This window comes from Podarcis bocagei (assembly GCF_964188305.1).
Source record: "Podarcis bocagei genome assembly, chromosome: 13".
Lineage (NCBI taxonomy): Eukaryota > Metazoa > Chordata > Lepidosauria > Squamata > Lacertidae > Podarcis > Podarcis bocagei.
This window is the reverse complement of record NC_138138.1, coordinates 20,456,562-20,527,500: the sequence shown is the minus strand read 5'-3', so window position 1 is coordinate 20,527,500 and position 70,939 is coordinate 20,456,562. Positions and strand designations below refer to the sequence as shown.

At 45.6% G+C, this 70,939-nt stretch overlaps 3 protein-coding genes and 1 long non-coding RNA gene across 8 annotated transcripts in view; all 4 read right to left on the bottom strand.

The window, feature by feature from the left end:
* Nucleotides 1-15,514, bottom strand: part of MPP2 (MAGUK p55 scaffold protein 2) — a 79,200-nt gene extending 63,686 nt beyond the window's left edge. Inside the window, exons 1-2 of one of the 5 annotated variants that reach the window (XM_081166495.1) lie at nucleotides 15,268-15,514; nucleotides 80-188 (exon numbers count right to left, since the gene is read on the bottom strand). In XM_081166495.1, coding sequence (XP_081022621.1) covers nucleotides 80-110 — 31 coding nt within the window. In that variant the 5' untranslated portion in view covers nucleotides 111-188; nucleotides 15,268-15,514. Of the gene's footprint in view, nucleotides 1-79; nucleotides 189-10,051; nucleotides 10,144-15,267 lie in introns of those variants that run through there. The other 4 variants (XM_081166499.1, XM_081166496.1, XM_081166498.1 and 1 more) reach the window with 4 other exon arrangements.
* Nucleotides 15,515-24,919: 9,405 nt separating this feature from the next.
* LOC308571463 lies at nucleotides 24,920-34,743 on the bottom strand. The gene is made up of 4 exons (XR_014001461.1): nucleotides 34,689-34,743; nucleotides 30,852-31,039; nucleotides 29,429-29,501; nucleotides 24,920-25,015 (listed from the first exon to the last, which is right to left on the bottom strand). It is a non-coding gene; the product is annotated as an uncharacterized lncRNA (long non-coding RNA).
* Nucleotides 34,744-44,248: 9,505 nt separating this feature from the next.
* On the bottom strand, nucleotides 44,249-50,308 carry LOC308571349 (goannatyrotoxin-Vere1-like). The gene is made up of 4 exons (XM_081167000.1): nucleotides 50,222-50,308; nucleotides 47,341-47,528; nucleotides 45,854-45,949; nucleotides 44,249-44,739 (listed from the first exon to the last, which is right to left on the bottom strand). The coding sequence occupies exons 2-4, from the start codon at nucleotides 47,526-47,528 to the stop codon at nucleotides 44,715-44,717; spliced, it is 309 nt and encodes a 102-aa protein (XP_081023126.1). The 5' UTR covers nucleotides 50,222-50,308; the 3' UTR covers nucleotides 44,249-44,714.
* Nucleotides 50,309-57,024: 6,716 nt separating this feature from the next.
* On the bottom strand, nucleotides 57,025-64,665 carry LOC308571347 (goannatyrotoxin-Vere1-like). The gene is made up of 4 exons (XM_081166998.1): nucleotides 64,547-64,665; nucleotides 63,779-63,966; nucleotides 61,015-61,116; nucleotides 57,025-57,564 (listed from the first exon to the last, which is right to left on the bottom strand). The coding sequence occupies exons 2-4, from the start codon at nucleotides 63,964-63,966 to the stop codon at nucleotides 57,540-57,542; spliced, it is 315 nt and encodes a 104-aa protein (XP_081023124.1). The 5' UTR covers nucleotides 64,547-64,665; the 3' UTR covers nucleotides 57,025-57,539.
* Nucleotides 64,666-70,939: the final 6,274 nt, after the last annotated feature.

Genomic DNA, 70,939 nt, shown 5'->3' with positions numbered 1-70,939 from the left:
AAGCTGTTCGAAAACCAAGGTACGACTGTACTCGGAGTGGAGCAGGTTTGGGGATGCTGAGATAGGAGCAAGTCTTTACCTGTCTCAGAGTCGGTGGAAGCAACAGGCATCTCAGCAGCTGGGGATGTTTGCGCAGTGTCAGAAGTTCAAGTGGCTGGCGTTCCTTCTGATGAGTCTTCTTGGCGGTGCTGTGAAGAGGAGAGAAATGGAACAACTGATAGATGGTCTAGGGCAGGCATGTCCAACTCCCAAGAGATTGCAATCTACTCACAGTATAAAAGAAACTGACAGTGATCTATGCTTTTAGGGAGCCAAAGTTCTTGAGCTTTTTTTAGGAAGCCAGAGTTTTTGAGCTTTTCTTTTGGCAGAGAGATATAACTAGGGGACCACAGATTGACCTGTTGGACATGCCTAGTCTAGGGCATGAGGAGGGCAGCTTGTCTTGTCTGTGCCTACAACTACAAGATCTGCCAACTGCAGAAAGGCACCTAAAATTAGAGAACAGGGAACTCTGAACATGTTTTGAATCTAGGGCCAGAACGGAGCTGAGCTTACAAAACCAGCTCTCATTTCCAGAAAGCTGGGGAGGAGTCAGTCGAGGCCACCAAGAGGCGCATTCAGAGGGTCTACTGTACTGAACCCAGAGACAGCAAATGCCTGTCATGGGCTGGCTGGACACAGAGGGATGGTGGTAGGCACCAGCTGGGGAACCCCCAAGGGAAGAAGGCTCAGAGCCCAGGGGAATGGTGGTGGGATGATGATGAGGGAGAAGATGGAAAAGATTTGGAAGAGGTGTCAGAAGCAGGAGAGGTAACAGGGCTTAGTGAGCAGGGAGAGTCTATGGCAGAGAGAAGTCCAGAATCAGCAGCAGAAGCAGGAGAGGAAGGAGGCCAAGAGGCAGAGATGAGTCAGACTGGTGAAGAAGCTCCGCTCCCCCCACCAAGTCTCCCAGAACCAGAAGAAGTATGAAGAGAGAGCAGCAGAGACAGGCACTGCGGCGTAGTCTCAGATTGCTTGGGAAAGACCCAGGGGAGGAGAAGATTTAGGCAGCCGGGGACCTTCTGCTCCCACAACTGCCTCATAGGGACAAGCCCTACCTTGAGAAGAGCTGGTGTGCTCATTAGGCTTTGTGTCCCTGAGCAGGCCTTGTTCCTCGTTCACTGACTCTGTGTGATTTATTGCTGGCTGACTCCCTGACCATGCCCTGGTCTCTGAGCTTTCATTGTTGAGGACCACTTCCCCTTACTGGTAATTGGTCGAGGACCTAATGTCCATAATGGGCAGAGCCAATGTCAGTGGTGGGCAGAGCCAGAATTAAAGGCAGGTGGGTCTCTCTGCGCTCTCCGCTTAAGCTTTGATGTTGGAAAGCTCCTCTTTAAGAGCCTTTTAAAACCATTAAAAAGCAGGCTGAGATTGTCTACCCACACTGCTAACAGGACCAGGCCTAGGTTTCAGGGAGCTCTAGGCAAAACACCTCTCCCAGTGTACCCACTATCTATGTTTTGAAGATCAGCACTCCAGGAAAGGGAGCGAACACTTTCTTCCCTTAACCTTTTACAACCATAGGAATCTGTAGCTCCTTAGAAACTAGTCGGCTAAGAAATCTCAATAATCATCTAATGGAGACCTAATTGGGAGACCCCAAATGGGGGTTATATGACATGAGTTCCTAAGTCTGCCTCCTGCATCTCCCCCTCCCATTTGATTCTGCTTTGGGATGCTGTCCTTTTGGGTATATTCCATTTGCGGAGTTGTGACTGCTGCTTGCAAGCCTATGGAGACGCTTCTGACAGAAGCAATAGACTCAGGATGCTCGGGATAAGGCATTCGACTCCATCGCGGGGGATTTGCTGCAGTGGCGCTTCTCACTACACTGCTTATGATTTTTGGATTGTTTTCTTTTTGCATCTCTTAGCAGTTCTTGGACTGCTCCCTGTGCTTTCCCTGTACAGGATGGCCTTTATTCGTTGCATCCTCTCCCTTCTCGAAACTGGAGCTGAACAGCTCAACAGATGCTCACACTCAAAGCATAAAAATAGTCCTAAGCTAGCTACTAACCATAAGCAGGCGAAGCGGCTTTTCAAACTTCGTGCAGCTTTACCTATTTAAAACCAGGTTGCTACAAGGGGTTGAGCAGCCTGCACCAGACTTACACTTCCTTTGGGAGTATAACGCTGAGGACACTGCCTCTGTGGGGCAAAGGCCCACCCCCAGAGAGGACCACACGCCATCTCCAGGCAAGGGATAGATGAATCTGTGAACTTCGTTTTTCTCTCTTTCCCCCCCCCCAATCTCAAATTCAGTTCTCCACATTTCTGCATCAGTTTGCAAATTATTCCAGTTGTTTACATTTAAATGCAAACTGAATTGAATCTTGCCCCTCTCCCAACAGCAAGGAAGCCTCCCTGTGGAGAGCATGCCACAAATGGGGAGCCACTGCAGAAAAGGCCCTGCTCTTGTGTTGCCGCCCTCTGAACTTCTCGTGGAGAAGGCACACAAAGAGGGGTCTCAGAGGATGGTTGCAGAGTCCAGGTCGGTTCATATGGGGAGAGGCGATCCTTGAGGTATTGCCGTCCCGGGAAGACCATGAGGGAACCCAAAAAGATTTCCAACCCCTTCTCTGTCAGGATAATATTCCGCAACTAGGACTGATCAAGGCACATGAGCCCAGCTCTCCCCAAAGTGACACATGTTAACCACTGCATAGCCCTTTGCCAGCTCGCCATCTTGTAAATGTTAGCGGAACATAATAAACTGGGGAGCAGGTACTACTCTTTCAGATTTATATCTGGAACGGGGAACCTGTGGCCCTCCTGCTGTCATTGCACTCCAACTCCCATCAGCCCCAGTCAGCACAGGCAATGGTCAGGGATGATGAAGGATGTAGTACAACAACAACTGAACATCCCAGTTTGTATTACATATGATCAACATATGGAAGTGAGAGCTGGACCATAAAGAAGGCTGATCGCCGAAGAATTGATGTTTTTGAATTATGGTGCTGGAGGAGACTCTTGAGAGTCCCATGGACTGCAAGAAGATCAAACCTATCCATTCTTAAGGAAATCAGCCCTGAGTGCTTACTGGAAGGACAGATCCTGAAGCTGAAGAAGAAGAAGAAGAAGAAGAAGAAGAGGAGGAGGAGGAGGAGGAGGAGGAGGAGGAGGAGGAGGAGGAGTTTGGATTTGATATCCCGCCTTTCACTCCCCTTTAGGAGTTTCAAAGCGACTAACATTCTCCTTTCCCTTCCTCCCCCACAACAAACACTCTGTGAGGTGAGTGGGGCTGAGAGACTTCAAAGAAGTGTGACTGGCCCAAGGTCACCCAGCAGCTGCATGTGGAGGAGCGGAGACGCGAACCCGGTTCTAAACATTACAAGACTACCGCTCTTAACCACTACACCACACTGGCTCTCCAGGCTCCAATACTTTGGCCACCTCATGAGAAGAGAAGACTCCCTGGAAAAGACCCTGATGTTGGGAAAGATGGAGGGCACAAGGAGAAGGGGACGACAGAGGATGAGATGGTTGGACAGTGTTCTCAAAGCTACGAACATGAGTTTGACCAAGCTGTGGGAGGCAGTGGAAGACAGGAGTGCCTGGCGTGCTCTGGTCCACGGGGTCACGAAGAGTCGGACACGACTAAACGACTAAACAACAACAACCACATGATCAACATAGTTGTTGGTATTTGGGGGCTATGGGGGCTGCAATGATGAGCTTCTCCTGAGCTTCAGGTTTCACTTCTACACCTTCCAGGGTTTCAGCCAACAGAAGCCACGCAATTTGCAGGCTTCTCTTTCCAAGCAAGCCACTTAAAAAATAAATAAAAACACAAGCCAAGGAAATTGTCCTGGCCGGTCACCCCTAAGACACTCCATTATTAATGCAGCCCTCGCTGACAGCTCGCAAGAGAAATCTCAACCTGGTCTTCTGGCAGCAGAGGGAAATAATCCATCACACAGCCAACATGCCCACGAGCAGGGGCTCCATCAATAAGCGAGGGATCAATAGTACTCTGGGGATGGAGGAGTCACATCCCTTTTGCTAATGGACTCATAGATGTTTGGTGGGGCCCGAAGGCAGACCCGGATCCAGAATCTGGGAGGGAGTCAAGCGTGGTTTCCTCGGCACGACCCGGTTAAACTGGAAGAGGTTGAATGTGCAAAATGAGAATTCTCTCGGGCTGCATCTTATCTGATTGGGATACTCTGTGCAAAGTTGAAATGGTGAGCTGCTTTCAGAAGCCCCACTCGTTTTGGAGCTTCTCCATATTGTAGAGATGGAAGGGACCAAAAGTGTCATCTAGTCCAACCCCCTGCCACGCAGGAAGCTTTTGCCCAACATGGGGCTCGAACCCACAACCTTGAGATTCATACTTTACCGACTGAGCTCTGGCAAATGCCCCCCTTCTGGAGCTGGCCTTCTGCACATGCCCAGAGGCGCCTATATCACCTGCTTACTCACAGCTTCCTAGGCTAGCAGATTCCAAGGCAGGACCCTGATGAACATTTCCTGAATACTACCCTCAGCCACTTAAATTAGGGATATTGAAACCCGCAAGGAAGAATTTTGTCTTTCGATCTAGTGGGGGGTGGGAAGCACAATGGATTTCTTTTGGAAACCCTTTTTGATCTTTGGCCTTGAGTTATCAGAGGATTGCTTCCATTACAGTGGGGCCTCAGATATAATCACACATGCATATTCTGTCTCCAGCTCTGCTGCATCATGGATCTGTAGTCTAAAGACTGCGTAAATATCTTGAGCAGGTATTTTTCCATCCTTGCTGCCTGAACTAAGCAGCTAGAAACGTTACAACATTTTGCAAATGTTTTGTAAGCGTTTTAAAGATGCCAGTTTTATAAAATCTTAAAATCCCAATGGGAAAAACTGTAAAGCAAAGAGCAAAACTTTTTCTGGCAGCAGAGGAAGCCAGGAAATTTCTCGAACACTTTTTCTGCACTGATTTGATGATCTGGGCTATACATAAATACAACCGTACCTAGGTTCTCAAATGTAATCCATTCCGGAAGTCCGTCCGACTTCCAAAAACATTCAAAAACCAAGGCACGGCTTCCTATTGGCTGCAGGAATCTCCTGCACTCAATTGGAAGCCGAGGAAGCTACGTTGGATTTTTGGCTTCCGAAAAGCATTCGGGAGCAAAAAACATCCGAGTACCAAGGCGTTCAAGAACCAAGGTACCACTGTAGTTCGATCATGGAAATTGCCTGCAATAGAATGTTTTAATCTGTCTGGAGCTGGAAATGGAGGTCAACCTCCTTCTAAAATTCTTGCAAGCATATAAATAAAATCAATTGGCTATTTACGATCCGTGGCAAGGCATCCCTGGAGGAAGGGACAGAAAGAAACAGGTTGGCTGCAGGAAGTACTTTTGTAAAGTAGGCTATGTGACAGGCACACACAGAATCCAAAGGTTTCTACATACAGTACACATCAGCTCACACCATCTTTCCATCTTCTAGCCAGCCGAGCAAGAAATATTCTTTACAGCAGGTCAAAGGTACATTCTGCTAGCCAGGCAAAAGCACTCTAAGAGGGTGTGGAGCAACGCTGGGGAAAATATCGCCTGGGGTATTTCCCAAGGGCCAGACAGAGAGACCTGGGGGTCACATTCAGCTTCCAGGACCAAAGATTGCCCATCTCTGGTCTAACAAGAGATGGAATTTATTGTAGGGATGAGAGCATGGAGAGCGAGCCAGAGGGATTCTGAGCTGGCAGGGAGGCTAGCTGGAAATCAGGGTAACAAAAGACAGTATGAAAGGCATGGACCTCAGCCCAGTATACCTGAAGGAGCGTCTCCACCCCCATCGTTCAGCCCGGACACGGAGGTCCAGCTCTGAGGGCTTTTTGGCAGTTCCTTCATTGTGAGAAGTGAGGTTGCAGGGAACCAGGCAGAGGGCCTTCTTGGTAGCGGCGCTCGCCCTGTGGAATGCCCTCCCATCAGATGTCAAGGAAATAAACAACTATCTGACTTTTAGAAGACATCTGAAGGCAGCCCTGTTTAGGGAAGTTTATAATGTTTGATGTTTTATCGTGTTTTTAATATTCTGTTGGGAGCTGCCCAGAGTGGCTGGGGAAACTCAGCCAGATGGGCAGGGTATCAATATTATTATTATTATTATTATTATTATTATTATTATTATTATTATTATTATTATTATTATTATTGAAACTCAGATACAGATAATCTAGGTGCCAAATGACTCCTTAAACCATGGGTAGGCAAACTAAGGCCCAGGGGCCGGATCCGGCCCAATCACCTTCTAAATCCGGCCCACAGGCGATCCGGGAATCAGCATGTTTTTACATCAGTAGAATGTGCCCATTTATTTTAAATGCATCTCTGGGTTATTTGTGGGGCCTGCCTGGTGTTTTTACATGAGTAGAATGTGTGCTTTTATTTAAAATGCATCTTTGGGTTATTTGTGGGGCATAGGAATTCGTTCTTTTTTCTCTCTCTCTTCAAAATATAGTCTGGCCCCCCACAAGGTCTGAGGGACAGTGGACCGGCCCCCTGCTGAAAATGTTTGCTGACCCCTGCGAAACAAAGGTTTCGGTCACCAAAACAGAATCCCTACTTGCCATCTGGGGACAAGGCAAGGATAAAGCCTTATTTTTGAAATGATGGACTGGTTGTGATTGAGTCTCAGTTAAACATCTGGAGAGTTCAGGTGACAACCTTGAGCTAGGTACAGAACTTTGAGTACTTAAAGAAGAAAAGTCACTTTATCCAGGGACAGTCCACATATATATTGGCCTACACTGACCTCTTTTTCTTAATGGCGACACTGACCATTCATAACATTAAGAATATCATTCACAACTGTGAGCAGGGCAGTGGGGTGGGGCAAGCGAAGACAAGCTGCAACAATTCACTGCTCCTGCTCAGGCTGCACTGGGGAAGCATTTTGGTTCCTGAAATTCATTCTGATAGTGCACGTAAAATATAACTGATAGAAGTCTACAGGATGGGGCATTGATGTATGAAAACAGTCCAGATCCAATGAATCACAGGCATGCACCTCCAGATGGTGGAGATGTCCGGTGACAGGCAACTCTATGTACCTGGTCACAAGCATCTGCTTTTTGTTGTTTAGTCGTTTAGTCGTGTCCGACTCCTCGTGACCCCATGGACCAGAGCACGCCAGGCACTCCTGTCTTCCACTGCCTCCCGCAGTTTGGTCAAACTCATGCTGGTAGCTTCGCAAACACTATCCAACCATCTCGTCCTCTTCTCCTTGTGCCCTCCATCTTTCCCAGCATCAGGGTCTTTTCCAGGGAGTCTTCTCTTCTCATGAGGTGGCCAAAGTATTGGAGCCTCAGCTGCACGATCTGTCCTTCCAGTGAGCCCTCAGGGCTGATTTCCTTAAGAATGGATAGGTTTGATCTTCTTGCAGTCCATGGGACTCTCAAGAGTCTCTTCCAGCACCATATTCAAAAGCATCAATTCTTCAGCGATCAGCCTTCTTTATGGTCCAGCTCTCACTTCCATACATCACTACTGGGAAAACCATAGCTTTAACTATACGGACCTTTGTTGGCAAGGTGATGTCTCTGCTTTTTAAGATGCTGTCTAGGTTTGTCATTGCCTTTCTCCCAAGAAGCAGGCGCCTTTCAATTTCATGACTGCTGTCACCATAACCAGGTATGAAATACACCTGGCGCCTGGCTAATTTTGAACACCTGTTGCTTCTGGGGCAGACAGCCAAAGCTGGGTGCCAGGAAAACTCCAGCATATTTCCTTAGTAGGAAGTTTTCTGAAGCCATGTGCCAGCCATAAAGCAGAGCTCGTGAATTTTGCCAGTGGACAAGAGGATTGTCAAGGAAAGAGAATTAAGACCAATTGACTGCACAACTGTGAGCAGCATGCTGGCTGGATGAGGCCCTTACCTGTGCTTAAGGGACAGGAGGACTGCAAGGAGAACTGGAAAGTGTGTGGGTAGGGTAGAGATTGGTTCCTTAGGGCAAATGGGGCACTGCCCCACCAGCCTCAGTCTGCTCTCAGCCAGTTCCCACCTGCCTGTCTGCATACTTACAAGCAGTCCAGGGTTGGCGAGAGATTTGTTGCAGGCTGAGACATTTTATTTTAGAATCAATGGAGATTGAATACTTGTTTATTCCACATAGTCCAAACACCATCGAGATCTTGCGTATTTTTAGTCCCTGAAAAGTGCTTCTTGAGGAACTGGTTCTGTTCCAAAAACTACAGATTGATTCTGCATTACCCCACAATGTGTACATTAGAAAACAGATGAAGGTGGTCTGTGCATTGTGTGGTGTGTGTGTGTGTGTCCATACCTGCCCCACGATGTTATGGCTGGGTGTGTACCAAGATCACAATCACAACCAGGGTGGATTAAATCAAATCGATTTAAATCATGATTTAAATCACTAGTCAGTAAGACTTGATTTAAATCTATTTGTTTGTTTTTACAGAAAGACTCATTCTTGCTGGTATAATCTTAATATTTACAACCAGACGAATGTTTCATTTTTGGACTAATAAATTTTCACAGTAGTTTTTACAAGTTATATCCAAAATTACTGACTTGGTTATACTATTAGAAATACATAGATCGATAATTACAAAATTATTGCGAGGTTTAATAAGTTAACTGTTTTAACTTTTCTGCTGTACTTTATTGGAAGGAGAAAAACAATCATTTCCTTCATAACAATTTAAACAATTTATTTAACTACAACAGTAACATTATAGCATATGTATCCATGTTTGTTAACTGTTGTGGTTAAACAATTTTTAAAAAAACTTAGACTGAGTTTTAGCACACATGAAAAACTTAAAACAAATCCTTATTTCCTGATGAATAGCCTTTGGACTATAAAGTAACTTAAACAGAAAACGATCTTTAGAAAGATTTTTCCTCCAAAAGCATTTTATCTTAAAAATCTGATTTTTAAAAAAATCCGATTTAAATTTTAAAAATCTGATTTATTTATTTTTAAAATATCATTGATTTTTATCCACCCTGATCACCACTTCTTCCTCTTCTGTTCACATGGGGCACGAGCAGGGAGGAAAAGGAAAACCTCATCTAAGAGTGGACTTTCAAGCAATTATCAAGGAACCATCGAATCACAGAACTATCGAGCTGCAAGGGGACCCTCAGGGTCATCCAGTCCAACCCCCGGCAATACAGGAATCTCAAACCTAAGCATCCATGACAGATGGTCGTCCAACCTCTGCTATAAAAAACAAACCAGTGAAGCCCACCAGTTTTTGAGGGAGTCAGTTCCACTGCCCAACAGCTTCCACCACCAGAAAATTCTTCCTGGTAAAGGGACCCCTGACCATTAGGTCCAGTTGCGGACGACTCTGGGGTTGCGGCACTCATCTCGCTTTATTGGCCGAGGGAGCCGGCGTACAGCTTCCGGGTCATGTGGCCAGCAGGACTAAGCCGCTTCTGGCGAACCAGAGCAGCGCATGGAAACGACATTTACCTTCCCGCCAGAGTGGTACCTATTTATCTACTTGTACTTTGCTGTGCTTTCGAACTGCTAGGTTGGCAGGAGCAGGGACAGGGAGCTCACTCCGTTGTGGGGATTCGAACCGCCCACCTTCTGATCGTCAAGTCCTGGGCTCTGTGGTTTAACCCACAGCGCCACCTGGTAGTTAGTCGAAATCCCCTTTCTTGAAACTTGAATCCACCCCAACCATTGGGGATGGCAGGATCCAGACCATAGCTGTCAACTTTTCCCTTTTCTTGCGAGGAATCCTATTCGGAATAAGGGAACTTCCCTTTAAAAAAGGGAAAAGTTGACAGCTATGATCCAGACTCAATCTAGGCTGAAAGCAGCACACTTAGGATGAGCATGCACGATTCCGGATTGAGGGGGAAATGACATTTTTTGCGCTGCAAACAGGTTAGTGCCTACGCCGCCATGGTCTCCAGGGAAGCATCAATCTCATCGTAAAACAGCTCTCTCTCTCTCTCTCTCTCTCTCTCTCTCTCTCACACACACACACACACACACACACACAGACACACACACACACAGACACAAATCCTACCTACTCACTCAGCAGCCTCCTCCAGCCTTTTTCCCCCTCCCCAGCAGCTGAAAAAGATTCCGACATCATCCATTCAAAAGCAGAAGCCTTCTGGATTATAGGAGCCTGATTTCACGTGACAAGCTAGGACCTGCCATGGGGCTGAGGGAGGGGAAAGGGGGGAATCGTAGGCTGCTGAGCTGCTCTGTGCTGCCAGCCTATCACCACATTCCCCCTTATGTAAGACCCTGCTCCACTCAGGCTGATGGAAAGCTCCAATGTTTGCGGCTCTTTGTTTTCAAAGAAAAACACACAAATGCCCTCTTTATTGTCAGCGGTTTTCGAAGCGGTACCACGGAGAGAGCCATTTTGAGGATGAGCAGAGCACAGCTGAAATAAAATTTCAAACACATTTTTTGAAAAGAACCGCTGAGATTTAGTTTCCATTATTTTCCCACTTTTGTTAACACCATACTTAAATGGTTGCCTTTTCTCTCTCTCTTTTTAAAGTCCTCTTATCCTTGGGAATTCTTAAGTAATCGTTTTAGGTGTCAACGTGCAACTCATCCCTCCCCCACCACAACCCCCCACCCAGTCCAACCATTCTTATAACTATCTTGAAACTGCAATTAGAATACAGTGGTACCTCGGGTTAAGTACTTAACTGATTCCGGAGGTCCGTACTTAAGCTGAAACTGTTATTAACTTGTTATTAACTACTGTATGAGCTTTGATTTGCAAGAAAACTGTAGGGTTGTGCCACCGCTGCTCCTGCCCTGCTCCAACCATTTTCACCTCTAGAATGCTGAAATCATGGTAAATCACTTTTGTGTATTATAGAATCATAGAATTGTAAAATTGGACCAGGGGTCATCTAGTCCAACCCCAACATGGTTCTCAAACCCACAACCCTGAAATTAAGAGTCCCGTGTTTTACCAACTGAGTTATATACAAAGCTATATAAGCTATTATGATTTAAATAATACTTAAAACTATTTCTTTAAAAGCATGGGACATGGGTGGCACTGTGGTCTAAACCACTGAGCCTCTTGGGCTTGCCGATCAGAAGGTCGGTGGTTCGAATCCCTGTGATGGGGTGAGCTCCCATTGCTCGGTTCCTGCTCCTGCCAACCTAGCATTTTGAAAGCACGCCAGTGCAAGTAGATAAATAGGTACCTCTCTGGCAGGAAGGTAAACGGTGTTTCCATGCGCTGCTCTGGTTTCGCCAGAAGCGGCTTAGTCATGCTGGCCACATGACCCGGAAAAACTGTCTGCGGACAAACGCCAGCTTCCTCGGCCTTTAAAGCAAGATGAGCGCTGCAACCCCAGAGTCATCTGCGACTGGACTTAACTGTCAGGGGTCCTTTACCTTTCCCCCCCTTAAAAACTAAATACTTTCTGCCCACAAGGCAAGCCAAGAGGCGCTTTATTTTCTACCGTATGAGAACCCAAAAAAATCAAAAATAGACACAAAATACTGGAGGTGGTTCCTAGTAACACCGCGTTTGCTAATCAACTTTCTAAAAATATGCAATGTCTGTGCCTGGACCGCAACAGGGGCTAGGACATCTGCAACTTTGAAAATTGTGCAGAAGAGGGAATTTTGGCAGGTGAAACTTGTCGTGTCAAGACCAGAGGTGGGGAAACGATTTCAGCTGAAAGGCCACATGCCCCTTCTGGGCAACCGTTTGGGGGCCACGTGGGTGGGTGGGAAGGTGGGCGGGGCCAGGGCCAAAAGTGGGTGGAGTAATAATTGCAAATTTTACCTATGTAAGTAGGCTCATTTCTACACACAGTCACATGCGCCTCTTTCATTCTAACTAGGCAAAAATATTTGGGGGTGCAAATCAGGACCAGTGAAGGTTGTAACCTGAGGGGGGGGGAGAGATCTGAGGGCCACCTAGAGAGCGCTGGTGGTTCTCCTCTCCTGCCATAGAGTCGCACCAACCCAGTTCCCTCTTTGTCTCTCTTGCATCTACCTAGCAAAGGTGTGCTAATCTCACACATACGTCCGCAGACTATTGTTTTCGATCATTCCTGACCAATGGGCATGCTCCCTGGGGCAGATGGGAGTTGGACATGGGTAAGCAAATCCGGGGGCCGGATCCAGCCCAATCGCCTTCTACTCACAGCTGTCCATGGAGGCATAGGTAAATTCTGTGTCCAGGGCAGCTGTCTACCAGCTCCACCTGGTAAGCAGGCTGAGACCCTACCTGCCTGCAGACTGTCTTGCCAGAGTGGTGCATGCTCTGGTTATCTTCAGCTTGGACTACTGCAATGCGCTCTACGTGGGGCTACCTTTGAAGGTGACCCGGAAACTGCAGTTAATCCAGAATGCGGCAGCTAGACTGGTGACTGGGAGTGGCCGCCGAGACCATATAACACCGGTCCTGAGAGACCTACATTGGCTCCCAATATGTTTCCGAGCACAATTCAAAGTGTTGGTGCTGACCTTTAAAGCCCTAAATGGCCTTGGTCCAGTATATCTGAAGGAGCGTCTCCACCCCCATTGTTCTGCCCGGACACTGAGGTCCAGCTCTGAGGGACTTCTGGCGGTTCCCTCATTGCAAGAAGTGAGGTTACAGGGAACCAGACAGAGGGCCTTCTCGGTAGTGGCGCCTGCCCTGTGGAACGCCCTCCCTTCAGATGTGAAGGAAATAAGCAGCTATCTTCTTTTTAAAAGACATCTGAAGGCAGCCCTGTTTAGGGTAGTTTTTAATATTTACTGCTGTATTGTTTTTAACACTTGATTGGAAGCTGCCCAGATTGGCTGGGGAAACTCAGCCAGATGGGTGGGGTATAAATAATAAATTATTATCATATTATTATTCTAAATCTGGCCCTTGGATGGTCCGGGAATCAGCGTGTATTTACATGAGTATAATGTGCCCTTTTATTTAAAATGCATCTCTGGGTTATTTGTGGGGCATAGGAATTCGTTCATTTTTATTTTATTTTTTCAAAATATAGTCCGCCCCGCCCCCCACAAGGTCTGAGGGACAGTGGACCGGCCCCCTGCTGAAAAAGTTTGCTGACCCCTGGAGTTGAAGAATAATGGCATCTAGTGGACAACAGGTTTCTGTCCAGACCCAGATAGTATGATACTGATATGATGGCACCCTCACCAGCAAGAACCAGGGCAGCAGAGGGGTCTGGGGGACAGACTAGCGGCCGATTTACACCTTGCACTTAAAGCACACCCAACACACGTCTAAAGCAGATGGCTACCCCACAAGAATTCAGGGAACTGTAGTTCCCAGCAGCGCCGGATTCAGTTCCCCCGCCCAGGGCACTGAGAGCATGCGCAGAATGGAAGGTGAGAGAGGGGAGGGCACCAAATTGTGTCCTTGCTCAGGGTGCTGTGTTACCAAAGTCCCACCCCCCACCCCATTCCTAGGATTTTTTGGGGGGTGCTCATGTGCTTTAGATGCATGGTGTGAATCTGCCCTAGGACTGGAAAGACCTGGGTTCAAATCCTCACTCAGACATTTAAGTTCACTAGGAGACATTGGGCCAATATCTCTTTCTGCCTCTCTGTCCGTCTGCCTCTGTCCCTGCCTTTTTCTCTGCCTAACCTACCTCCCAGGGTCGTTGTGAGGATAAACCAGGGAGGAAAGAACTGAATATGTCACCCTTTTTTCTTTAAAATACAGTAGTAGTAGTAGTAGTAGTAGTAGTAATAATAATAATAATAATAATAATAATAATAATAATAATAATAATAATAATAATAATAATAATAATTTATTATTTATACCCCGCCCATCTGGCTGGGCTTCCCCAGCCACTCTGGGCGGCTTCCAAAAGAATATTAAAATACTATAATACATCAAACATTAAAAGCTTCCCGAAACAGGGCTGCCTTCAGATGTCTTCTAAAAGCCTGGTAGTTGTTGTTCTCTTTGGCATCTGGTGAGAGGGTGTTGCACAGGGAAGGTGCCACTACCGAGAAGGCCCTCTGCCTGGTTCCCTGTAACTTGGCTTCTCGCAGTGAGGGAACTGCCAGAAGGCCCTCGGTGCTGGACCTCAGTGTCCGGGTAGAACGGTGGGGGTGGAGACGCTCCTTCAGTACCATTCTGGAGCCCCGTTCGCATCCAGAAGCAAACGTAACTAGCGATGGCACGTCTGCGCACGCACGCGTTGCTTTTCGCCGCTTCTGCGCATGCGCGTGACGTCATTTAGAGCGTCTGTGCATGTGGCAAGCGGCAAAACCCGGACGTAACGTGCACCCCGCCCATCTGGCTGGGTTTCCCCAGCCACTCTGGGCGGCTTCTAACAAAGGGTAAAAATACATTAAAATGGGTTAAGAGTGTAGGACTAGGACCTAGGAGGCCAGGTTTCAAATCCCCACTGGCCGTGAAGCTCGCTCGCTCGCGGCCTCCCTCGCAGGGTTGTTGTGGGGATTAAATGAGGGGAGAGAGAAGAACCATGTATGCCCCCTTTGAGCTCCGTGGAGAGGGGAAAAGGATGGGGTCAAACGCAATCCATCAATCAATATGACCTGGGGGGGTAATAGGGCGGTATACAAATTTAATTAATAATAAAAATAATTAAATAATTAAAATAAAAAATAATTAATTAAAAATAATTAAATAAAATAATTAAATAGTTGAAATAAAAATAAAAACAATTAAAGAGAAACCGGATTAAAAGCCTTCAGTAGCACCCAGGGCATCACCCTCCTCCCGTTCCGGGGTGGGGAATGAATTGCAGCGCCGGATCTCCACGCGCGCAGCAGCCATCATCAAAAGCAAGGAGTAAAGCAAGAGTAGGGGGCGGGGAGGAGGATGCAATGAAGAGAAAAGGGACCCACTGCAAATATTCAGATCATAAAGGGGTTGGGGGGCTGTGTGAAAGGCGCCCCCGCGACCTAGCGGCAAGAATTAGGGGGTGGGGTGGTCGGCGAGAGCTTTAAAATGAAGAGGCGCGTCTTCGCCATCAAAGACGAAGGTCTCTATTCCGCACAAGAAGAGGGGGGTGTTAAAATCCGAATTGGGGGGGTTGGGGGTCGCGGAATGCAAGCCTGAAATTGATGGCGTTGTAACTGACCTGTGCGTTTAGAGGAGGCGGGGGTAGAACGGAGAAGAGGGGAGGAAGATCAAAGACCCGGCAGGGGGGGAAACTCCCACGTTGTTAGGCGCGCTCTGATTAAACACGCTCCATGGCGTGTAGGAAGGGGAAACGGCGTGAATGAATAGGGGAGGCAAAGAGGGAAAGGAACGCGGCCGCCGCTCACCTGTTTCGGTGCACCGGCGACGGATACGTCGGAGGAGCGAGCAAGCGAGCGAGGCTGGGATGCGATGGGATGAATGGATGGATGGAGTCGCTGCGCTCCGAAGCCGCTGCGAATTCCCGCGGCTCTGGATCTGGCGAGGCGAGGCTCAGGACTGGCTGGCGTCGCTACTCGGAGCGACCTCTAGGGGGCAGCACCTCCTTAAAAGGGCGACGCTCCCGGTAAACGTGATTTCTCTGGGTCCCACCAGCCTTTATTTCTGCAAAAGCAGGGTTTGGGTTAAAGCAGAGACATCACCTTGCCAACAAAGCCAACGAAGATCCGTATAGTTCAAGCTATGGTTTTCCCAGTAGTGATGTATGGAAGTGAGAGCTGGACCATAAAGAAGGCTGATCGCCAAAGAATGGATGCTTTAGAATTCTGGTGCTGGAGGAGACTCTTGAGAGTCCCATGGATTGCAAGAAGATCAAACCTAGCCATTCTTAAGGAAATCAGCCCTGAGTGCTCACTGGAAGGACAGATCCTGAAGCTGAGGCTCCAATACTTTGGCCACCTCATGAGAAGAGAAGACTCCCTGGAAAAGACCCTGATGTTGGGAAAGATGGAGGGCACAAGGAGAAGGGGAGGACAGAGCACAAGATGGCTGGATAGTGATCTCGAAGCTACCAGCATGAGTTTGACTAAACTGCGGGAGGCAGTGGAAGACAGGAGTGCCTGGCGTGCTCTGGTCCAGGGGGTCACGAAGCGTCGGACATGACTAAACGACTAAACAACAACAACAACAGGGTTTGGGTTCTCCCACCTGTTAAGTTGTGGGTGAACATATCAGACGACACAGCGGTTCTTCAAACAGCTCTTGTTTATTCACAGGCCCAGAAAAGAACTGGGCTGAAGGGTTTAGCCAGCCTGCCTATATAGAGCTCAACTACAAAGCAACAGTAACAACTTTCTGTGCTTTTCTTTTAAAAAAATGTTTAGGGATACTCTCATTTGACTCAAGAAAATCACCTCTTCATAGTTCAAATCGGGGGAAATAAATGCAGTCAATGGAAAAAAGGACAAAGATGTTTAGAGGCAGTGCATTTTTTCTATAAAAAAAAAGTTTAGGGGTACTCCCATTTTCCTACTCATACTGAAATCCTGCCTCTCAATGAGGCCAAACTTAGATTCACAAAATGTTTAGGGGTATGCGTACCCCTGCGTCCTCCCTAGAAAAATTCACTGAGTACCCCCTCCAAAGAACAATTCACAAAGCGTCTGGACCAATGTAATGCAGCTTAAGGTGCTCTTGAGCAGATAGCACTATTTCTGGGTTAGCGGAGTCTGTAACCTGAAGCGTATGTAACCTGAAGCGTATGTAACCTGAGGTACCACTGCCCTAAATCCAGGGCCGGATTTAGGTTTGATGAGGCCCTAAGCTACTGAAGGTAATGGGGCCCTTTATATGTCCAGCTGTCCTTTGTCAACAACAAATTGTCGCTGTTTTTTGTGTTGAATACATGCTATATGGTAATTTATGGACCTAACAGATATCTAAAGCCATTTGCACATAACAAAATAGGTAGAATGTAGGCACCCTATATATAGAAAGGAGCAAACCAGTGATATTTTAGGGAGCAGGCTAGCAGGTGGTGCCCATTACTTCCATCATAGGAGCCTACACAACACAAAACACTGTTGCTGTATGCAGGTTTGATTTTATTTCTTTTTTATCTTATATTTTGAAAATGTACATCCAGGTTTATTTTTTTCCTTTACATTTTTTGGGGGCCCCCAAGAGAGTGGGGCCCTAAGCTATCGCTTGTTTAGCTTATACGTAAATCCAGCACTGAGTGGAACCTTGGTTCTCGAACTTAATCTGTTCTGGAAGTCCATTCGACTCTCGAAACCGTTCAAAAACCGAGGTGAGGCTTCTGATTGGCTGCAGGAGCTTCCTGCACTCAAGCGGAACCCACGTCAGATGTTCGGCTTCCGAAAAATGTTTGAAAACTGGAACACTTACTTCCAGGTTTTTGGCATCCAGGAGCTGATGTGTTCATCAACTAAGCTGTTTGAGAACCAAGGTTCCACTGTATATATTGTCAATGGCATTGTCTATGCATAGCTGCAACCTCGTTTGTCATTGGTGTGTGTGTGAGGGGTGTAAAATAGCCACCCTAAGCCACAATTGTAGGGCAAAGGCCAGGACCCCACCTATCTCAATGAGGAGGGTGCAATCCGACTTTCAGAAGACATATGAAGGCAGTTTTGGGAAGTTTTTAATGTTTGATGTTTAATCGCGTTTTTAATATTCTGTTGCGAGCTTCCCAGAGTGGCTGGGGAAACCCGGCCAGATGGGCAGGGTATAAATGATATTATCATCAGCATCAGCATCATTTTGCCACATTTTGAAGGAAACAGAGTAATCCAGGTTAGCATCTAAAGGGCCCACCACCATCAAGCCCAGAGTCTAAAACAGACTTATCCTCATTTTGATAAGTGTTTTCAATACTTTTCCTAATGATTTCTAGCATGGAATATTTTTTGGGGGGGGGGGGTTGCAGCTGTCAAACACATGGCTGACATTATCTAGTAGGTCAGGGATTTCTTATTCCCGTTATGGAAAATAATCCCCATTGGATATGATTTCAGATCTAACAATCTGAAAAGGGAGGAAATAAAAGAAGCGACAAAATGCAGTTTTCACTTCATTTAAATTCTAATTATCTGATTGAGCCAGAATTAAGTGAGGAAGACAGAAAGGGTTTCTGTGGGCAACACAGATTCGCATCTGTGGAAAAGGAAACTGGACAAAATCGAAAAGAGATCACTTTTCCAACATGTCCACTATGGCAGTAATGTAGTCCAACTTTTCTTGGCACAGACCTGGAGAAAAAAATGAAAGTCTAGTGAACAATTAATGTTGGCTGCGTACACAATAAACCTTTACAGCACATTCAAAGCATTCTTTTCCTTCTCCCCAAGGAATTCTGGGCCATGTAGTTTGTTCAGGGTAACTGGAAATTGTAGCTTTGTGAGGGGTGAACTACAGGGCCCAGAATTCTTTGAGGGAAAGGATGTGCTTTGAATGTGTTTTTAAAGACATAGTGCATACGCATACAGTAGTACCTTGGTTCTCAAATGCCTTGGTACTCAAACAACTTGGAACCCAAACACTGCAAACCCGGAAGTAAGTGTTCTGGTTTGCGAACCTTTTTCGGAAGCTGAATGTGCTCCATTTTGAGTGTTACGCTTCCGATTTGAGTGCCACACTTCCATTTTGAGCGTTACGCTGAGGTCTGTCTGCTTTTGCTATTTATTTTGTTGTTGTTGTTTGTTTTTGTGGCTCTTTTTTTCTAACTGTGTGGAACCCAGTTCAGCTACTGATTGACTGATTGTGTGACTAAAGTACATTGTTTATTGCTTTCATTTCATGGATCAATGGTCTCGTTAGATAGTAAAACTCATGCTAAATGGCTGTTTTAGGGGTTGTTTTTAAAAGTCTGGAATGGATTAATCCATTTTGCATTACTTTCTATGGGAAAGCGCACCTTGGTTTTGGAACGCTTTGGTTTTGGAACAGACTTCCGGAATGGGTTAAGTTTGAGAACCAAGGTACCACTGTACATAGTTATTTAGCTTATGAATTTGTACCTTCAGTGTAAAAACATTTCATTTTTAAAAAAGTAAATATTATTTTTCAGAGAAATTTTGACATAAAAACAATCCAATATTTCCCAAAAAATATATATATTGACTCCCCTGCCCCCGCCCCCCCCCCCACTCCATGTAAAAACATTTCCAGGAACGACCTGCCATCCTCTACCGCCACCTCCAAAAAATTAATATCAAAAGCAATATCAAAAGATTTATTAAAAAAGCCAAGCAATGAATTCTTAGAAATTGGTGGTCAGTGGAGCTGCAGATGAAGAACATTCTGCGCTACACAGCAAAGGTTAAAAAAATCATTTAGCTCCATCTAGTGGGCATTTGTGGGAAATGGAACTGAAAAGAATGAGACAAGGTAAAGGTAAAGGGACCCCTGACCATTAGGTCCAGTCGTGACTGACTCTGGTGTTGCGGTGCTCATCTTGCTTTATTGGCCGAGGGAGCCGGCGTACAGCTTCCGGGTCATGTGGCCAGCATGACTAAGCCACTTCTGGCGAACTAGAGCAGCGCACGGAAACGCCGTTTACCTTCCCGCCGGAGTGGTACCTATTAATCTACTTGCACTTTGATGTGCTTTCGAACTGCTAGGTTGGCAGGAGCAGGGACCAAGCAACGGGAGCTCACCCCGTCACGGGGATTCGAACCGCCGACCTTCTGATCAGCAAGTCCTAGGCTCTGTGGTTTAACCCACAGCACCACCCGCATCCCAATAATGGAATAGGACGTCCCTATTTTCATCAGAGAGATGCTGGAGGACATGTTATTGTTATTCCATTTTAACCTCAGACCTTTTACCTAGGAATTTTAAAGACAGTGTTGCTACATATGCAGGTTTTAAATGTAGACAAACCTTGATGGCTCTTAATTTTCACCTTTTAAACGGAGCTCTCAGTTCTGATTACCCTGCCGAATTTACTTTCTGGTCAGGCTCCCGAGCCTCTACCATAGACTTTATTTGGACATCAGTAGACCTAATTCCCAAAATTTCCAACTTTAGGGTGGTAACGAGGCTGGAAAGTGACCATTTTCCATTAGAACTTTCTCTGACCCTGGATGGAGAATTGGCTACCTATTCCTGTGTGCCTATTACAAATAACCAGCTTCAGATGAGGCCCACTGCCCTAAAATGGACCGACAATATGGCTCAACGGATAAATGAACTCCTTTGGTCTGACCAACTGCAAGAGACAAGGGACTCCCTTATCCAGGCAGTTGAGCCACTGCCAATATATGACAATTTAGTAGAACTGCTAAAACCTTCGTTGGCTAAGACCCCGGTAATGAATAGTAACCATTTCTCTCATAAAAAGTGGTTTGACGAGGAATGTAGACTCTTCAAGAACAACCTATATAACGAATTCTTGGCATATAGGGCATCAAATGACCCCGCACCTAGCAGTCACCTTATGAACCTCAAGAGAAGGTATAAAGCACTATTAAAGGAAAAGAAGCTTGCGGCAGAAAGAAATGATTGGAAGAACCTTCTAAAAGCTGCAGAAAATAGAAATCCCTCCTCCTTTTGGCACCAAATTTCCAAATACCTGGGTAGACCGTTGTCAAGGATAGAACCTCAAATTTCAGCTGACACCTGGGAAAGCTTCTTCTCCGATTTATATGCAGCTCACGCACCCAGCGGAGGAAGGTTAGATTTGGCCCCCTTGCCAGAGTGGGATCCTGTTACCTGCTCTGAAGTGGAAACACTTATAGGCCAATTTGAGGCGGGCAAGGCACCCGGAGACGATCTTATTTCCATAGATGTTATTAAAGCCAATAAGGATTGGTGGTGTCCACCTCTAGCAGCTCTTTTTACTTATATAAACAAAACAGCACAATTTCCTCCAAGCTGGAACTCTGCACTGGTTGTGTTAATTCACAAGAAAGGGCCGCGCACAGACCCGGCCAATTTTAGACCAATTAGCCTGCTAAATGTTATTGGGAAGATCTATTCAAGATTTCTACTTAACAAATTAACGACCTGGATGGAAAGCAACAATATCATCGCAGAGGAGCAGGCGGGTTTCCGCCCCGGAAGATCAACAACAGACCAGATCTTAATCCTAAATCACTTGGCCACCAAGTACGCTGGCAATGGCCTAAAAGCCCTCCACGTCGCCTTTATAGACTTTAAGCAGGCCTTTGATCTAATTCCCAGGAACCAGCTATGGACAAAATTGGCAGCGACATCTATCGACCGCCGCCTTCTCTTGCTGATTATTAATTTGCATACAAATACCCTCTTGAGGATTAGGATAGATAGTAAGGGGCTAGTCTCCAATCCGGTTGCCACCACTAGGGGGGTAAGACAGGGCTGTTTGCTTGCCCCTGCTCTGTTTAACTTCTATATTAATTCGCTAGTGGTGCATATGGCAAATGCTGATTTCCATCCACCAAAACTGGCAGGACGAGCCTTAAATGTCCTACTGTATGCGGACGATGCCGCCCTATTAGCTACCTCCCCCATCGGATTAAGGAGGATGCTTCGAGCTCTTCATGAATATGAGATCCAACACGAGCTCCAATTAAATTATGCCAAGACCAAAATAATGGTCTTTGCTGCTCGACCGAAACCTAATTTATGGTCAATTAATGGTATTCCTTTAGAGCAGGTCAGTTGCTTCAAATACCTGGGTCAGGTTGTAAGATCAAATAGGTCCTTCCTGGCGCACAGAGAATACATAGCCTCGAACGCATCCAAAGCAGCCCTGGCGATTAGAACCCTGTACTCCAAGAAACAGGCACAGACTGTCAATGTTGCCTTACGTCTCTTTAAAATGAAAGTCCTCCCTCTTCTGCTGGTGGGCATTGCCTTGGGCTCACGTAGGGATTTTGAAAAATTGGAATCTATCCAAACCCAATTCCTCAGGGCCATACTCAGGATCCCCCCCTCCGTGGCAGGCGCGATCATGAGGTTGGAAACCGGTTGCCAAGCCTTTAGGTATGTGGCCCTGAAAGCGAAGCTATGGCTATGGCTCAAGCTCTGTTTCAGACCGGTGGGTTTGGCCCCCTTGATTCTGAGGGATAACTTTAAATCTCCATGGGAAGGGGAGATAGTGGAGGAAGTGCAGAAGTGTGGGTTGTCCTCCCTTTATATAGAGTCCATGACGTATAGCCACGCAAAGGCGGTGATCGCGCAAAGATTAAGGGATATTGCCAGACAGGAGGACATAGCCCGTGTGAAACCTGGGTTGTTTCTGGGGGAGCAGTTGTATCGGGCTGCTCCAGCTCGCTACCTGGCGGATATCCACTACGTGGAATACCGCAGACTATTTACTGCGGCTAGGCTGAATGTTCTTGACTCGGCGGTCCTGAAGGGAAGATATGGAGGAGTTCCATATGACCAGAGATTATGCCACTGTGCATTGGGTGAGGTAGAATCCACAGAGCACATTTTATTGAGCTGTCCCTTCTACAACGATTTAAGACAGTATCTTATAACTCCATACTTACCCCAGCTCAGTTCCCGACAAAGAGGAATCCAGACAGCATATCTGCTAAATAAGTCTTCTGGGAAAACAACCTTGTCAGTGGCTAAATTTCTTTTCCTGGCACTCAAGCGTCGGAAACGTATAACTGAATGCTTTGATGTGGGTTATCTGTGAGAGGTCTATTTCTGTGGCCCTACCTTACCTATGTATCTCCTATGATGTTATAGTTTATAATTATTGTGTTTTAATTCTGACTATCGGTCGAATAAAGAAATTGATTGATGGTTATTGTTATTTCTTGACTCATGCAGGAATGTTTGTGTGCCCTTAGTTTCATGCGTAAAATCTTTCAAGCTGAGCTGAATCTGGGTGGAGAAAGCACTTGGGTTGGGGGTGGAGGAAGCAGGGGGTATAAAATGTTCTCATATGTACTTCAGGCTCAGGGAAGGAAGAAAGAGAGACCACAACCTGTTCAGGCCAGCAGTTTCTGCATCAACACTGCAATATTGGGCTTCTGGTGAAAAAGTGGGGCGGGAGGCTTGGTGGAAGAAACTCTGTGTTGGTTCCTAGGAAGATCCTGACCCTCTTTTGGGGGCTTGGTAGAGATCCCACATGAGACGTGGGTGGTGCTGTAGGTTAAACCACAGAGCCTAGTGTTGCTGCTGACCTTTAAAGCCATAAACGGCCTCAGCCCAGTATACCTGAAGGAGCGTCTCCACCCCCATCATCCAGCCAGGACACTGAGGTCCTTCTGGCGGTTCCCTCACTGCGAGAAGTGAGGTTACAGGGAACCAGGCAGAGGGGCTTCTCAGTGGTGGCGCCTGCCCTGTGGAACGCCCTCCTATCAGATGTCAAGGCAATAAACAACTATCTGACAGAACGGATTCTTTTCGTCTTGCGAGGCACCACTGTATTAAAAACATGATAAAACATCAAACATAAAAAACTTCCCTAAACAGTGCTGCCTTCAGATGTCTTCTAAAAGTCAGATAGTTGTCTATTTCCTAGACATCTGATAAGAGGGCATTCCACAGGGCGGGTGCCACTACCAAGAAAGCCCTCTGCCTGGTTCCCTGTAACCTCACTTCTTGCGTGGAGGGAACAGCCAGAAGGCCTTCAGAGCTGGACCTCGGTGTCTGGGCTGAGCGATGGGGGTGGAGATGCTCCTTCAGGTATACTGGGCTAAGGCCGTATAGGGCTTTAAAGGTCAGCACCAACACTTTGAATTGTGCTCTGAAACGTACTGGGACCCAATATAGGTCTTTCAGGAATGGTGTTATATGGTCTCGGTGGCCAGTCTAGTTGCCGCATTGTGGATTAGTTGTAGTTTCCGGGTCACCTTCAAAGGTAGCCCCACGTAGAGCGCATTGCAGTAGTCCAAGCGGGAGATAACCAGAGTATGCACCACTCTGGCAAGACAGTCTGCAGGCAGGTAGGGTCTCAGCCTACGTACCAGATGGAGCTGATAGACAGCTGCCCTGGACACAGAACTGACCTGCATCTCCATGGACAGCTGTGAGTCCAAAATGAGTCCCAGGCTACGCACCTGGTCTTTCAGGGGCACAGTTACCCCATTCAGGACCAGGGTGTCCTCCACACCTGCCCCTCTAACCCCCCAAAACAGTATTTCTGTCTTGTCTGGATTCAGCCTCAATCTGTTAGCCGCCATCCATCCTCCAACCACCACCAGCCACTGTGATGGCCTGGGAATCTGATTCAGAATCAGAACCTGAGGAGTCCCAGCCTGCACAGGAGTCCCCGCCTCCAGGGCCGGCTGAGCCGGGGCAGGGCCTTGAATCTGAAGCGCCTGCACCTGTGCTGGATCCTCAGGAGCAGGCACCAGATGAATCCACTCTGGCTCCGGAGGTGATTGACGACCCATTGCCTGCAGGTATGCCTCTCCCAGCCCTGTCGGGGAAGGTGAGCCTCCCCCTGGGTCCAGTAACCCTCCAGCCTCTCCTGAGCTACAGAGGCTCAGGGCAGAGAGGCGGAGGAAACTAAGTTCTCTCAGGAGGAGTGCTCGCCTTAAGGCCAGGAGAGGCGGGTCACCTGTGGGCCAGGACCGCCCCTGGCCTCAGAGAAGATAAAGGCCAGTCAGCCCGGTCCCAGGTTGCAGGAGCAACATCGTTGGAAACCTGTTTCTGCCAGCACCCGGACCTGTTCTTCCAGAGTTCCCGACCACGCCCGGCTTCTTTTTTTGCAACCTGCTTCGCCCTTGGTGGACAGTCTCCAGACCCTCGACCCAGGACCGGACTCTGACCACGCCTCACGGTAACCTCCCCCCCCCCCGGACCAGCACAGCCACTGAATGTGCATTCATTGTGCTGTAAATGTATGATGCGGATGTGAATTGGTCCCACGACCACTGATACCTCCTGCAAAGCTGGGTTTAAAATACCACCAAAGCAATTCAGCAGCAGATACTGTGAGATGTGTCCGCATTTGATTTCAGTGGTTTTACATTCAAAGGCAACCAGATTGCAACGAGAATCTTGCTTTATTATAATGATTAAATTCAACAGTTAGTTGAAGAGGAGAGGAAGGAGAATGCCCAGTAGGGAATGTCTTGCTTGGAAGCTGGCGGCCATCAGATGAAGAAAAAGTCAAGTGAAGAGGATCAAGGAGCAATCAGGGTTCAGTCTGGAAGGCTTGCAGACGTCCTCCTTGTGGACATGTCCCTGAAAGAAGCAATGGAAGAATCCAATAGAAGCTGTGAGTGGGAGATTCCTCATCTCTCCTTATGTCTGGGACTGGAGAGAGGAGGAGAAATGGTGGAGACCACCTTCCCTTCCAGGGAGGAGGAAGAGGAAGACAGTATAGATTTACAAGAGGGGTTTGAGGGAGATCACAGCTCAGAGGCAGATGAGGGGGAAAGCTGGGAAATCATGGGAGAGCCGGAACAACACCCAGCTGGCACATTGTCCTTAGAAAGCATTCCTACCCCTCCATCTCCCAGAACCTGGCAAGTCTTAAAAGAAGGAGAGCAAAGAGCTCAAAGACAGAAGGCACATTTCAGCACCCATAGAAGTCAGGCTTCAGGAAATCGGCTTCCTGCCCCATTGCCATAAATGAGCATATCAAATATAAGGGAATTCTTACCAGTTAGTTTCTTTAATAAACACAGCACAGGGCAAAAGGATGCATCTACCCAGAATGGCAGTGCTCCCAATTAAGGCTTACACCCCCTCCTTCTCTATTAATCTACATCACTCCCACATCTTGTAATCTGAGCTTGTACCCTATGTGCATTCTGTTCTGCCCCTTTCTGAACCCTTCTTGACCTTGGGCTGACTGGAGGAATGCTTCCCAGAGACAGTGAATCTGTTAACCCTCTCTCTCCCCCAGTGTTTCCTCTCCTAGCTGTTCCCCATTCAGTATTTCCCAGCTTCTGCCTTCTGAACTATATGCCTCTGCAAACCACAGTTCCAAATCTATACTGTCCTCCTGCTCATGGGAAGATCCAGAAGCAGAGGGAGGGGGAGGTTCCCACCATTCTTCCTCCTCAGCATGGTCCCTGACAGTAGAGGAGATGATGAGAATGACGAATGAGGAAGTGGGGGAGACCGGGTGTGGAGAATTCACTCGGGACCATGCCGTTATCCAAGAGGCTGGGTTCTATAGCCTCTCTCTGTAAAGATTGAAATAAAAAAGGACAGCAAGAAACTTTTCCTTGTCTTTATACTTGCCTGGGCAACCAGACAAGAACCGCCGACAGCATCCTGGCACCTTAAGGCTACACCTGTGAATCCTATTGTGTTATAGCCCCTGTCCACCCAGAAAGGTCATCTGGGTCTTCATCTGTCACAGGCCCAGTCAGCTCAATGCAAACTGTAATATACTCCTGATCGACCTCCTGTGTTGCAAACCACAATGCTTGTCCCAACTGTCAGAGCCTGGTGTTGACAGACATTTGAGTAGGGTTGCCATACATCCAGGAAATCCCAGACGTATCCCAAACCAACACTAGTCCGGTCCCCCACAAAGCATGGTAAACAGTTTTTCCACAAAAAATGGTTCGATGAGGAATGCAAAAACTTCAAGAATCATCTGTATAATGAATGGTTGGCATACAGAGCATCAAATGCCCCCATGCCAAGTAACCGTCTTATCACCCTCAGGAGAAGTTATAAAGCCCTACTAAAGGAAAAGAAGCTTGAGGCAGAAAGAAACAATTGGAACAACCTTTTGATAGCTGCAGAGAATAGAAATCCAGCCTCTTTTTGGCAGTTAATTTCCAGATACCTGGGTAGGCCGCTTGCAAGAATAGAACCCCACATCTCAGCGGACACTTGGGAAAGATACTTCGCCGATCTGTATGCAGCCCATGATGCCTGCGGAGATACGGTGGAGCCGGAAGCACTGCCCGATTGGGACCCAGTTACATGCCCTGAAGTTGAAACTCTCATAGATCGATTTAAAGCAGGCAAGGCCCCCGGTGATGACCTTATATCCATTGATGCCATCATAGCAAATAAAGATTGGTGGATCCCACTTTTAGCAGCACTTTACACGTATATAAACAAAACAGCAAAATTTCCCTCTAGCTGGAGCTCTGCGTTGATTGTATTAATACATAAGAAAGGCCCACGTACAGAGCCGAGCAACTTTAGGCCAATCAGCTTGCTAAATGTCATTGGGAAGATTTACTCGGGGTACTTGCTAAACAAACTATCGAAATGGATGGAGGATGACAATATCATTGCCGATGAACAGGCGGGTTTTCGCCCTGGAAGATCTACCACAGACCAAATATTAACCTTGAATCACCTGGCGGAAAAGTATGCTGGCAAAGCCCCAAAGGTTCTTCATGTGGCTTTTATTGACCTTAAGCAGGCATTTGATCGAATCTCTAGAAAGCAGCTATGGACAAAACTGGCTGCAACAAATATCGATCGTCGTCTCCTTCATCTGATTATCAGCCTCCATACAAACACCTTTCTGAGAATCAGGCTAGACAATAAAGGCCTAGTCTCCAACCCCGTTACCACCACTAGAGGGGTAAGACAGGGTTGTTTATTGGCCCCAGCATTGTTTAACTTTTACATTAACTCACTGGTGACTCACATGGCCAATGATGCTTTCCACCCCCCCAAACTAGCAGGCCGATCTCTGAATGTTCTTCTGTATGCGGATGACGCCGCACTTCTTGCTAGATCCCCTATTGGACTAAGGAGAATGTTGCAAGCTCTACATGAATACTGTGATCAGCATGAGCTCCAACCCAACTATGCTAAGACCAAGATCATGGTCTTCTCTGCCCGACCGAGACTCTATCGATGGTCGATGAACGGGATCCCCCTAGAGCAGGTTAACTGCTTTAAATATCTGGGACAAGTAATACGGTCAAATAGGTCTTTTCTGGCCCATAGAGACTATATAACAACTAATGCATCTAAAGCAGCCATCCAGATTAGATCTCTATACGCTAAGAATCAGGCTCAATCAGTGACGATAGCTTTGAGACTCTTTCAAATGAAAGTCCTCCCCCTTCTTTTGGTGGGCATCTCTTTAGGCTCCCGTAGGGACTTTCTGAAACTGGATTCTATCCAAACGCGATTCCTTAGAGCCATCCTTAGGATTCCCCCCTCGGTAGCGGGTGCAGTTATGAGATTAGAGGTCGGCTGGCAAGCTCTACGGTATGTGGCCTTGAAGACGAAGCTCTGGCTATGGCTCAAGCTTTGTTTTAAACCAGTGGGTATTGCCCCCTTGATATTGAGGGACTGCGATTTCCAATCATCGTGGGAAAGGGAGGTCACTAATGAGGTTCAATCCTGCGGATTGTCTCATCTGTACTTTGAGTCTATGTCGTACAATCAAGCTAGAGCTGTGATCTCCCGGAGACTGAGTGACATTGCTAGACAAGAGGACATAGCCCAGGTAAAACCAGGGATGTTCCTAGGGGACCAGATTTATCGGACCATACCAGCCCCCTACCTTGCAGAAATCCACTATGTGGAATACCGCAGACTTCTTACAGCGGCTAGATTAAATGTCCTTGACTCTGCGATATTGTGGGGAAGGTACAGGGGAGTACCATACGCCCAGAGAACCTGTCATTGTGCCATGGGTGTGGTTGAGTCCACCGAACACATTCTCTTGACTTGCCCTTCTTATGCAGAGCTTAGACAAAATTTTATAGACCCACTTCTATGTCAATTTAGCTCCCTACCCAGAGAAAACCAGGTTTTACACTTGCTGAATAACGTCACTAGAGCTATACCTTCCTTGGTGGCCAAATTTCTTTTTTTAGCTTTTAAGCGTCGCAAGACTTTAATTGATTGTATTGATACGGGGCTATCTGTTTAGCCCATTTTAGTGTTGGCTAAGCTCAAAAATCTTCTTGGATGTTTTAACTGTGTATTGATAATTGTACTTTTTTCTGACTGACGGTCGAATAAAAGGTTGACTGACCAGACGTATCCCCTTGGGTGGGTGGGGCTACATGCCCATCCGGGGGGGGTTACAATTTATAGCAATTGTCAGGGTTTGGGGGGGTGTTTGTTTGTTTAATATTATTTTGTGCACCTGCGATTCAGGTGTAGGGTTGCGCTCTGGTGCAATTGGCCTGGGCTCTGGCTCCAGCACGGGCAGCAGCTGACAGCTTAACAACTTTTTCTGTCTGGCTTCTTACCTCTTGAAATATGGCAACCCTATATCGGGGACAAAAGTACTCCAGCAAAAGGATATCCTCGAACACACTGAAGGCAAAAACCAAGGACACCACCTTCCAGCGTGCCATATTTGTTCACTACCGAATAGGCATGGGGAGAAATTCAACTTTGTTTGCATTCTAATGAGAAACCACCTAATTCGCAGTTCTCAAACTATCCTCTGACATTCACACATCACTGGGGAGGTTGTTTTTATTTTTATTTCTATTTTATTTATTTTTTGCAATGCAGTTCTCCAACCAAAACTATGAGTGCAAAAATGTGTGCCTTAGCAAAACGTGTGCCAACATATTAGCAAAAATAACCCAGAAAAGTGTGTTAGAATTGGGGGAAACTGCTTGCAGAAATGTGCGTATGGATGGAACGTACCTTAGGATATGCATCTGAGAAATTTGCACTGGTTCCAAAAATAAAACTTACTTGTCAGTTTGAACAGTCCAATCTGGTGCTTGGATCTCCGCAGAGTGCCTGGCTGCTGGATCGCTTACCAAATCTGGGTAAAGATGAAAAGCTGGTTTGTCAAACTGTCTTTACCATCACCAACAACAATTCATTCCTGTGCAGTACCACAAACTATCTCTCTCTCTCTCTCTGCATTCTGGCTTTTAATGAGAACTAGCGAGTCCTGTGGAGCATTTCTCACAGGGCCATCTTAACCATAGGTGCTAGGGGTGTGGGGCACCCAGGCACTGGGCTCTCAGGGGCGCCAGGCCAAGAATCCAGGGCCCAAGAGTTGGAGTCCGGGGAAGAGCCTGCCTGTCGGTTGGAGCACCGCGGTGGGCTCTGCTGCTGCGGGTGGCTTTGCGCCGTGAGTTCGGGGGCGAGAGAGCCAGTGAGGCGCTGAGGCGGCCAGCTGGCTCCACCCTCCTGCGTGCTTAGGATTGGCGTAGGGCTGTGGAGAGGCCTGCCCAGTGCATGCTGCTTACACCACGAGGCGCCCAGCTTCATTCAGTCTCCAACGCCTTGGTCTGATTTGTTGTGCTGGGCTCCTTATGTTTCCTGTTTTCTTTTCTAGAGCAGAGATAAGCATGGTGTCAACTCTCTAAAAAAGGGGGGTGACTGGGATGTGGGTGCAGATCTTCCACCCCGGCATGTGTGCCAGGGATGTGTGACCGGGATGATGTGCCGGACAGATCTTCCCACCCTGGCACCGCATATGCTCAAGACGGCCCTGGTTTCTCAAAATGCTCTACAAGGTAAAAAGGGGGTCTACATAATAATAATTTAGTATTATACCCCGCCCATCTGGTTGGGCTTCCCCAGCCACTCTAGGCGGCTTCCAACAAAATATTAAAATACAGTAATCCATCAAACATTAAAAGCTTTCCTAAATAGGGCTGCCTTCAGATGTCTTCTAAAAGTCTGGTAGTTATTTATCGCTTTGACATCTGATGGGAGGGCGTTCCACAGGGCGGGCGCCACTTCCGAGAAGGCTCTCTGCCTGGTTCCCTGTAGCTTTGCTTCTCGCAATGAGGGAACCACCAGAAGGCCCTCGGCGCTGGACCTCAGCGTCCGGGCAGAACAATGGGGGTGGAGACGCTCCTTCAGGTATACTGGACCGAGGCCGTTTAGGGCTTTAAAGGTCAGCACCAACACTTTGAATTGTGCTCAGAAACGTACTGGGAGCTAATGTAGGTCTTTCAAGACCGGTGTTATGTGGTTTCAGCGGCTACTCCCAGTCACTAGTCTCGCTGCCGCATTCTGGATTAGTTGTAGTTTCCAGGTCACCTTCAAAGGTAGCCCCACATAGAGCGCATTGTAGTAGTCCAAGTGAGAGATAAGCAGAGCATGCACCACTCTGGCGAGACAGTCTACATGAAGAATTAAATGCATCTCACTTAACCTGGGACGGTTGATTGAGTTGTGGTATTGCTGGTACTCGTTGTAATATTGAACCAGTTGGTCGAGTGGAGCATCTTCACCAGGGAATTCGGGAGCAATGCGTGCCGTGTCTCCAACGTGGCTGAGAAACACAGCCAGACAGCAAGCAAAGGTGAAGAAAGAGAGACGGAATCTCCGTGGAGTGATCATCTGTATTGGGAAAGGGAAGGAAAAGTCCCTATGATACCAAGGCGTCTTGGGAGGCAATGGATGTCAACATCACTAAGCTTTATTATGGTATATAATGTATATAATGTATATATGTAGCTAACGAACTAGTGCGCTACTATTCATAATAAAAATTATTATTATTATTATTATTATTATTATTATTATTATTATTATTATTATTATTATTATTATTCTATACCACACTTCGTCCGAGGATCACAGGGCAGTTTACATTATAAAAACACATAAATACATAAATAGTAACTAACAAAAACAGTACACATGAAAAACAGTTTAAAAGGCCATAGATTGTTTTATTAACCTCACGTTGCTATGTCCATGGAATTGTGTAAGTTCAACATGAGCTAGTGTATGGGGAACTCATACCCTCCAACATTTCTCTGATGAAAATAGGGACATCCTATTCAATAATACAGTGGTACCTCGGGTTACATATGCTTCAGGTTACATACGCTTCAGGTTACAGACTCCGCTAGCCCAGAAATAGTGCTTCAGGTTAAGAACTTTGCTTCAGGATGAGAACAGAAATCGTGCTCCAGCAGCACAGCAGCAGCAGGAGGCCCCATTAGCTAAAGTGTTGCTTCAGGTTAAGAACACTTTCAGGTTAAGTACGGACCTCCAGAATGAATTAAGTACTTAACCTGAGGTACCACTGTAATAATAATAATAATAATAATAATAATAATAATAATAATAATAATAATAATATTTTTATTATTTATACCTTACCCATCCAACTGGGTTGCCCCAGCTGCTCTGGGCTGCTTCCAACATAGATGAAAACCTAATAAAACATTAAGCATAAAAAACCCTTCAGATTTGCCTTGAGAAGTCTTCTAAAGGTAGTCTAGTTACTTATCTCCTTGGCTACCCTCCAACATTTCTCCAGTGAAATTAGGGACGTTCTAAGGAAAAGCGGGGCATTCCAAGATCAAATCAGAAACCAGGATGGCTTTTGTAAATCTGAGACTGTCCCTGGAAAATAGGGACACTTGGAGGGTCTGGAAACCGTGTGAAGCAAGGTAGGCAGATGCACATGAGTGCTGACCCCAATGCTGGACATGTTCTGCAGCATTGATCCTCCTCCTCGGTCCCCGTTCTAAGACTCATAAACATTACGGCTACCTTATCCTTTTGCATCTGATACAGTGAACCTAAGGGCTCACTCTGACTTTTGTGCTATGTTTTGAGGCACAGATGCAGGCTTTAAAGCTCTGTGTCTGAACACTTTCTTTCTTTCTTTCTTTCTTTCTTTCTTTCTTTCTTTCTTTCTTTTTTTCCAGAAAAACCCACATTTGATTAGAGCAAATGGCAACTGGGTTTTCCGCAGAATGGTGTTTGCTCAGATCCAGCAGTAAAACATAGGTTTTCCCTGGGGGGTGGGGGTGGGAATGCCACCTGGACACAAAGCTTCTAAGCGTGGACCTGTGCTCTGAAAGCGCAGTGCAAAAGGATGAGCTATGAGCCATCCTGGACCAGATCAAAGCCCATCCTTCTGTTCACGTCTCTGGCTAGCCAGAGGTTTCATGGAAGCCCACAGACTTGTCTGTGAAGCTTTTCCTCCACCCTCAGCAGGCTTCACTTGATAGTTCACAATGGTCGAAAATACTTTTATCACCTCCCAAGACTTTTCCATCAAACGCTCTCAGCTTCTCCTTGGTCCCGTTTCCCCAGCAGAAGCTTAGGAAGGAGAGAGAAAATCCTATAGTCATCTCCTCCTGCCCCACAAGCCAGGAAAGTATCAGAATGCACAGCAGGTGACAGAGCCTTGGAAGGAAACTTCCTCCAAGCAAGACACTTTTATCTGAGAGAAAGATGGCGAAAACAGAAAATTCACTGGGATGGTATGACTTTTGTAACTGCAAGCAACGAACCAGGGACGGCGCAAAGGAGATCTTCTGAAACAATAAGTAGCACCGCCCAAGGCGTGATGGAGAGCAGCAACGGCTGGCAAAAGATAGAGATAATATATTACAAGGACAGGAAGAAACACTACAGACAGAATATTGTATTGTAGAATATTGGAGTACTGCAATATATCTAAAACAATGGGAGAAATTGGAAGGATCTCTAAAGAGAAGATAGATAGGGACTGGAAGGTGTTTAAAGGATACATGCAAAACCATATTGAAAAATCAGAACTCCTATTAGAATAAACAAGTTCTGTTTTAAATACTGGAATACTAAATAAGATGGATAACAATGTATAATAGAAAAAGAAGCATGAAATTAGGTTAAAGGTGTGTGAAAGAAAGTAATAGAAGTGGAAAGAAATTGCAATTGAGTAGATTGGAAGTCTAACACAAAGGTGGGGTGAGGGGTGGTGGATGGTGAAGGGAAAAGGAATTATCTGTGGGATTGAGTGTAGGTATGTTTGAACATTTTTAAGGATTGTATGAAATGTATGTTTGTATGTTTGTGTATTCGCAATATGTGTGCATTAATGCTGAATTATTTTAACAATAAAAACTTTTCAAGAAAAAAAAGAAAGAAACATTACGGACAGAATAATTGTCACCCACAGGAAGGAGAGAGTTTGAATGCTTCAACTGTAGTTGTAGAAATCATTCCATGTGTCAATACAAATGGAGGTTGATAAAACTGCAGTTGCGATATAAGGGATTGGTATTTGGACTGGAACGTAATTGAAATTTATAAGATTTTGGAATGCAGAAACAAAGAAAACCATCAAACCGTTAATTCTAGCATGCGGGGGGCAACCTAATTTGCATAATTTGGCACCTCAATGATTGGTATTATGAATTGTGTTATAATTTGGCATTGTTATAATGAGGCTATTATTGGATTGTTATCATTGAAAAGCAATAAAAATTACAGTATTTTTTGCTCTATAAGACTCACTTTTTCCCTCCTAAAAAGTAAGGGGAAATGTGTGTGCATCTTATGGAGCGAATGCAGGCTGCGCAGCTATCCCAGAAACCAGAACAGCAAGAGGGATAGCTGCTTTCACTGCGCAGTGATCCCTCTTGCTGTTCTGGCTCCTGGGATTCAGAATAATTTTTTTCTTGTTTTCCTCCTCCAAAAACTAGGTGCGTCTTATTTTCTGGTGCGTCTTATAGAGCGAAAAATATTGTCTTTTTGAAAAAGAAAATACTTTTATCACCTTTCAAGACCTTTCCGTCACTAGTGCCAAACACTCCCCACTTTTACTTGGACTCGTTTCCCCAACAGAAGCTACAAAGAAAAGAGAGAGAAAACCCAAACAGTGGTACCTCAGGTTACAGACGCTTCAGGTTACAGACTCTGCTAACCCAGAAATAGTACCTCGGGTTAAGAACTTCAGGATGAGAACAGAAATCGCGCGGCGGCAGCGGGAGGCCCCATTAGCTAAAGTTTTACCTCAGGTTAAGAACAGTTTCAGGTTAAGAACGGACCTCCAGAACAAATTAAGTTCTTAACCCAAGGTACCAGTGGATTTGCATTTTTGCAAACCAGTGTAGTCGTTCCCTTATGTCCTACAAGCAAGGAAAATATCAGGGTGCACAGCAGGATTTCAAGAACCTTCAAAGGAAATTTCCTCCAAGCAAGACAACTGACTAGAGAAATTGGTCCCAGGCGCTTCATCACAACCACACAAAGTTTTTACCCTGAGCCTTTCGGAAGCTGGAAACAGGAATGTGCTGGGCTGGGTGAGTCCTTCTGTGTTTCCTCTCGATCTCAAACTGTGGCAGCTCCTGGGGGATTTTTATACCTTTTTTCCCCTCCCCCCTTCCCCTCACACCTCCACACAGCGTAAAGGGGGACACTCTTAATAGCCCTTTGCAACCAGTGAGTTCCGTCCCTCCCCTGACAGTTCACCCACCTGAAAACATTTTGCTGGCAAGAACTAGATTGTGGGGGTTCCTCCCCCCCTCTAAGTGCGAGTGATTAATTAGTTGTTTGTTTTTGGTCCACCTGAAGATAAAATGGAAAGAATCGCCTTTAAAAGAGGAAAAGGGAAAAAAACAGAAGCACAAAGCATCTAGTGTTATAGCTCATGGTGTGTGTCTTATTTTCAATAATATGCCGATTTTTATTTACACCTTCCTGTTACAGTGGTACATCGGGTTACAGAAGTTTCAGGTTATAGACGCTTCAGGTTACAGACTCCGCTAACCCAGAAATAGTACCTCGGGTTAAGAACTTTACCTCAGGATGAGAACAGAAATGGTGCAACGGCAGCGGGAGGCCCCATTAGCTAAAGTGGTGCTTCAGGTTAAGAACAGTTTCAGGTTGAGAACGGACCTCCGGAATGAATTAAGTAATTAACCTGAGGTACCACTGTATTTGCATTTTTGCAAACATTGTTAGGTTGGAGTGCTGCATCGCAAAATTCAGAGGAGTGAAAATTGGTGGGATGCAAATGGAATTGAATTTCCTCCCCAAGCCTAAGTAGGAGATATATGTTGCCTGCAGTAATCCGCCAAGTGGTAATCATTCAGAGAGGGCTACTATTTTTAAGTCTCAGAGGCCGGATCCTTCACCCTCAGCAAACCTCTCTTTCTTGGTGCAAAGTGAAATGTTCAGTTCCTACCACTTGCCTACGGCTTCCCTCAACTTCGTTCCTCAAAAGCTGTTTCCACAGCAGGACCTGAAAATTTCTGGTTTGGACTTTTATTCTGTTCTTCAGGTCCATAGAGTAGTAACAACAAAATAGACAACTTCTGTTTAGACTGGAAGAGGGAAAAGTAAGCTTTCATCATACCATGTCTTCATGGTCCTGCTAGATCTATTACCAAAAAATAGACTGATAATAGTCTCAGGGCCAACTTGCCCACACACATTGGGTGTAGCTAACCAAAGGAAAATAATGAAATAAAACCAAAGAGATCTGCTTCATATGTCACACTGAAGGCAAGGGTGGCATCTAAAACCTCTTCCCTTTGAGTCCAATGAGATTTACCCCCTGATGGACGCGGGTGGTGCTGTGGTTTAAACCACAGAACCTAGGGCTTGCCAATCAGAAGGTCGGCGGTTCGAATCCCCATGCCGGGGTGAGCTCCCATTGCTCAGTCCCTGCTCCTGCCAACCTAGCAGTTCGAAAGCACGTCAAAGTGCAAGTAGATAAATAGGTACCGCTCTGGCGGGAAGGTAAACGGCGTTTCCGTGCGCTGCTCTGGTTCGCCAGAAGCGGCTTAGTCATGCTGGCCACATGACCCAGAAGCTGTACGCCGGCTCCCTCGGCCAATAAAGCGCTGCAACCTCAGAGTCGGCCGCGGCTGGACTTAACAGTCATGGGTACCTTTACCTTAGCATATACAGGATTACAGCTTTTTATATGTGATGCCAAATGGGTTCACTTGGGGGGGGTCTGTGTTGGTTTAATCGAACAATTAATTTCTGCAAGGCAATCTTTCTGGTTTTAGAATGCAGCAGTTGGTTTAACTCTTTCATCTCCTGCTGCAATCCAGATGGCCCTGGGAGAGAAAGATATCCTGGTGCCAATAAAGACACTGCTTTGCTATATATTAAAGGGAGTAGGAAATGGGTGTGCTTTCAATATGACTATGCCTGACTTTCTTCCATTTTATTTATTTCTTTGTACTTTTCAAGTTTATACATTTCACTAGTTTTACATTCATTTTGACATTTCAAAACTTGACTTCCAGCCCCTGCTTTCTGCAGTTCCTTAAATTTATTTTTTAATACCGTCTGCCTATCCAAATTAACTTAACTTGCTCATTTATTCATATTCTTTAAATATATACTCTTATAAAACTGCAGATTGTTACAATAATCCTGCCAGTGTTTTTATCTATTTATAATTTATCTGTAAATATTCAATAAACCATTTCCATTAATATTTTATATATATATAATCCTTTGCATTTTGGGACTCCGACAGCACTAAGACCAGGGATCCACAGCGCTAAGATTCAGAGAACTGTATAAACCACAGAAGGCTGAGCATATGGAGGTGCATAGTGCTTCACCTAAAAACTTCCACATGAACATATCTATGAGTTACTTGTATAATTATGCATGTATTGCTAGGTTTCTGGGTTTTGCTCCCTGTGAAAGAGGCACTCTCTCTCTCTCTCTCTCTCTCTATATATATATATAGGTTTTGGTGTCTTCGGGTGTCTTCCCGTGTAAGAGTTGGGGTGTCTAGGCGACGTTTCGACGAGGTCTCACTCGTCATCTTCAGGCTGGTGCTTTCGGCTTCTTGTTACTGGAACAGAGCAGGATCTCAGTGTTTGAGTTCCTATAAATACTGTTGAGGGGGTGTGGTGTATAGCCTCCAACGTTCTGGGCAGAGAGGAAGTTCCCAGGTTAGTGTTCCTTTTCTTCTTTTGTTCATTAATTACTTGAGGGATATCTTGAGAGATTTCTTGAGTGATATTCTGAGTACCATTTAGGAGGGTCATTAGGTGTGAATTAGTTGCTAAAGCTTTCGTGTCTTGACCTCTTGAGCTTGTGAAGAGTTTTTCTGAGAAGATGGCTGTACTGCACTTAGTTGTGCTCTGGCTTGGCTTCGTGTATAGGGGCGAGCTGTGGTTTTGTGCCCTGTGCCAGCCAGATCTGTGTAGGGATTGCAGGGGGGTGCAGCATCCGGAGGTGCCACTATGGTTTGGCTACTGGATGGTGTCTGTAATTTATCTGTGGAGAGGGTCTGGGTTTGGGTCTGGTGTGGTTGATTGGAGATGGCGTTCTGTGTGCCTCTGGTTCTGGTGTCGGTTTTTGTGGGGAGGGCTAATTTCCAGATGTCTGGCAGGCGGGACGTGTCGTCACGCTTGTTCATGTTGTGAGGGTGTTTCTCTATCTCGATGGCTTCCATGATTATTCTCTTGTGGTGATGTTCCATGTTAAAGAGCAATTTGGAGTCTGCAAAATTAATTTCGTGTCCTGTTTCTTTCATGTGTTGGTAAAGAGAGGAAGTTTTTTCTTCTTTTTTGACGGCATTCTTGTGTTCTGCGATACGTGCATTTATTCGTCTGTTTGTTTGTCCAATGTACGTGGCTGGGCCCAAACACCCCCCAAAAACCAAGACACAGAAGAAAACAATGGCATGGCCCTCCTTCCTTATATCAAGGGCACTACAGATAAAATTAGCAAAATCCTCCATAAACACAATATCAAAACAGCCTTTTGCACCAACCAAAAAACAGCCAATATCCTCAGAAACCCCAAAGATAAAATCCAGTTAGAAAACCAAGGGGTCTATGAAATACCCTGCAAAGTCTGCCCAGCCACGTACATTGGACAAACTCCAAATTGCTCTTTAACATGGAACATCACCACAAGAGAATAATCATGGAAGCCATCGAGATAGAGAAACACCCTCACAACATGAACAAGCGTGACGACACGTCCCGCCTGCCAGACATCTGGAAATTAGCCCTCCCCACAAAAACCGACACCAGAACCAGAGGCACACAGAACGCCATCTCCAATCAACCACACCAGACCCAAACCCAGACCCTCTCCACAGATAAATTACAGACACCATCCAGTAGCCAAACCATAGTGGCACCTCCGGATGCTGCACCCCCCTGCAATCCCTACACAGATCTGGCTGGCACAGGGCACAAAACCACAGCTCGCCCCTATACACGAAGCCAAGCCAGAGCACAACTAAGTGCAGTACAGCCATCTTCTCAGAAAAACTCTTCACAAGCTCAAGAGGTCAAGACACGAAAGCTTTAGCAACTAATTCACACCTAATGACCCTCCTAAATGGTACTCAGAATATCACTCAAGAAATCTCTCAAGATATCCCTCAAGTAATTAATGAACAAAAGAAGAAAAGGAACACTAACCTGGGAACTTCCTCTCTGCCCAGAACGTTGGAGGCTATACACCACACCCCCTCAACAGTATTTATAGGAACTCAAACACTGAGATCCTGCTCTGTTCCAGTAACAAGAAGCCGAAAGCACCAGCCTGAAGATGACGAGTGAGACCTCGTCGAAACGTCGCCTAGACACCCCAACTCTTACACGGGAAGACACCCGAAGACACCAAAACCTACATTCCTGTACCCGTGAAAATCTACGAAAGCATATATATATAGATATATAGATATATAGATATATGGAGTAGGAATGGGTAGAGAAATCCAATTCAGTTCACATATATAAGCAAGCCTACGTAAATAATTTTCACTTTCTGAAACAATGCACAAACATAGCCATCCAAATCTTGTAATGTTGTTCTCCAGCCAAGTAATGTGTACAAAATAGGATATATTAGATTAAATTAAACGTAAGGATGCATATACCGGTAAAAATAACAGATAAAAATGTGTTGAATTAGGGGAAATTGCTTTGCAAAAAAAGTCCACGTTAGGATAAATTAACACTAACATCCCGGCGAATTTTCACAATGATTTTTTTTTTAAAGTTAACAGATGTGGAAATGCACAGAACTGAACTTAAGATTGTAAGAATGAGAAACAGAGAGACCAAAACTGACCAGTTCTCCCATTCCCATGTCAAGCGCAGCAGATCCCTGCATGGAAACCTCTTTCCACACATGCAATAATTTCACTTAGGTCAAGGTGTGCTAAGTGTCTGTCTATTAAACACCTTGAAGATAAACACATTGGGTGAAAATTGGAGAAAGCAACGTTAAATTTGGCAACACGTGCAGCGGATTCCAAGAAAAAGCAAGACGGACTTTGAGGGGGTGTTGTTTGGGGTCCCTCTACCCCTTGATCCATTAGAGAAAGACCTTTGACAAAATTTTAATTTAAGTTTCCCTTCCGTCTTCGGAAAGGCATTTTCAAAACAGATCTTTAACAAGCGCTCCAAGCGGGTGAACTTCTTCGGGTTCAACGAAAGAAAGGGAGAGAAACAGATGTCGCTATCCATGACCTGAAAGCTGATTAATGCCAGAGGCAGATTTAAATAACTGCTGGCTGGCTGCTGTGTTTTCAGAAGGAGACCAGCCGCCGCGACTTTGCCCCAGTAGACTTTGGGTGCAATATGAGCATCGTCTAAAAGTAATCATGGCTCCATCACACTTCCTTAATTCCAGTCTGAGACTGCGACAGGACACAGATTTGGGCTTACGTCATGCTAAGAAACATCTGTTTCCGTTTGCTGCAACCTGGCCCTCTTGGTGACTTTTAGCGTTGTTTCTTCTAAGAATAAGATGTTACGTTGCAGCTGAATGGAACTTCCTTGCTGCCGCTTGCATCCAGCAGGTGGCAGCCCAGTTATTCATGAAGTCCCAGAATCCCAGCAGTGCATCCAGAATATATGGGCATTTTATTTTATTTTTTGTCCTTGCAGTAGCTGTCCGATCTCCAGCAGGTGTCAACTGTCTGATTCTTTCTTCTCCCCTTGTGTCAACTGTCTAGCAAGTATGAACTTAGACTCCAAAGTTACAAAAGTGTAAATGTCAAGGGTTCAGAATTTTGGCCCTCCACCCTTGGGAAGGACATCTCTTTTCAAACCTCTAGAGTGGACAGATGCAAAAGGGCTCCTGCACCTTTCATTAATAGTTGTGAATTTTGCTGTTATCTAGGGACGCGGGTGGCGCTGTGGGTTAAACCACAGAGCCTAGGACTTGCCAATCAGAAGGTTGGCGGTTCGAATCCCCACGACGGGGTGAGCTCCCATCACTCGGTCCCTGCTCCTGCCAACCTAGCAATTCGAAAGCATGTCAAAGTGCAAGTAGATAAATAGGTATCGCTCTGGCGGGTAGGTAAACGGCGTTTCCATGCGCTGCTCTGGTTCATCAGAAGCGCCTTAGTCATGCTGGCCACATGACCCGGAAGTTGTACCCCAGCTCCCTCGGCCAATAAAGCGAGATGAGCGCCACAACCCCAGAGTCGGCCACAACTGGACCTAATGGTGAGGGGTCCCTTTACCTTTATCTATCTATCTATCTATCATCTATCTATCTATTTTATTTTATTTTCAGATTATAATTTTACAATCATGTATTCAACATACAGCATAAAATCAAGATTCCAAAGAACCACCTGGACTTTCCCCTCCTCCCCTTTGTGGGCGTCCTATTATTAATCATTTCCTCCTGCATCTTTTCTAATAATCCAAAACTTTTGCATCTCCGTTATATCCAAAATTCACCATGAAACTACAAGTGATTTTCCAATCCTGCTAGCGATTTTTAACTGTTTACAATGGTTTTTAAGATAAATTATGAATTTTCCCCATTCCTTATTAAAATTCTGGTCTTCCTGATTTCTGATTCTTCTGGTCATTTTGGCCATTTCAGCATAATCTGTCAACTTAATCTGCCAATGCTGCTCCCTTTTAATCACTATTTTACAAAGTACTAATTCTAGATATTTAACTGAGTTTCTTATATTTTGATCAGGGGTTGGCAACATAAGGCCCATGGGCCACAAGCGGTCCATGGGGGATCATTTAACCATGGGCCCCTGCCACCCGCTCAGGGACCCCTACCGCCCGCTCAGTCGACTCCCATACACCTCGCTAAACCGGCACGGAGCAGAGTGGGGACCGCCCTCCACGATGCTGGCTGGCTTCCCATTGGCTGCAGGAAGCTCCTGCAGCCAATGGGAAGCTGTGCACACCTCCTCCGCACCGGAAGAAGCACCGGAAATAGCATGTGTGCGTGTGCGCGCACTCCGGCCCACTGCGACATTAGTGGGACCGTGAACCGACCCAAGCCACAAAAACCTTGCTGACCCCTGATTTTGATGATGTTGCTGTTCTTCCATGGTTTGCTGGTTGGTGCATGTCTTAGAATATCTTACATGATATTCTAAGCCACCTTTTGGAAAAGGTTTGGTTATAACCATTTGGCATAAATTAGATTGTGTGTGTTTTTGTGGTAGAGCTGTGTAGGCCACCTTGGGAGCCAATCTTGACTTTGGGCTTCTGCATACCCATTTGCCCGGCTGCTTTCCCCCTGAGGAAACTTGATCTTTAGTGCTGAAGGGGAACAAACACCAATCGAGACCATTTCCATCCCACACACCCTCTCTGTGTAGCTGCGGGTGCTGGCAAACCACGCTACACCACTGGGAAAGGTGGCCAATTTTAATATTTAAAGGGGTGTGGGGAAGTAGAGAGGGGACCATTGTTCAGGCCATACATGAAGGACAGAACCCGGCCTACCCAGTCACCAGAACAAGATGTCAGAATAGATGGTTCATTCTATTTCAGACAGTAAGCAGGGAATGGTGTTGTCAGAGCTGCTTGAAGATCCTAGCTCACAGAGGATCACGCTAGCCAGCGCTCATTAAGTAAAAGTCTTTATTGAATTACAGTTTCCATTCTCACGCTGCTGCGCGCAAACTCTACGTCTAGTAGCTAGATCGGCGAAGCTCCGTCTGAATCTCCGCCCCTTGTGCACCAACTTAATATCCTAGCCTTGCTCCACCTTTTCCGCCTGACTGTCCTCCTCTGGGTCCCTCTACCCCCCGGGGCTTCTTCCTTCCGGGATTCTTCTGACGCTGACCCGGACCCTCCTGCCTCCTTGCGCCGGGCTTTAGGACCTGGTTCCCTTTCGGGGCTGCTTACTGCGCCGCCTTCCTCTGCATTTGAACTTGGCGCGCGCGCCCAACCTTCCACCTTCCTCTTAACCGTTTCTTCGCTCCCCGATGGAGGTGTGGCCACTCCTGACTCATGCCCTCCCTCCTGTGGTGAGCTACCAGCGCTTCCCCCCTGGCTCCCTTCCTCTTCCCTGCTTCCTGGCGGTGACGCTGGTCCCGATTTCCAGCTGCTCCCCCCTGAGTCCCTTCTGGCTCTATCTTCCTGGGGTGCCCCCCTTGACTCCCCCCTTGCCCTGGCCACTGGTGCTCCTTTCTGTGAATCCTCTGATTCACTGGAAAGACTAGGAGATCTCGGGTCGTCGTCATCACTCATCTTTTCTTCTGCCTCCTCCCCTTCGCTCTCTGTTTCCTCCCTTGCCCGTGCCTCTGCTCCTAAACCCCTGACAGGTGTTTTTTAATGCTCTCCTCTGTCGGAAGCTTCTCTGGACATAGAAAACGGGCACAGAAAGCAAAGGGTAGAACCCGAGGCTTTCTCTACAGTAGAGAAAGGGTTCTCCTTGGAGGACATTTTGGCATGACTTGAAAAATGGTATTCCAGGATTCTATTTCCCAGTTGGAATTCTCTAGTATATGTTGGGAAACTGTGTATGTGCAGCTACTCACACAGAGTCAATTAAGGTTTGGCAGACAGCCAGAAGGCAATCTGAAGGAGTAAGTCTGCCTGGTGATAACAGAGACATGGAGACCGTTCCCTGATTGGTCAAGCTCTTTCAAGGGAGTGATAATTAATGGCCTACTAACTGGAATGTGTTAGTTCAGAGTTTCGTGTTCAGAGTTCAGTGTGTCAGTGAGTGTAGGAGTTGTGAGTCGTGTCAGAGAGAGCTAGCATAAGATCCGTGTTCTGTTCCTGTAAATAGTCCACTGTATATAATACACACCTAACTACAAGTTCCTGGTTCCTGCTTCGTCTATCCTGTCTGCAGCCAAGTTGCCAATTGCTTCCGTGGATTCTGCATGTACCGTATTTTTCGCCCTATAGGACGCACTTTTTCCCCTCCAAAAATGAAGGGGAAATGTGTGTGCGTCCTATGGGGCGAATGCAGGCTTTCGCTGAAGCCTGGAGAGCGAGAGGAGTCAGTGCGCACCGACCCCTCTCGCTCTCCAGGCTTCGCAGACCTCTCCGCAAGCAGCGGGAGCGCTCCCGCTGCTTGGGGAGAGTTGCCGGTATGCCGAAGCCTGCGTGCGCTGAGATCAGCGCGTCCAGGCTTCACGGACCTCTCCGCAAGCAGCAGAAGCGCTCCCACTGCTTGCGGAGAGTTGCCGGCATGCCGAAGCCTGCGCGCGCTGAGATCAGCGCGTCCAGGCTTCGCGGACCTCTCCGCAAGCAGAGTGAGCCAGCGCTGGGCTCCCACGGCTTGCAGAGAGCTGCCTGTTTGGGGGCTGGGGTTGGGGGAAGCTCGGGCCTCCCCCGCCCCAGCCCCGCGCCTGGGGGGGAAATAATTTTTTTCCCTTTATTTCCCCCCCAAAAAAACTAGGTGCGCCTTATGGGACGGTGCGTCCTATAGGGTGAAAAATACTGTACTCTGCTAGGTCTGGCTAAGGTCCTGCAACTAGTCAGAAAGTTGTGAAACACCAAATTGGTTTTGCCAATAGTATATTCTGTACCCCAGCAGCCAAAGACTGTCCCACTTCAGTTGGTTGGGAACAAAGGGAGGAATGCAATAAGCTTCTCCATCAAACTTGCTTTTTATTCTTGAGACAAACAGAAATAATTTCAAATACATACATCTACACATACATACACCTATTCACACCCGCACACATGATTTACAGGACAACTCAGAGTAGACATAATGAGGGCTTGCACTGGGGGGGGGGTGTCTTACAACCTTGGCTGCTGCCAAGGGCTGGGGGCAACCTTTGTGTCCCCAGCCACAAAGCACTCTTCTGGCACCCCCTGTTGGCTTGTAGGGAGAAAGAGGCCTGGCTCATTGCAATGTTGTTGTCTTGAAAAGGGGGGATGCAGTGAGAGTTTCTTTCCCAAGCCTCTTCAGTATTGGATGGAGAAAGTTGAGGTGAGGAATGGACTCTTTAAATCATCACAGCCTAATTGGTTTTGAGAAATGCAGAATGAACACAACGATTTGCCTGTTTAAAAAGAAGCAGCAGATGGACCACTGGCTGAGAGGCATCGGATCGTTACCACATGTTGGAGTCATCGAACCTGCAAAAAAGAAAGAAATTGTTGTGAACATATAGAATTGTAGGAAGAAGCTCAAGTACAATTCGCTGCTGCTCCCTGTCCCAAAGGCCAAGGCCATTTACCTGCAGAACCCAGAGCATTGGTGTACCAGGCGTGCACAAACTGCTTAAAAAATGGCTTCTTAGCAAGCATATATTTTACATACATTGTGGCTTCAAAAATGCTGGTTGCTTCAAAAATATTGTTTTTACTAATGAGCAAGTTAGAGATAGATTATTGATAGTGAAACTCCCATGATTAATTGATTCCAGTAAGTTTAAAAAAATTGTTCTGTGAACCATCCTGAGACCTCCAGGTATAGGGCAGTATATAAATTCTAACAACAACAACAACAACAACAGACACCTTTTATTATATTGTATTGTATTGTATTGCATTGCATTGCATTGCATTGCATTGCATTGCATTGCATTGCATTGCATTGCATTGTCAGCTGGCTAGCTCCATTGGATAGAGTGAGGTACTAATAATGCCAAGGTTGTAGGTTCAATCCCTATAAGGGACAGCTTCATATCCCTGCATTGCAGGAGGTTGGACTAGACGATCCTCAGGGTACCTTCCAACTCTATGCTTCCATGATTTGCTTGAGCATATGGGCTAGGATAAGCTCTAGATCTCAACAAATGTCATAAAATAGGGTTGATACCATGCTAGATACCATGATACCATGCTTAAACTGAATCATGAATGGCCCTGAAACTATATTACATGCTTCCTGGGATTCTTCTATGTGTCTGCAGTTTAGCTTGGAAAAGGGTTACATATGTGCAGAAAGCTGCTTCCCCATTGCTGGGTAATCTTGACGTTCTAGGTCTAGAACGCATTGCTCCTGGAGCAGACAAGGTGGTTTCCAATCTCTTGAGAATCACTTTTCTTTCTATTTATGAGGCCCTTGGGATGTTCCTCCCCGTCCCAGTAGATGACACAGAAAACACAATGTGTCTCCAAGCCTAGAGCTTGCCCTTCCCTTTAGCAAGGTTGTGGTGGTTAGAGAGAATTGGCTCCGGGTCAGAAACAGGCAGGTCCTGGGTAGGTTTGCTGCAAAAATGATGCACCCTCTGCTGCTAGGACTTACCTTGACCGGTCATCATGGCTAGCTCCACTGTTGCTGCTGCTGTCTCCAAAAATAAGCTCTGACATCAAGGTCTCTGGGCTGGACCTCTTGCCAAACCTTCAGTTGGGAGAGGAATAATTGAGTTAATGCCATCCTATTTGTTCCCTTGGAGACAGAAAAAGGGATTTTTCCTCCTCCCCACCCTACCTCTGATTTGCACAGCCATGAGGCAGCCCCCCTTCCTGTTATTTAATGGCAGCAGACATGCATGGCAAGGAATTCAACACTAGCGCGCGCGCACACACGCGCACACCACTGGTGCACATTTTATTCCTGCACGGCTGCTGGGAAATAATTTAAAAATTCAGTTCAAACCCGGAAATTGTGGGAGGGTGCTAGGGAGTCCTTGTGGCAGGCTTTGTTTAGGCTGCCTAGCCTCCACACCCCATAGCTGATGTGCGGGGTATCGCAGCAGCAGCTTTCCCATGTGTCTTCCAGCCTCCTGCCAACCCCAGAGCTTCAATTCTAGCTGTGGATATTTTTGGGTGCAGTATTTTTTGGTCTGCATTTGGTCTGGATTTAAAATTTGGACATTTTAGGTTTGTCTTAGTCTGGTGCACGTAGGATCTTTCATTCTGTAGTTGTGCGATTTGTGCTTATATTGTATTGTGATGGCCACTGGCGATAAACAATAAAAAATCTATTGAATTAATTTGAGGGAAAGCAGCCGAGAGAGCGTTTAAAAGGTGTTTAGAGAGTGCTCCCCACTTTATGCAATTTCACCGATGCCCGGAACATAACCCCTGCGTAAGTGGAGGGACACCTGTAAGGTAAAAATGAAAGGTAAAGGACACCTGGATAGTTAAGTCCAGTTAAAAGTAACTATGGGGTTGTGGCACTCATCTCACTTCAGGCCTCATGAGGGAGCCGGTGTTTGTCCACAGACAGCTTTTCAGGTCATGTGGCCAGCATGACTAAACCGCTTCTGGTGCAACGGGACACCGTGATGGAAGCCAGAGCGCATGGAAATACCGTTTACCTTCTTGCCGCATAGGTACCTGTTTATCTACTCGCGCTGGCGTGCTTTTGAACTGCTAGGTTGGCAGAAGCTGGGACAGAGCAACAGGAGCTCACCCCGTCGCAGGGATTCGAACCGCTGACCTTACGATCGGGAAGCCCAAGAGGCTCAGTGGTTTAGACCACAGCGCCACCCACATCCCCAGGGACACCTGTACTGCCTCGGCCACTAGCTTTGCTCTGACTCATGCATTCACCCACATAGGGAGTCACTCTCGCTGCTGGCTTTGCCTGGGGAATGTTAAATAAATGTGCTCAGGATGGAAGAAGGCTGCATTTTTCTCTCCCTTCCTTGGGAGCCCGGCGCATAATGCTCATTCCCCACCAACATTCAGCAGGCAGGAGGGTGTGTGTGTATGTCTGTGTGTAGACAGGGCTCACAGACACCACTCCAGAGACCATCACTGCACCACTTTAAAAGCAACCCGCACCTTGGCCTTGTCACCAGGTTAAGATAGTGTCGGAGCGCTGACAGGTATCTGGCCATTTCTTCAGCGGAGGCATCTTCTCCAGGATGCTCTGGCTGTTGAGGGTAGGCCTCTACCAAGGTTCCCAGGCAGAACAAGATGCACAGAGTCACAGCGATCATGAGAGGCCAGGACTTCAGGGAGGCCACCATCTAGCGGAAAAGAGACAAGAATGTACAGAGTCCGAAAAGCAGCCTTAGCTAACTGAGTGTTGCCAGGTTTGAATTGCAAAAGCTGCCTGTGCTTCCAGTCCCTTGTGGAAGCGCCAGTTTTACATTATGTTAGCTGTCTTACACATCGCCAACTTGTCAACATCTGGTGTACAGTGGTACCTCGGGTTACAGACGCTTCAGGTTACAGACTCTTCAGGTTGCAGACTCTGCTAACCCAGAAATAGTGCCTCGGGTTAAGAACTTTGCTTCAGGATGAGAACAGAAATCACTCTCCAGCGGCACGGCGGCAGCAGGAGGCCCCATTAGCTAAAGTGGTGCTTCAGGTTAAGAATAGTTTCAGGTTAAGAACAGTTTCAGTTTCTAGTACAGCTGCTAGAATAGTGATTGCTGCTAGTCACAAATTATACCCACAAAGGAGGAATGGATTTGTAAACTAAATGAATGTTTAATTTTGGCAAAGTTAACTGCTATAGTAAGAAATCAGTCGAATCAAAAATTAAAAAAGGAGTGGAAATGTTTTGGTGAATATATGGCAAAATATTGCTGGAAAAAAGACACACTAATATGCCTAGATTAAAATGTGAAGTATTGGATGAAAGAAAAATTACAATTTAAGAAGATTGTAGAATGCAAAGATTATTGTAAATTGTATAATGTGGAAGAAATCGAGTGGGGGCAGAGGGATGTGGGAGGAAGGAGAAAAGAATAATATGATGGATTGAGGAAATATATATATAAATATAAGTGTATGGGGGGATGGGGAAGAAATGGTGTTGGCTTTGGTACATCTGTATTGTCATGTAATATGCGAAAACCAATAAAAAAAAAGAACAGTTTCAGGTTAAGAACGGACCTTCAGAACAAATTAAGTTCTTAACCTGAGGTACCACTGTACTAAGCATCAGGCTTACGTAAACTGCCTGGAAAGCAAAACGTAAGCAGATGTTCCGTGTGGGAATAAGCCCCTCATGCTGCAGAGGCCATGCTCCAGAACATCCTGCTTACAGATATGCCCTCTCTCTACATTCATTACACATTTGCCCCAATTCTGAAGCTCAGCATAGATAGCAGTTAGGGTTTCTGTGTCTTGAAGCATCTGCTGCTAATATTCAAGAAGCAGACTGAAAGCGAGCAGAACAGGAGGATATAAAGTGCAGAATCTGAAGGAAGCACTTGGATAATAGAGAGAGTGTGTTGGGTTCATATGGGAGTATGAATGAAAGGTCTGTTGATTTCAGTTCTCCTAAGTTTCTCATTTCTCAGTTTCTCTTAATCTTAAATTCAGCTCCCCATGTTTCTGCAGCATTTTTTTTAAAAAAAAACCCTCGTAAAAATTATTCAGATTTTAGTGCAAATGAAGCCTTAAAAACATATTTTGGTAAGCGGTTTTGATAAAAGCAGTTTCTCCTAATAGAATGCATTGACACATTTCATTTCCGCTAATATGTTGATTTTCCTACCTAATGTTTCCATTTTGGCAAACTTTGGTTCTTGTTTCTAGAACTGAATCGCAAAATTTAGAAGAGCACGGATTTTGAAGGGTGGCTGTGCTTTGAATCTCACGTTGTTTTGGAAAGTGTGGATTTGATTGATTCAGCTTGACGTGCAAACTGAATTGACCTTCTCTCCCTTCCTGCATGGGAGAGTTCAAATCACATTTGGCCATAAGTTGATTGGAGATTTACCTATCCAGACAATAACTCCTTGTACAGTGTAGTGGAGACAAGAATACTTTCCCACGGCAAACCCTCTCCATACTGGACTTTTAAGCATCCTTAGAACAAGGATGGGACGTGGGTGGCACTGTGGGTTAAGCCACAGAGCCTAGGACTTGCCAATCAGAAGGGCGGCACTTTGAATCCCCGCGACAGGGTGAGCTCCCGTTGTTTGGTCCCTGCTCCTGCCAACCTAGCAGTTCGAAAGCACGTCAAAGTGCAAGTAGATAAATAGGTACCACTCCGGTGGAAAGGTAAACAGCATTACCGTGTGCTGCTCTGGTTCGCCAGAAGTGGCTTAGTCATGCTGGCCACATGACCCAGAAGCTGTATGCCAGCTCCCTCGGCCAATAAAGCGAGATGAGTGCCGCAACCCCAGAGTCGGCCACAACTGGACCTAATGGTCAGGGGTCCCTTTACCTTTACCTAAAACAAGGATGAGGAACCTGTGACCCTCCTGATCTTGATGAACTGCAGCTTCCACCATCCCTGGCAATAAGCTATGCTGGTTGAAGCTGATGGTAATGGTACTCCAGTGATATCCCTCCTCCCTCTTTTGGCCTCCTCTCCCTTGCAGTTTCTCTCCCCAAGACCCTCTCCCCTAAGCCAGAATCAGTTCCAATATCCAAGCCCTCCACTGGTTGAAAATGGCTAGAAAGAGGGGCTTCTGGGAGTTAAGGAGAAGAAGATCAATGAGACGATCTGCACTCCTCAGCTGCTATTTTCTTTTGCTTCTAAAATCAGATCTCCTCCCATTCAGATCTAAACGTGGAACCGGCTGCCCCAAAACGCACAGAGCATCTTGTGTTTGTCAGCCGCAAACAGCCCCCAGATTTTAGAAACTTCGTCGTGCTTCAGCCGGCCTCTGATTCCCTACTCCCCAACACTTTCTTTTCCCCCCTGAAAAGAAACGCAACACATTGAAGCACAATTGCTTTCCTGCCGCACTGTACTCACCGTCAAAACAAGGTCGAAACAGGTGCAAAAGCTGGATGCCGAGGGGTGCAAATTTCAAGTCGCCTCTCGCCGGTGCCTCTGCTAGCAGCGCTCTCTCGGCCGAGGGTTTATATCCTTGGGAGGTAAGTAAACTAAGGCGGGGGTGGCTCCTCCCTCCCTCCCCATCCTACTCGCCCATCTTTTGTTGATCGATGCAATTCTGTATCAGGCACCTTGATTACTCTGCGAGGAAGCTGCGCCCAGTAAAGGGGGGGGGGAGCAGGAAGGAGAACCAGTTCAACCCAGGCAGGGTGTGGGGATTTATAGACACAGCGACTGTGTTCCTGAGCCGAGCTCTTTGCAGGATTGAATAACTGGAACTTTTGTGGAACATTGATGGAGCTAGGATGATAGCTCTTTATACATTCATACAGAGATTCTGGTTATAGAGGTAGGGGGTATACAGTGGTACCTCGGGTTACAGACGCTTCAGGTTACAGACTCCGCTAAGCCAGAAATAGTGCTTCAGGTTAAGAACTTTGCTTCAGGATGAGAACAGAAATCGTGCTGCGACGGTGTGGCGGCAGCAGGAGGCCCCATTAGCTAAAGTGGTGCTTCAGGTTAAGAACAGTTTCAAGTTAAGAACAGACCTCCAGAACGAATTAAGTTCTTAACCCGAGGTACCACTGTACTCTCAAAGTTTAAGAGAAGCATCAATATAAGCTGATCAACTGCAATGTTTAAAGGGGGCAGGTGGGCTTTGCTTACATCATAACAGAAGTAACCTGTTAGTCTCAGCGCCGACAATTCTTGTGACAGGCACATTGTGAAGGGCATGGTAACACTACCTGGTTTTTGAAGCTGGAACACAACTATCCACTGAAATTTGCACTTCTTCGAATTTTGTGATGCTGTTGTCCAACACGTACAAAAATGCATATATTTGTGAAGATAACTGCCAAAATGCATATACTATTCACAGCTACATACAAAAATGTGTATATTGGGAGGAATTTGCCCTAAAATGCTGGCAAATTTTCATGAAGGTTGCTTTTTTAAAAAATAAAAAAATTCTTGGCAGATTGCGGTGTAGATGCATAAAAACCATATTTGAGACTGGGAAGATGAGAAAGTAAGAAAACCTGAAATGGACCAATTTGTCCAGCCCTAGGAGAGAAGATGCTGAGCGGCCAAAGAGAGCAATTCTTACTCAGAAGAAATACTTCAAAGGTGGAGAATGAATTCTTCCAAGATTCCATGAGCTACAACACTTTGCACACATGGAGTGCTCAGATGAAGGGCACTAGAAGCAGTGCTTTTTTTCTATAAAAAAAATTGTTTAGGTGTACTCTCATTTTCCTGGCCCTCAATGAGGCCAAGCTTAGATTCAGAAAATGTTTAGGGGTATGCGTCTCCCCAGGAAAAAAAGCACTGACTAGAAGCATCAAAAGAAAGTGGTCTATGCAGAATTTGACTGTGTTATACTGAAGTGGTCCAGGGCTGTCCCCACATAATATAATAATAATAATTTATTATTTATACCCCGCCCATCTTGCTGGGTTTCGCCAGCCACTCTGGGCAGCTTCCAACCGAATATTAAAAACAATACAGCGTCAGACATTAAAAACTTCCCTAAAGAGGGCCACCTTCAGATGTCTTCTAAAAGTCAGATAGTTGTTTATTTCCTTGACATCTGGTGGGAGGGTGTTCCACAAGGTGGGCGACACCACCGAAAAGGCCCTCTGCCTGGTTCCCTGTAACCTCACTTCTTGCAGGGAGGGAACCGCCAGAAGGCCCTCAGAGCTGGACCTCAATGTCCAGGCCGAACGGTGGGGGTGGAGATGCTCCTTCAGGTATACAGGACCAAAGCCGTTTAGGGCTTTAAAGATCAGCAGCAACACTTTGAATTGTGCTCAGAAACGTACTAGGAGCCAATGAAGATCTTTCAGAACCGGTGTTATATGGTCTCGGTGGCCACTCCCAGTCACCAGTCTAGCTGCCTAGCAAAACCTGGATTGCCCCAGATCAGCCTGATTCAGTTCAAGGACTCAGCCAATGAAAAGCACTTTAAGTGGGTACTGGAACAGGGCTGGTGAGAGATGTGGTCTGGGGAGGAAGAGTCCTGAGGACTAAACAGTCTGAATTTCCCCAGCCTTCCTATAAAATTTCTTTTTTTTAAAAAAAAAATCATTTTTATTTGATTTTGCAAATTTAAAATTATAGCAATCCAAATACATCCATTACTCTGAAATACTCGGGATTACTCTGAATATCGTGACTGCCCCCCACTGTCTCCACGGGTCCTATTGCCAACATTTACAACTGCATATTATTCTGTCATCTATATTTTCTATCAATCCATATTGTTCATAATATTTGTTACATTACAAGTGAGATCAAAATCCTGCTAATGTTTTCATCTGCTTGCAATGGTCTCCTAAATCGATTATAAATTTTTCCCATTGTTTTTTGAAGTTTTTGTCCGCTTGGTTCCGGAGCTTTCCAGTCAGCTTTGCCATTTCTGCATAGTCCATCAGCTTAGTTTGCCATTCTTCTCTGGTAGGAACACTTCCTTCTTTCCATCCCTGAGCTGGTAGCATCTGTGCAGCTGTTGTCACGTACATAAAATGTCTTTTCTGCTCCTTTGGAATGTCTGTATCTATAATTCCTAATAGAAAAGTTTCTGGTTTTTTAACAAAAGTTCTTTTAAACATTCTTTTCAGTTCATTATATATCATTTCCCAGAAAGCTTTTATTGTCTTACATGACCACCACATGTGATAAAAGGTACCTTCTTTTTCTTTACATTTCCAGCAGGTATTTGTACTTGTTCTATACATTTTTGCTAACTTACTAGAAGTCAAATACCACCAGTACATCATTTTCATATAATTTTCTTTCAGCGTACAACATGTTTTCCATAACCTTTCCTTTTATTAGATTTTACAATTTTATATTCAGTCAACATAATGACATCGCATAATGGGGGGGGGGGGACAAATCACTTCTCCTTCTGGTTTTTTGATGCATTTGTTCCTTCTGCTATTATTGTTCTACCTAATTGTGTAATCTCTTTTGTAGGTATACTTCTAATCATCTTTCTAATTGTATTTCAATATCTTTTGTTATCTTTTCCTTAATTGTAAGTGTTATTCAAACCCTGCCAGTGAGTCTATTCCTTCACAATGTTTCTGCAAGTACTGTATAAATGGATTCCAGTCTTTTCTAAATTCTCTGTTATCTTTATCTCTTAATCTTCCTATAAGTTTTGCCATATCTGCATATCATTTTGGCTTGCCAGTCTTCTTTCGTTGGTGTCTTGTCATCTTTCCAAAGTTGTGCCCATAGAATCCTGGCTGCTGTTGTGGCGTACATAAATGAGTTCTTCATTTCTTTTGATAATTCTTGTCCTGTAATGCCTAAAAGAAAAGCTTCTGGTTTTTTTAACAAAGGTTATTTAAAACATTTTCTTCATTTCATTATAAATTATTTCCCAATACTTTTTGATTATTTTACAATTCCACCACATATGATAAAACGTTGCATGGTGGTTCCATAACTTTTCCCAATCTACCATCTGAATAAAGTTTCAAGGTATTTGGTTGCAGCAGCATCAGTCTTTGAATTCTTCTTCATGCGCTAGAATATACTTTGGCCTGAAGGGAACATCCCAGTCTCTGATAACTCCTATGTCTGTTCCCTACCAATCATCCTATGATCTGGGGACGACGGTTAAAAAATGGTTTCTTCTGTCATTCCATGTGAGGGAATACCATAACTTCTAATCAAAGCCTTCAAACCTTCTTCCAGTTCAATGTGGCCATGAATGCAGGTCTTGCTATAAACGCCCTCAACTTCATTATGTAAATTATGTCATCATTATGTTGCTCCACCCCTGCTCATCTCAATGCCAAGGAAACATGATCCAAATGCAGAGGAAGGCATAATTAATCGTGAATAATTTGTGAGATGAAATCAGCAGCAACAGCAAATACCAGTTGTGTTTGCAGGATTGATTTTGATTCTGGACAGGGGTTGAGTAAGCGAGCATCAGCCATTCCTGCCCCTGTTTCTGTTTTCTTTTGAATTCTTCTTCTTCTTTTATTTTGACAAGGTAATAAGCATACATAAATAAGAACAAAAATGTGCACCCCATCATCTGTTGTAACTATCCAACCTCCCAAAATTTCAACACCTCTTGCGATGGGTTGACCCCTTTCCGTTTTAACAGTACAAATTCTACAAACACCCTCCATATCTCCCCAAAATCATTTCTCCTGTGTATTCCCTGTCTTACCTTAATGGCACATGTAAATTTATCATGAATCCCACACCTCTTTATACCATTCTTCCATTTTATATTCTGCTTGCCCCGTTCCACTTCCTAGCTGCCAATAAATTGGTGAGCAAGTCCTTCATAGCCTGCGAACCTTCCAGAATTCTCCAGCACCCCCAAATTTAATAAATATTCTTCTTAATAATGATGTCAGCCAGGGAACCAAAAGTGGATAGGTTAGCCTGGGTTCACGCCCTAAAATGGGGAATTTTACCCAGGGTGACTTACCTCTGCATCACAGGCATTGCGATGGGAAATGTCACAGCTGATGACATTTTCCCTTACCGGCAGCTGGTACTCTTATGTCACCAAATGATGTTTTATGACTTTTTGGGTGTATTTGGTTCTTGCTTGTTGTATTGTGCTCTGTCATTGTAAGGCAAACCTTCCTGAACCGATTGATAGATGCAAAAGAGCAAATAAAGTCAAGGTACTAAATAAACATCATGTATGTCTACAACATAGATATGAAACGATGTAAAAACTTCACAAAGATTAAATCCTTGGCCTGTGGCCAATAGGCTGTACAGTTACCGTAATAAACAAAACATCGTGTGTGGCTTCGCAACGCTGAAATGCAGACAATGTGTATAATGCGACGCTGCTGTATTCCGAAATATCTTGCTGTGCTAACTGGATATATGTCTTTCAAACACTGGCTGGACCACAGTGATGAAATTCAAATATATGGTTGCCCCAAACCTTGCTATCCTGAGGACGAAGGCTGTTCTCTGAAGATGTGTTTCAGAAAACATGACATGCGTGTTTTGACTCGTAAAGACTTGTTCTTTGGGCATTATAGAAATACACGGCGTATTTATTTAGTAACTATCGTCATGAATGGGTTTGAGTGGAGTATACGTGTCTGAAAGAAATAGAATAAAATCTAATTATAGAAGAGGGAGGTTGCCTGAGGAGTATTGACCCCACATTAAAACACTCATCTGGAATCATCCTATTAAAACCTCACCATACTTCTGTCTCTCCCTCATGGACAGGAGTGCCAACTTGAACAAAATATTGGGGGGGCCAGGTAAGCTCCACCCTGCATAACTGGCTGCATGATGTGGTTTCACACACACAATTTGAATGGCAATTCAACTTTGGGGAGTGGCCCCCTCAAATATTTTATTGGGGGGGCAAAGATCCCTCGGCCCCTAGGAGTTGGCTCCTATGCTCATGGATAAAATGGCAACCATCCGTTAGCCCCTGAGTCTACCTGCAGCTTCCCAGAGAATCCCAGGGACTGTGGTTTGTTAAGGATGCTCTGAAATGTAGCGGAGTCTGTAACCTGAAGCAGATGTAACCTGAAGCGTATGTAACCCGAGGTACCACTGTACTTTGAAAGAAAACTACAGTGGTGCCTCGCAAGACGAAAATAATTCGTTCCGCGAGTCTTTTCGTCTTGCGGTGTTTTTCGTCTTGCGAAGCACGGTCCGTCGCAACTGCGCCTCTTCAAGCGGCTTTAAGAAAAAAGCGCAAGACGTTTTCGTCTTGCGAAGCAAGCCCATAGGGAAATTCGTCTAGCGAAGCAACGCAAAACCGAAAAACCCTTTCGTCTAGCGAGTTTTTCGTCTTGCAAGGCATTCGTCTTGCGGGGCACCACTGTATATGAAAACGTTGTACCGTGGTATTTGACCCCAACTAAGCTGGCAAAAATGTATAGGACAAGTACAAATACCTGCTAGGAATGTAAAGAAAAAGAAGGTACTTTTTATCATATGTGGTGGACTTGTAAAGTGGTAAAAGCTTTCTGGGAGATGATATATAATGAAATGGGGGGGGATATGTTTAAATTAACTTTTGTTTAAAAAACACAGAAGCCTTTTTATTAGGAATTATAGGTACCGACATCCCAAAGGAGCAGAAAAGACTTTTAATATATGGAACAACAGCCGCCCGGATGCTGCTAGCCCAGAGATGGAAAGAAGGCCAAGTCCCTACCAGAGAGGAATGGTAAACTAAGCTGATGGACAATGCCGAGATGGCAAAACTGACTGGAAAACTCAGGAAGCAAGAGGATAACATTTTTACAAAAGAATGGGGGGAAATTATAAGTTATTTAAGAGACCACTGTAAGCAGATGGAAACCTTGGCAGGACTTTGATTTCACTTGCAGTATAACAATTACCATGGACAACACGGATTGATATAAAAGTTAGAGTTTGGAAAAAGATACAGTTTTAAATGTTTAAAATGGGACTCCGGGGAGGGGGAGTCCTGAGATTAAGAGAAATCTCTATATGTGGATATATATTTAGATTCTTATAACTCTGTATCGGGGGGAAATCAAATAAAAAAGATTTCAAAAAAGAAAGAAAGAAAAGGGTTTGAATAAAAACACTATGGGAGTGTGAGTGGGAAGCCCATCCGTGGAAGAAAGATGTTATGTACGGTAATTATTTGATTTGAAGTTAACTGGGGAAATTTAATTAAAATAATATCTTTTTAAGAGAGAGAGCATAAAAAAGGAAAAATTCCAGGAGGCTTCTCCATTAAACTTGCTTTTTATTGTGGATGCAGAGAAAAATTCATTGAAAATGCATACATTTACATACATTCACCCATAATCACACATACACACGCGCGCACAAATGGTGTATAAAATAAAAGATCAACCCAGAGTAGACATAGTAGGCTCTTGCACTGGTGAGTCAACACAGACGTCACTACGAATACAACCTAGTCACCACAAAGGCAGCCCACCCCCACCTTGTCCCCAGACACAAAGATCTCTTGTGTCGCCCCCTGCTGGCTTATGGAAAGACGGAGGCATGGCTTGGTTGTAGTGTTGTCTGCGGAGGGGAAATGATTCCCCAAGCCTCACGAGTATGAGGTGGAGAAAATCGAAGTGGGGGAGAGGAGAGGGTCTCTTCAAAGAAAAGTTTCGGCTCTCGTCACGGGTTGATTGTTTTTCTTTAAAATAAAATAACCGCAAAACGACACCACAGAATTGGAACGTCTAAAAAGTGGCAGCCGGCGGGCTGAGGTGTGCGAAGGTCGTCACCACCCATAGGAATCATCAAATCTGCAGGAAGCAAAGGCAGAATCACACAATTGCAGGGGAAGGAATGCGGTTCGCTGCTCCTGTCCCAAAAACAAGGCCACCCACCCTTCCAAATCCATCCAGAACAATGGCATACCACAGGGTGGGTGCTTTAAACCAAGGTTTCCCAAAACTTGGTGTTAGGGACTGGGAAGAGGGAGAATGGTGGAGACTGCCTCCCCAGCCTGACCCTTCCAGAGAAGAAGAAGACAGTTCAGAAGAAGAAGAGTTTGGATTTGATATCCCACTTTATCACTACTCGAAGGAGTCTCAAAGCGGCTAACGTTCTCCTTTCCCTTCCTCCTCCACAACAAACACTCTGTGAGGTGAATGGGGCTGAGAGACTTCAGAGAAGTGTGACTGGCCCAAGGTCACCCAGCAGCTGCATGTGGAGGAGCGGAGACGCGAACCCAGTTCACCAGATTACGAGTCTACCGCTCTTAACCACTACACCATACTGGCTCTCAGAATTACAACTGGGGTTTGAGGGAGGTCACAGCTCAGAGGCAGATGAGGGGGATAGTTGGGAAATAATGGGAGAGGAGGGGGAGGGGGAGGAGGAGGAGGAGGAGGAGGAGGAGGAGGAGGAGGAGGAGGAGAAGAAGAAGAAGAAGAAGAAGAAGAAGAAGAAGAAGAAGAAGAAGAAGAAGGGTGACAGCTGATGGATACCATGTCTTTAGAAAGCATTCAAGACTCTCTCTCTCTCTCTCTCTCTCTCTCCCAGAACATGGCGGACCTTGAACGTAGGAGAGCAAAGAGCTCAACCAGAGCCAGGGCTTTTTCAGCCGTGGCCCCGATCTGGTGGAACATTCTGTCACAAGAAACTAGGGCCCTGCGGGACTTGACATCTTCCTGCAGGGCCTGCAAGACAGAGCTGTTCCACCAGGCCTTTGGCCAAGGCACAGTCTGACCCCCTCTCTTCTTCTGCAATCTTCATAGAACTCTAGCCCAACGGTTGCCATTAATTTGATTCTGAACTGATTTTAGAATGTATTTCATTTAATTGACTGTGTTTTTATGTAAACGGTGCTATTTTTACTGTTGTTAGCCGCTCTGAGCCCGGCTTTGGCTGGGGAGGGTGGGATATAAATAAATTATTATTATTATTATTATTATTATTATTATTATTATTATTATTATTATTATTATTATTATTATTATTGGCCAAAGGCACTTTTCAGCACCCGTAGTGATGACTCATGAGAAGTGTGAGGGACAGAGGGAGTGGGGTTTGACTCTGAGCAACACCATAATTCTGAGAGGCCACATTCCTGAGCCTCTCTCTGTGAATATTGAATAAAAGCAGATGGTAAGAACTTTTCCTTGTCTTGTCAGTTCCTGGCAACCTGCCGAGGGGGCTGGTTCCTCTGCTGCCTGACAATACCCCTTTTCCAGAGAGTAAGCTCCACTAAACTATGACTTACTTCTGATTCTGAATAGGCAAGTGTGGGATTATCACCAGAAAGCATTCCAGACCCACAACCTCCTAGAACCCGGCAGGCCTTAAAAGTAGGAGAGCAAAGGGCTTGGAGACCATGGGGGGGGGGAGTGCTGTTGATGAATGGGGAAGTGGAAGAGAAGGGAGGTGGAGATTTACTCGGGGCAACACCATTATTCCAAGAGCCTCTCTCTGTGACTATTGAATGAAAAGCAGATGGTAAGGACTTTTCCTTCTCTTATCCGTTCCTGGCAACCTGCCGTGGGGGTTGGTTCCTCTGACGCCTGACACTTGGGTCGCCAGCTGTTTCTGAACTACATCTCCCATCATGCCTAGCTAGCAGGACCAGTGGTCAGGGATGATGGGAACTGCAGTCCCCAAAGAAGCTAGTTTGGGAAAGCCTGGCTTAAATGATATTGCATTGTTAAATACAGTGGAACCTTGGGTTGCGAACGTGATCCATGCGGGAGGCGCATTCACAACCCACAGCATTCACAACCCACAGCGCCACATCTGCGCATGCGCGGGTTGTGATTCAGTGCTTCTGCACATGCGCAAAGCACGATTTAGCGATTCTGCGCATGTGCGAGTGCCAAAACCCAGAAGTAACCCATTCCAGTACTTCCGGGTTCAGCATGGAGCGCAATCACATAACCTGAAGTGTCTGTAACCCGAGGTACCACTGTATATGTTTCATATAAACCTTTTTTCAGTGTCACCCTTGGATGTGCTAGATCTGAAATAAGGGCCATAAAAGATAAATGGATGGAATAATTGCACTGGATCACGCACGGCTCTGAATCAGCAGTGCACGATTCCTGGGATTATTCCACATTTGACTTCAGAGAAAGCATGGTGTAACAGTCAGAATGCTGGAGCAGGACCCGGGTTCGAATCCCCACTCAGCCACAAAGCTTACTGGGGTGGCCTTGGGCCAGTCACTGCCTCTCAGCCCAACCTACCTAACAGGGTTGTTGTGAGGATAAAATTGAATCACATGCACCAGCTTTGAGGTGAAGGTGGCATATAAGCATAATAAATAATTATAGTTTAGCATGGGGTAGCAGGGAGGTTCCTTTGGATAAGTGCAGAATGCTGCTTTCCTAGTGATGAGTAATCTTTCAGGGGGGTTGTGGGGGGGGCAGAGGGGAAACATTGCACTGGGTCAAGATGGAGGTGGCTTCCAAGCAAGTCCGAGTCTTAAACTCACCTTTGTTTCTACAGATTAGACATCACAGTAATCACACAGAAAAGTATCTGAGCATTTAGAGCATGTTCTTTCCTTCCTATTTAGCAATCCTTAAAAGTTGTTGTGGTTAGAAAGAATAGGTAAAAATGAAAGGTAAAGGACCCCTGGACAGTTATGTCCAGTCAAAGGCGACTATGGGGTTGTGGCCATAGCTGTCAACCTTCCCTTTTTTTGTGGGAAATTCCCTTATTCCAGCGCCATTTCCCGCTGCTTCCCGCTGCTATCCCGGATTGTTAGATATCCCGTAGACTGTCCCCAGGACAGGTAAGGTTGCTGAACCCTTATTTTCGAGGCTGCTGATCCCTTATTTTCAAATCTGAAAGTTCAGCTATGGTTGCAGTGCTCATCTCACTTTCAGGCCGAGGGAGCCAGCATTTGTCCACAGACAGCTTTCCAGGTCATGTGGCCAGAATGACTAAACTGCTTCTGATGCAATGGAACACCGTGACGGAAACCAGAGTGCACAGAAACGCCGTTTACCTTCCCGCCACAGCGGTACCTATTTATCTACTTGCACTGGTGTGCTTTCGAACTTCTAGCTTGGCAGGAGCTGGGACAGAGCAGCGGGAGCTCACTCCGTGGTGTGGATTCGAAGCACCGACCTTACGATCAGCAAGCCCAAGAGGCTCAGTGGTTTAGACCACAGCACCACCCACTCCTCTAGAAAGAATAGGACCCATGTCAGGTACAAGTGGCTTTCGGTACTCTAAAAAGGGCTATGCCCTGCAATGCTAGGAGGACTCACCGTGATCTCATGTTGTGGTCACTGTTGCTGCTACTGCTGCTGCTGCTGTCTCCAAAAATGAGTTCAGACATCAAGCTCTCTGGACTGGATCTCTTGCCATACCTTGTGTAGAGAAAGGGATGGAGAGGAAGGACTGAGTTAGTGCCATCTTAGAAGTTCCCTTGGAGAGATGTCCAGATTTTTGCTCTTCCTCTCCCCGTCACCTAATTTCAGCAGCTACAAGGCAGGAGCCCCACACTCCACTTGCAACAGATGGAGCAAGGATAAGAAAGGAATGCCTCTAAGCATGTACAGAATGAGCTACTGGGGCATCACCACTCACGTCTACACCTTTGGGCCCAGTATACCTGAAGGAGCGTCTCCACCCCCATCGTTCTACCTGGACACTGAGGTCCAGCTCCGAGGGCCTTCTGGCGGTTCCCTCCCTGTGAGAAGTGAGGTTGCAGGGAACTAGGCAGAGGGCCTTTTCGGTGGTGGCGCCCGCCCTGTGGAACGCCCTCCCATCAGATGTGAAGGAAATAAACAACTATCTGACTTTTAGAAGACATCTGAAGGCAGCCTTGTTTAGGAAAGTTTTTAATGTTTGACATTTTAGTGTGCTTTTAATATTCTGTTAGGACCCACCCAGAGTGGCTGGGGAAACCCAGCCAGATGGGCAGGGCATAAATAAGAAATTATTATTATTATTATTATTATTATTATTATTATTATTATTATTATTATTATTATTAATTTTATTATTAATTTTATTATTATTATTATTATTGGCAAGGAATTTCAAAGCAGAGGGTAGAAACTTCAGGTAGCCCCAAACAACCTTTAATAATAATAATAATAATAATAATAATAATAATAATAATAATAATATTGAATTAGATTGTTATAAGATGTACATTTTTTGTTTCTTCAGCTTGTAAACCGCCTTGAGTATTGTAAGAAAGGCGGTATTCAAATTAAAAATGATTATGATGATAATAATATTTATACCCCACCCATCTGGCTGGGTTTCCCCAGCCACTCTTGGCAGCTTCCAGCACGTATAAAGACATCACAAAATGTCAAACATTAAAAATTTCCCAATACAATGGTTTGGGCACACAACTCAATGCAAAACCTGCATTGCAAATCTTGCCTGTGTTTGAACATCCCCAAAGAAGGCTGGTCAGAGAAGAACAACAGAGAAGATTGGTTACATGAGCTGACCCTTAGGGTGTGACTCTCCCTGCAAAGGTGGGCATTTATCAGTGGATTCTAAAAGGCTTGTGCATTTCCCCCCACAGGAATATATGCGCTGCCGTTCCGTGGTTTGCAGAAATCAGATCCACAGCTCCCCTGGGTTCAGAACTGGGTCAGGAGTTCAAGAAGGACATGGAGACAAAATGAATCAACCCAGAGGGGCGAGGGCTTGCTAATCGCCTCCTGGGTCGGATTTCCAATTAAGTTTCTAGGAGATGACAGTTAATGGGCTGTACCAGGCAGTTGGTGCTAATGGTGGAGGTGTTGTTTTTTTTAAGCAGCTGGACTGCTGATTTGATTGGCTGCCTTTAAAAGCTGCAGGGCTCAGCAATCTCTGCAAATGAAAAGCTACACTCTGTGGGCGCACAGACCATAGTTAACGTACTCGACAAAGTAGTGATAATTTGCATAGGCAAATAAGGTTTAAGAACATGCTTCTTGGGCCTTTTAACTTACACACTCACTCAGCAGAAGATAAAAACTGTTTGCAGACCCTCCAAATGTCCCTATTTTTCAGATTTACAGAAGCCTTCCTGATTTCTGCTTTGATCCCAGAATGTCCTGCTTCTCCTTAGGACGTCCCTATTTTCATCAGAGAAATGTTGGAGGGTATGGAGTCATGTGACCCCCCCTCGAGCCAAGGAGACAAGTAACTATACAACCTTTAGAAGACATCGGAAGTCAGCCTGTATAGGGAAGGGGTTTTTTAATGTTTAATGTTTTATTATGTTTTTATATACAGTGGTACCTCTGGATGCGAACGGGATCCGTTCCAGAGCCCCGTTCGCATCCTGAAGTGAATGCAACCCGCGTCTGCACATGTGCAGGTTGTGATTCGCCACTTCTGCGCATGTGTGTGACGTCATTTTGAGCATCTGTGTATGTGTGAGTGGCAAAACCCGGAAATAACGCACTCCGTTACTTCCGGGTTGCCGAGGAGTGCAACCCAAAAGGGCTTAACCTGAAGCAACCTCAACCTGAGGTATGACTGTATTTTGGAAGCCACCCAGAGTGGCTGGGGCAAAGCCAGTTGGATGGGAGGGGTATTAGTATTAGTAGTAAATAGGACGTCCCTATTTTCATTGGAGAAATGTTGGAGGGTATGCTGTTAGCGTGCTTTCACAACACAGAGAAAATGAAACCTGGCACAGGAACAGTCTAAGGTTGAAGAAAGGTGTCATCTTTCGAAAGGGCTTCCTTGCAGCTTCACAGCTGATGACAGACAAGGATGCTAGTGAGCTGGATACAGTCCCAGACAGCAGCCTTGCCCTGACTCCCTCCCTCTGCTGCCTTCACCTGGGGAATGTTAAGAATGTGTGCTCTACTTGGCAGGGAGCTAAAGCCTTTCCTCCATTCCTTTGGACCTCTTCACCCAATGCCCATTCCCCACCAACATTCAGGCAGGCAGCAGGGTGGTGTGTGTGTGTGTGTGTGTGTGTGTGTGTGTGTGTGTGTGTCTGTGTGTGTTCATTTCCCTGGTACATAAGAAGCCACTACTGCATACCCAGACCCACACGACCCTGCTCACCTCTGCCGTGTCACCAAGTTGATGTAATGCCGGAGAGCTGAGAAGTATTTGGCCATCTCTTCTGGGGAAGCATCTTCTCCGGGACTCTCCGGCTTGGGAGGGTAGGCATCCACTAAGGTCCCCAAGCAGAACAGGACGCACAGGGTCACGGCGATCACAAGAGGCCAGGGCTTCAGAGAGGCCACCATCTGGAAGGAAACAGACGAGAACGCACAAAGCCTGCTAAGCAGCTTGAACTAACCCAATGCTGCCAGGTGAGCCCTGCAAAAGCATCCCATAGTCCCTTGTGGAAAGGCCAGCTTTACATTAATACATTGCCACCTTGTTGAGATCTGGCATGGCCATCAGCCTTTCCTAAACTGCCCGGAAAACAGAACACCGGCAGATGCTCAGTGTGGACATAACTGCGTACAAACACGTCGCTGTCAATTGTTCAACCAGAAGAATGTCCGGTTCCCTGAAACAGCCTCTTTCCCTTTTGACCCCTGATCCCGAGGCTCAGCATAGCAGCTCGGTCACTCGAAGCACCTGCTACTAAAATGTCAGGAAACAGCAAACAGAAGAGGAGCATGTGCCCCCAAAACACCTGCCATCCTGTTGTGTTCAGGAACCCCAAGCAGCCCTCGGCTTTTAGAAATTAAGTCATGCTTCGGTTTTATTCCCTAGTCCCCACAACTTTATTTCCCTCCCTGAAAAGAAGCGCAGCAGCAGATCGAAGGGACTTCCCCCCCCCATCCAAACCAACAATTGCCCGTCCCAGATACTCACTGTCAAAAAGAGGTAGGAACAGGTGCAAAGCTAGATGTAGAGGGATGCAAGTAGGATTCAGCCAGCCCTTCTGCAAGTTTCAAGTTGCTTCTTCTTGCTGATGCCTCTGTTAGCAGCTCTCTCTCAGCCAGGGCTTTATATCCTTAGTAGGTGGGTAAATTAAGGAGGGGGAGACTCCTCCCCTCCCTCCTCTTTCAGTCATTCACTCACCCATCATGTGTTGATCGATGCGATTCTGAATCAGCCACCTTGATTGCTGAGCGAACAGGCGCTGCACTTGCTAAGGGAGGGGGAAGCTGAACGGGGAACAGGGTGAACCTTGACGGGGGGGGGCAGAATTTAGAGAGGCAGCGACTGTGGACCTGAGCCAAGCTCTTTGTCCGATTAAATAACTGGAGCTTCTGATGGGGGGGGGGACTAGGATAATGGGGCTTCACACAGTCCTAAGATCTCACACTGAAGGAGGAAGGCATATATACTCTTCAGGTTTGTGCTCATCCCCCGAAACTGGTAAGATGCAAAGTTTTAGGAGACAGGCTTCACTCACACAGTGAAAGAAGAAGCCTGTTGGTCTCAGTGCCGGTGAATATTGTGACATGCACAAGCATATGAAAGAGCTGGGAGGCAAGGATCGGTTCAGATCAAGTATTCTGTTGCCTTGATAAGCAAAGTTTAACTTTCAGGACCAGGATTCTTCTGGTGATCTGTCTGATGAGAGGAGAGGGACATTGCCCCGCTTGTAAACTTCACCGTGGTGTCTTGCTGTCTACTGGGAGAAGAGAGGGTGCTGAAATCCATCAGCCACAGACTTGCCACATTTCTATCTGGCTAGGGTGGCCATGTCAAAATATAGGGGGTTGGTGGAAAATTTCAGTAGGATGCTGTGCGAATATTCTGAGGTTCTATATGCACTCAGTGTTCAGACCTCCTTCCTTCCCTCCATGGGTTCCATTTCTATATTTTGTTTCTGCATCTTTTAATGTAATCTATCTATTATATAATCATGGTTTCCAAAGTTCATGTTACTTTACAAGAGTCCTTGTATTCCTGCCAATGATTTCAACTATTTACAGCAGTCTCTCAAATGTGCCAAAAAATTTATTTCAGTCTTTTAGAAAAACTTGATCTTTCTGGTTTCTGATCTTTCCCGTCAGTCTTGCCATTTCTGCATATTCCATCAGCTTGGTCTCCCACTCTTCTCTGGTCGGTACTTCTTCTTTCCATCCCTGGGCTAGGAGCATCCTTGCTGCTGTTGTTGCATACTTAAACAGTCTTTTATTTTCTTTGGGTAATTCTGCATCTATAATACCTAACGAAAAAGCCTCCTTTTTTTAAACAAAAGTTATATTAAACTTTTTTTCAGCTCATTATATATAATTTCCCAGAAAGCTTTTACTTCCCCACATGTCCACCACATATGATAAAAAGTACCCAGTCCCTGACACTTTATTATGTCCCTTTACTGTGTGTTTTTTATATTTGTTGACAACCTACGCTAATAATTTGTTGGAGGGTATACATTTAATGGGATGCGGGTGGCGCTGTGAGTTAAACCACAGAGCCTAGGACTTGCCGATCAGAAGGTCAGCGGTTCGAATCCCCGCGACGGGGTGAGCTCCCATTGCTCAGTCACTGCTCCTGCCAACCTAGCAGTTCGAAAGCCCGTCAAAGTGCAAGTAGATAAATAGGTACAGCTCCGGCAGGAAGGTAAACGGCGTTTCCGTGCGCTGTTCTGGTTTGCCAGAAGCGGCTTAGTCATGCTGGCCACATGACCCGGAAGCTGTACACCGGCTCCCTCAGCCAATAAAGCGAGATGAGCGCCGCAACGCCAGAGTCATCTGTGGCTGGACCTAATGGTCAGGGGTCCCTTTACCTTTACCATACATTTAATAAATGAATCTATAAATTTATTTAGATCACCTAAACAAGTAAATAAGTGGCGTCATTATAACAAGATACTGCATTTCATTTCATTCAGTCTGTGATTATTATTTTGCTGCAAAATTGAGCATCTTCCTAGGTTGCAAACTTGCATTTGTCATTTAGAAGATTGCCCAGGTGGGGTTTCAATGTGTTAGTCCATTGCAGCAAAAAGAAAAGTATATTGTGGCACTTTATAGGTTAACAAGCATGACAGAAGCTTTCAAAGGCCGGCGCCCTTTGCATTTTCTAATTAGCAGAAACCTTATCTGACGAAGGAACGAAAAATTGTTTCCTGGGAATGGCAAAGGGGTATATTAACATAGATCTTTCACAACATCTCATAAGCCGTTTATGGTGATGGTTTTCTAGGGACACAATATGTATTGCCTGCAGTTGTAACACTTTAAACTTATTTCTGCATTTGCAAATAATCTTCACTACCTCGTGTCAGACCAACCTATCTGTACCATGGAGAAAAATTGGAAATGCAAGTAACTGCTGGATCTCATTGAATATCAGTAGACTGTGGTCATTTGCAACAGAGAACCTCTGACAATTGCAGGAACAAATTGTAAAAAACCACAGGAATGCAAACAAAAGGAACCAGCTGGGGAACTACCAAGGGTAGAAGTCTCAGAGCCTGGGGAGCGGTGGTGGGAGCACAAATTGCTGCAGAAATGTGGACAACTGAATTTAACATTGGAAAAATGAGAAATGGAGAGAATCAAATTTGAGAGATCCTTCCACCCCTATTCCCTAGGCATAATGACAACATGCAGTCTCCAATACAGTGGTACCTTGGTTCCCAAACTTAATCCGTTCCAAAACCAAAGCGTTCCAAAACCAAGGCCCGCTTTCCCATAGAAAGTAATGCAAAATGGATTAATCCATTCCAGACTTTTCAAAACAACCCCAAAATAGCAATTTAACATGAATTTTATTAGCTAATGAGACCATTGATCCATAAAATGAAAGCAATAATCAGTGTACTGTACTATAAAATAAATAAGACAGTATTGTAGATGATTAAAAAAAAATCTTATTTGCCCTGATGATAGTCATTGTTTGGATGTGGGGCTTTTATCCATTTCTGCAGTCACACAATCAATCAATCAGTAGCTGAACTGGGTTCCACACAGTCATAAAAACAAGTCACAAAAACGAAGTTACAAGCCACAGGCACAAGTCAGTCCCATAAAACAAAGAACAAGTCACAGTCACAAAAACGAAAAAGCCACACAAAGAAAAATGCAAAAAATAGCAAAAACAAAACCCCCAAATATCACCTTTGTGTTGCATGGGTCTTCGGGACTCAACAGCCAACAGACTTAACAGGCAGCCTCTGATTAGCAGTGGAAAACTGAATTTACAAACGGAAGACACTCGACAGGAAGCGGAACATGTTCAGCTTCCAAGGCAAAGTTCACAAACCAGAACACCTACGTACTTCCAGGTTTGCAGCGTTCTATTTCCAAGTTGTTAATAAGCTAAGCTGTTCTAAAACCAAGGTACCACTGTACTTCTGAAAAGTTCCGCAATCACGTCCTCTCTAGCCCAGCTATACCTAATGAACTATCATTCGCTGTCTTAAGTTTCACTGGATGGGCAAGCATCCATCTCATCCCCATATTTCCAAAACATTATTGTGAGTTTTTTTGGGCAAGGGGGAGTTACAGTGCATGATGCCTGAGTCGCTTCCAATTGCTGGATCTAGCAAGGGTCAAAATCTTATGGAGGGTCCCATTCATGAGTTAGCAAGGCAAGAGACGTAATTGCCAAACAAGTGGAAATTGACACCTGGCTTGAGAGCAGTACATGTGAAAAGGATCTAGGAGTCTTGGTTGACCACAAACTTGACATGAGCCAACAGTGTGACGCGGCAGCTAAAAAAGCCAATGCAATTCTGGGCTGCATCAATAGGAGTATAGCATCTAGATCAAGGGAAGTAATAGTGCCACTGTATTCTGCTCTGGTCAGACCTCACCTGGAGTACTGTGTCCAGTTCTGGGCACCACAGTTCAAGAAGGACACTGACAAACTGGAACGTGTCCAGAGGAGGGCAACCAAAATGGTCAAAGGCCTGGAAACGATGCCTTATGAGGAACGGCTAAGGGAACTGGGCATGTTTAGCCTGGAGAAGAGGAGGTTAAGGGGTGATATGATAGCCATGTTCAAATATATAAAAGGATGTCACATAGAGGAGGGAGAAAGGTTGTTTTCTGCTGCTCCAGAGAAGCGGACACGGAGCAATGGATCCAAACTACAAGAAAGAAGATTCCACCTAAACATTAGGAAGAACTTCCTGACAGTAAGAGCTGTTCGACAGTGGAATTTGCTGCCAAGGAGTGTGGTGGAGTCTCCTACTTTGGAGGTCTTTAAGCAGAGGCTTGACAACCATATGTCAGGAGTGCTCTGATGGTGTTTCCTGCTTGGCAGGGGGTTGGACTCGATGGCCCTTGTGGTCTCTTCCAACTCTATGATTCTATGATTCTATGATTCCCTGTGCAACTCTGAAAGGTGCAGGAGCACCCTGTTCCCTATGGGATTTGGCAACCTTACGCTGCTGCAGCTCAGCATGTAACTAAGCCTACAACTGAAACAACGGCATACAGCTTCCCTGTTTACATCTGCCACCGCTTCCCTGCTCTCCCTCTGTTGTTACTCCTGTGTTGACTTTTAGATTGTAAGATTCCCAGGGCAGAGACCTTATATTCCATAAGCACCACACACACCTATGACAAGATAGACACATACACATAGGTAGACGATAGATGAGAGATGACAGACAGACAAATACCGTATTTTTTCCATCTATAAGACGCCCCCTATTTTGGGGAACTCAGATTTCAGAAAATGGGGGAAGATATATCCGTGTATAAGACGCCCCCCTAATTTTTGACATTATTTTTTAGGGGAAAACGTAGTCTTATACACAGAAAAATACAGTATATATAGACACACAAACTAGAAAACTAGAAAGAGGATGGATGGATAGATAGACAGATAGATATTTGAATAGATAGTTGGATAGACTGGTTGATTGATCTTTCTATCTAAGTCAGGCTTCCTCAACCTTGGCCCTCCAGATGTTTTTGGCCTACAACTCCCATGATCCCTAGCTAGCAGGACCAGTGGTCAGGGATGATGGGAATTGTAGTCTCAAAACATCTGGAGGGCTGAGGTTGAGGAAGCCTGATCTAAGTGGACAACATGTGCAAAATCAGAGATGGCCTCCCTCGCAGATTTTGGCTCACGAGAAAACCAAGAGCATCTCTCATTCAGTTGAACACCTTTAAGCTGAGGAAAAGGGCGGCTGCTTTGGTCAATGTATGAACCAGTTGCCTGCATCAAACGATAGGGCCGGCTATGGCTGGATGAATGTACGCAGAGGACAGCAAGCAGAGAAGAGGTTTTAGAATTGTCATGGGGAGGGTGGCTAGAAAAGGCTCAGGTGAGAATAGACATTTTGACACAGGCCTACTTTCATTTCTTGGAGGTTTAGCCTGGCTTTTCTTCATCACAGGTGCCTAAAGGAAAGTTAAATTTCATTCATTAATATAGCACACAGTAGCAGTTTCAAGTTTTTCCACTGTGGGAGATATTTTTGACTTCCAGTTCTTGTTACTTTTACACATAAATCCACTGATCCCCATTTCCAAACTACTCTATGAATCTTCCCCCACCCCCAAGCTTCACAACAATTTGCATTAAAATGCATATTTAAATACCCATTTTAAAATGTGTTGGTAAAAAAATTAATAAATGTGCTTGTGACCCCCAGGTTTTCAGACATCCATAAAAAGCTTCACACACACACACACACACACACACACACACACACACACACAACTTTGCCCTTGTGCACCTTCTCACGGTGAGGCACTCAACTCCTTACGTCATCAGGCAGCCAACCGGCCTCCTCTCACTCCTCTTAATTAGAAGGACGGATGATTTGTTCATTAATCATTGCTTTGCTGTCCAATCTCCCATTAAAACTCTGATTGCATCAGAGAAATTTCTCCCCACCTAATCAATAGTCATCCAAATCCTCGCTTTATGGACTGATTAGTTACCCTTTTGTGGTTTCGTTTCATTAACATTGCAGCTTTAGTGGTTAATATTTCAGGGCATCGGTGTTGCAGGCCACGGGGCCAAGCGCCATTATCATGCCACCCTGGATTATGCAATATGGTGGAGCTCTGTGCAATTTTTACCCGAATAGAGATGTGGTGCTAAGAAGTCAATAACTTATTGCCTGTTGGTATTTTTACTTTAAAAGAACAACAGGAGAATTCACAGGATGTCTAGATCCAGGTTTGGGGCAAGTACTCTTTGGTGAGAGCACCCCAGCAGAGATTTAAAATCATAAAACATGCACCAAAGACGTGGAATTATAGGCTGTTGGACCTTTAAAATAACCCCTTTTAAGTTTCTTCCCAAAGTTTCCCTTTCTTCCCTTAGCACTGAAAG

Bases quoted from the DNA above. Each gene is read 5' to 3' on its own strand.
- LOC308571349 (XM_081167000.1), bottom strand. From the start codon at position 47,528: ATGGTGGCCTCCCTGAAGTCCTGGCCTCTCATGATCGCTGTGACTCTG. The intron at 45,950-47,340 runs GTGCGGGTTGCT...TCCCAACTGAAG, and splicing joins AACCTGGTGACAAGGCCAAG to GTTTGGCAAGAGGTCCAGCC. The intron at 44,740-45,853 runs GTAAGTCCTAGC...TCTTTTTTGCAG, and splicing joins AGCCATGATGACCGGTCAAG to GTTCGATGACTCCAACATGT.
- LOC308571347 (XM_081166998.1), bottom strand. From the start codon at position 63,966: ATGGTGGCCTCTCTGAAGCCCTGGCCTCTTGTGATCGCCGTGACCCTG. The intron at 61,117-63,778 runs GTGAGCAGGGTC...TCTCTACACAAG, and splicing joins AACTTGGTGACACGGCAGAG to GTATGGCAAGAGATCCAGTC. The intron at 57,565-61,014 runs GTGAGTCCTCCT...TGCTTCCTGCAG, and splicing joins GACCACAACATGAGATCACG to ATTTGATGATTCCTATGGGT.